The sequence below is a fragment of the Lygodium microphyllum genome, chromosome 6 (assembly GCF_053477565.2).
Source record: "Lygodium microphyllum isolate KBCC chromosome 6, Lygodium_microphyllum_v1.1.10, whole genome shotgun sequence".
NCBI lineage: Eukaryota > Viridiplantae > Streptophyta > Polypodiopsida > Schizaeales > Lygodiaceae > Lygodium > Lygodium microphyllum.
This window is the reverse complement of record NC_141140.1, coordinates 95,023,025-95,095,113: the sequence shown is the minus strand read 5'-3', so window position 1 is coordinate 95,095,113 and position 72,089 is coordinate 95,023,025. Positions and strand designations below refer to the sequence as shown.

Here is a 72,089-nt window from a genome sequence, read left to right as displayed (position 1 = left end):
CATCCAAGTCACCAAACTTGGACATTCAAACTCAAACCCTCAGACAACTTGTCCACTTAGACACACTCATCCATCTGACTCGGACCATCTAACTTGGACCCCAATCACTTAGACACCCAAAAATTGGGCACTTAGACTCGGACCATCTGACTCAACCCTTTGGACTCGAACCATCCAAGCCAACCACTCGGATAAGTGCCAGACTACTCAAAGAGTCCGATTCTAGAAATTGGACACCTAATACTTAGACACTAAAACCGAAACGTGGAAGCTAACAAACCAGCATACCCTAGACTAGATAGAGCCCAATCCTGAGCAACACCACCCTAGGCCTCCAAATACATCAAAGGGCTCATAGAGCCTCCAAACTCCAAAAATTGTAACTTAGCAGCCTAGGAAGCGACTGCAAACACAACCTCTCAATCCGAGACGTCCTAAAGGATCCAAACAAACCTATTAGAGCAACCACCATCTACAAGAGCGAACTAGAAAAGTGTGTGCTACACCACATTATTTTCATCACAATCACACACTGCATAAATGATCACTTGAAGTGCACCTAGAAAGTTGAAAGCTTGATTTCTCACTACACATGAAAGGAAGCACCCCACAAGCACTTGAGTGTACTTAAAATTGAGAACTGTCTAAAATAACAAGGAACTCGCATGCAAGATAAGCAAGACCGAATGAACCCACTAATAGGAGAAGACCCTCAAACCTTGAACGTGTGACCAAGGATACTGAGCTTTAGAGAAAGCCACTTGGAGAGGGAAAGGAGCTGACACGATTAGGGACTCAACGAGCTGATCAACTTGATCGATACCCTAGTAGCCTAAGAGACTAATGAAATGTCAGGATCCAACACCAATCCCAAAAACAATGAGCTCAACTTGGGGGACTTACCAGTTGACATCCAACAAATGATAAATTGATACGACTTATAAACCAAAATGGAGCAACATGGAAGAACAACCAAGGACATCATAGCGAACCTTGAGGAAGAGTAGAGACTCACAAGGGAAGCACTTCAAAGCATAGCTGCCTATAATTGGGAGCAACGAGCTCAAAGGCTAAGGTAGAAGATAGAAATGCGAGAGGTCCAGCGAGTGTTAGCACTTGCCAACAGAAATAGAAATGCAAGAGGTCCAATGAATGTTAGCACTTGCCAACAAAAATAGAATAGGACCCAATGCTGAGAGGGAAAGAGTCCTTGAAGCCGACCTTACATTGAGCGAGCTTCTCAAGAAGCGATTCATAGATAACACAGCCGCGGAGCAGCCGTAGCAACTTCGTTGTTGCTAACATGACTAGGTATCACTCCGAACTCCAAAAGCCAAACAAAGATACCTATAGTTGCCAAGCAACTCGACAAGTATAATCCATATATTTTTGTAGAGCAGTTTGAGCGGGTATGCAAGGCAAATGGCCTAATAGACTTTGCCCAATGCACACGGGCTTTTGGTCTTTGCCATGGGGATAAAGGATGGACGTGGTACACTAGTCTACACAATGCCAAACGGAATAATTTCAACAACCTTAAGAGTCTCTTCATCAAGAGATTATGTGAGACAAGGTACTCGAATAACCTTATTGTTCGACTGATGAATGTCAGAGTCAAAAGGAAAAGAAGAACATTCGAGACTACGTCACCCATGTGCAGAGTCTCTTTAAGAGAATCCCAATAGTAGCAGAGTGACCTAGCAAACGAGTTGTCTCCATTGTGTTCATAAGTGGAATTCGAAGTGAAGAGCTTTACAAGGCCTTGGTGGGCAATTCGAACCTACAAAGGGATGTACTAGCTAGGGTCTTTGAAGAAGCCATACGAGTGGACGACCTACTCAAAGAGAGAGTGTAAAGCTCTTGGTGGGCAATTCGAACCTACAAAGGGATGTACTAGCTAGGGTCTTTGAAAAAGCCATACGAGTGGATGACCTACTCAAAGAGAGAAGCTCAAGGATCACAAGCCAAGATAGTGCAACCTTGAGAACCTCAGAGAGAGCCACGACTACCAGCAAGAAATTGAGCTAGAGCACCCATCGGGAGAAATAGAAGAATGTCGATCAAAGTCAAGAGTTGGCGGACATGAAGCTAGAGTTGGCTAAGCTTCAAGAGATGATGAAAAGACCCACAAGACCTCACGTGTAGTGCATGCATTGTAGAGGAAACCACCTTTCGGCTGAGTGCATGGATCCTAGATCCAGACCCTGTGCCAATTGCAATAGGTTGCGATGTAGCGCATTGCTGATTACCAAGGCGGTTGCCATACCCACAGCCATACCATCAGCCTTACTACCTAGAAAATAGACTACCACCTTACGAAAGGGGAGTTCCATTAGCTCTTCCATCAGACAATGATTCAGCTATCCCTAGGATGGACATCAACCCTATAGGCATACCTAGACCCTTCATCGCCCATCCACCAAGTGATACTCCACTGCATTATGTTGAGGAGTCAAATGAGGAAGAGGCATACGTAAACCCTTATGTCTCCTATGACAAAGAGAGTAATCCCATTCTAATGGATTCAGACCAGTACCAATGATGGCGTTCGGGGAAGAGGTAAAGGTCTAGGAGGTCAAAACCAAGAGCCTATTGCATGTCGGACACCCAGGATGAATCTCATCTTGTTGCCTTAAATGAGAGCAAGCTAATCGAGAAAAGGTCAACTTGAGATGCCCTGAGTATGGAATCACTCACTTGTATGTTGAGAGCAAGTTAATCAAGAAAAGGCCGAGACTTGAGATGCCCTAAGTATGGAATCACTCATTTGTATGTCGAGTGCCCTAGGCAAAAAGCATCCACTAGTGCAGCTATCATGCCATATGTGCCTTTGGGGCTATTTGGAGTCAAGATACTTGATGGTGAAGCCACTCCCATCTCATTGAATGTCATGACTAGGGCATAGACGAGGCAAGCTAGTATCTCATTACCCAGACCTAGCAACCTTGATGCAGCCTCCATAGGAAAGAGGAGTCATATGAGGAGAAGGAAGAGAGTTGAGACAAAAGTGGCACTCAAAATTGACAGTGCCACTAACTACCAAAGGGTAGGCCAGTCATAAATGCAGAAGTAGAGACATTTGCTCCTAAGATAACAAAAAAGGGAAATGCCAAGGTTGGAGAGTATCCCGATCCGAGGCACCAATTAGAAGTGGTTGATAAGGTCAAGGAGTGGGTGAGAAAATCCAAGCACACCTAAAAGATGCAGAACCCATCATGGAAGAGGAGATCAATGAGCTCTCTAGCATGAGAACATCAGTTTCGCATACTCAATTCAGATCAAGAGACGCATCCGCACCCCATGTAACACCCCATAGACAAAGCCTAGATGCCACAGATGGGTAGACTGCCCAAGATCATTGGCAAAAGAGTGTAAAGCCTAACAAAAAGGAGGCAGTTGGCAACTTGCACATGACATTGATATCAGCCCCCTGTGACCCTACCTTTGGGAAAATTTCTTAGACCCAATGCTATGGTAAGGGTTGAAGCAGTGGGTAGAACAACATGATGAGCTTGGCAATTGACTTTCGTGACCACGATGTAGTAACACATATACCAAGCTTAACTTTGAACTCAGTGCCTAGGTCTTTGCACGTGAATGCTTTTTGGGAAGGCACAGAGATGCATGCAATCCTACTAGTGGTAGCATTAGTAGGAGATGCTACAAGAAAGGGAATTATAGACACAAGAGCAGGAGTCAGTGTACTCAGTCATGCAGTCCTGCAAGCTTGGGATAACCTGCCGTGGAGACCATAAGGCTTAATGTAACACTGGCTAATGGCATGAAAGTTAGGCCATTCAGAGTGCTAATAAAGTACTGTCCCTTGAAAACAGCGGGAGTCCAGCTCTCAATGAACTTCATAGTCATGAAAGAGACTATGACGCCCTATTAGGCTGACCTTGGATGCGAAATGCATGAGTAATCAAAGATGAGCAAGATTGGATGCATGTGTTAGCCACCATCGACCTGCCATTTTTGAATGAAAAATAGGATTATAAGCAAGTAGCAAGGACAACAATTGAGTCTCGTAAAGACACCATATCCTAGCTACCAAAGGGTGAGACCTCACCTTCCACACCACTTTGCATGATGGCCAAAAGTCCTAGTAGACACCCCTTTCCATATTCCTTCTAATAGACTTGAGCTCCAAGGGATTCTTGAGTGCTTGCTGAGGGAGCTAGCCGATAACCCAACTGCCAATCTCAAGCCACTCCAAGACCTCATGGACGAGCCAAAATGGCAATGGACCAAGGTGCACAACCTAAACCTAGTGTACAATTTGGCACTGATCCACATATGAAAAGAGGTTTGAAAATAGGGACCTAGATAACGACGAGCAATCAAAATGTAGCAATTAGGGACGATGAGTCCGAGGACTGCCACTCCTCAAATGAGGAAAGTGAAGAAGAGGTTGAGACAATAGAGTACAACATAGACAACCACCTAATTGAACAAATAAGAGTAGACTCCAAGCCGTGGAGAGTTGATGCTTTTAGAATCAAAAGAGGAGTCTTCAAAACTGAATGCAATTGCACTTGGTTGGATCACTTAGATGTGGACTGTGAGTAAGTAGGGCTAGTCGAGCCTAGTGCCATACTTCTCTTTTGGAATCAGCCTCAGAGCTACAACCACCATTAAGGGAGACTCCCTCCTCTAGTGAGGATTGCAAGTTTAACTCGGAATCAGAAGAAAGCTCTAAGAGCAATCAAGAGATATCCTGACCACCTAAATCCAAACACACCAAGGGAGCCTTGCCAGTCCACCTAAGGTGCAAATGGCTAGAGGAAAAGAGAGGACAATCAAAGGGGTCAGAGGTCAAATAACAAAGGAAGCCCTAGGACCTACCAAAGCACGTCACTAAATTCAAGAAGGGAGATAGGGTTGATCTCATTGGGAGCAAAGAGGCAGGGATAGGCAAGTGAACTAATAGAAGAAGGTCAAGGAAGTCAACTTAGCCAGGGAAGGGGGGAACTCAACCTGTGTTGGTAGTTGACAACATGATCGAGCAAGAGGAGGTCGATCTCATTGCTCTATTGCGAGAGTACATAGACATGTTTGCTTGGTCCTTAGAAGAACTCAAAGGAGTCGATCTGAGAGTCGTGACACATAACATTCCAATGACTCCTAACGCAACACCAGTAAAGCAGCAACCTTACCTGATAAATCCAAAGCATGCTCATGCTGTCAAGGAGGAGATCAATAAACTATTGAAGGCCGGATTCATCTATGAGATTGAGCACACTGACTAGGTATCACCCATCGTGATTGTCCTAAAAAAGAACAAAAAAATCTAAGTGTGCCTCAACTACAAAAAAGTGAATGCCGCAACTAAGAGAGAAAATTATCCATTGCCCTACATGGAGCATATGCTTGAGAGAGTAGTGGAAAAAGAAGCCTATAGTTTCTTGGATGGCTTCTTGAGCTATAACCAAGTTCAAGTGCACCCTAAAGATAGACACAAGATGACATTTGCCACGGAATGGGGCATGTTTACTTACATAGTCATGCCATTTGTGTTGATTAACGTACCTATCACCTTCCATCATCTAATGTGTGCTATCTCCAAGGACATCCTTAGGCAAGAATTAGAGGTATTCATTGATGATCTATGTGTACACTCTAGTTGGGCCGAACACCTACATTAGCTTCATGCAATCTTTGAGCAGTGTCGATTGTATAGTCTCTCTTTAAACCCTCTAAAGTGCCAATTCTAGGTAAAGCACAGATGTATCCTAGGGCATGTGGTGTCCAAGAATAGCATTGCCACGACTGACTTCTCCAAAATTAGGGTTATTGTCGACTTGCCACCACCAATGAATTATAAGGGAGTTCAGTGCTTCCCGAGACACATAGCATACTATCAACGCTTCTTCTTGAACTATGCATTGATTTCTAGACCACTTTACAAGTTGCTAATCATATTCGAGTGGACAAGGAGTGCCAAGGTGCTTATGAGGAACTGAAAAAGGCTCTCCCACCACACCTATTCTACAAGCCTTAGATTGGAGCATAACATTCCATGTGCACATTGATGCATCAAAGTTTGCCATGGGAGCTGTTTTGTGCCAGCCTGGTGAACACAATCTTGACTATCCAGTGAGCTTAACTAGCAGACAACTCATGGATACAGAGATGAACTACTCCATGACAAAGAGGGAAGGCCTAGCCATTGTATTTGTTGTAAAGAAGTTTTGGCATTATCTTTTGGCTACACCTTTCACCTTCTTTGTGGACCATCAAGCTTTGCTTTATCTTGCAAACAAACCTTGTGCTATAGGACACATAGTTAGATGGTTACTTTTGCTTTTAGTGTTTGACTTCTCTATGGTAGTATGCAAGGGTAAGCAGCATTACATGGCCGATCACATGCCCCGCATACCCACAGGAGAAGTCGTTGGACAGGGGATTATAGACAACCTACCGATGAGCAACATGTTTAGCATGTCCAATAAAAAAGACTTGTTTAGGGCAAACTTAATGCCATATTGTGCAAATGACATAGTCCAGATCTTAGATCATGGATTGCATGAGAGACTTATTGAAAAGGCCATGCTAAAGCGCCTTATCCTTAAGATTTAGCACACTCTGCCATCATGCTTACCTTTTGTAATCAACTTGCAAGCATTTTCAAGGTCCTCTATACAACAACCATCAAATGTGAATCGAACCTGCAATCCTTGTTCCATTATCTAATCAATAGAAACCATGTTCTTTGTTATGTTTGGCATATGTAGCACATTAGCAAGTACTTTGTTTTACCATCCTGCATACTCAAGGGAACATTAACAATGCGAGTAATGGCATGGGTTGTATCATCCCTTGTCTCCACATACCTAGGAGACTTTGGATTGCGCATCCTATCTAAACCACTCTCCACAAGAAGTCATGTGGTTAGAGGCACTTGAGTCTACATAACATACATCATTCTTAAATGAATTGTCAATATTCTAGGTCTTGGACAAGCTCTTCTCCTTCATCCCTTAGCAACGTATGAAAAAATCATACAAACATGTGAAAGTACTCGACGAGATCACACTTCTGATTGTGTGCAGGGCACTATAGATCTGCCTTTTTCACGTCCTCAAGAACCCTTAGTACTGCCCTATAGAACCTTTTCCTTTGGGGCTTAGCAAAGGCATCACTCATGTGAACATACTACAGGCCCTCAATAGGAACCTCTCTAGCAGATGTCTGCTCCAAAAAAGTGGCATCATGTTCCTCAAGGTAGACTCGTGAGGCCTTGATCCATTGCTGCGTAGAGGCAGCAATAGAAGACACTTGGGATACTTGTGGTAGCAGATGCTCTTGTCCCACTCAACCAAGGAAATATACAAGCATCTCCTCAGGACTACGTCCACTCCTCGTAGGCTCTTGTGCTGGAGCACTAGGAGTGCCTTCATGGGGGGTTTCAAAACCTTGAGGCCCCGCCTCGCATCGTGGGGGTCCTTAGCAGTTTGGGGTGGGTTGGACCTGCACAACGTGAGGGGGTAGAGTCCAAAATCCAAAGGCCCCCCCCCCCCCACATTGTGCAGGTCCTTGTGGTGGTTTGGGATGGGGACGGGAAAAAATAGCATAACGCAAGGGGGGTTCAAATCTTGAGAACCCCCTCACATTGTGCTAGTCCTTGGTGGTTATATTGGGACGAGGGGACTACACAATGCAAAAGGGGGGGAGGGGGGTTTTCAAAATCTCAAGGCCCTCCTCTCGCATTATGTTGGTCCTTGTTTTGGGACAGGGGGACCGCACAACACGAGGGGGGGTTCAAAATCTTGATGCCCTCCTCTCACATTATGTTGGTCCTTGGTGGTTACTTTGGGAGGGGGTACTGCACAATGCAAGGTAAGGGGGCCCTCGAGATTTTGAAACCCCCCTCCTCATGTTTTGCGGTTCCAATGATCGAGGGGTGCAAGCTACTATACCAAAATAATAGAAGTCCAAAAAGAGAGTGTAATGGGATTGCATCTTAGGATAGAAAGCAAGAATAGACCGTAGAGAGAGTAGAGTGATAGAGAGGGAGCAAGTGAGCACAAAAAATAGGGGTGAATCTACTTCTTGTTGGTTTCTTTATACCCTCGGGTATTGCACATGTGGTGACTACATGCAGATTCACTGCAACATGCGTGAGGAGCCTCACTAGTGGACACGTGCTGCCTCACTCATGTCTTCACATGCAAAGGGGCCACAATAGTGGGCACATGGAATGTGATTTTAATTTTGACATGTGTGGATGCACGTTCTTGTTGATGTGGCATCAAGTGACGTTAGCACATGTAAGCATCATATATAGCACAAAATTTGATAGTCGAGTGATTTTTCACTTTGCACATTGCAAGCCTCTCAAACCTCTCGAACCTCCATAGCATGTTGCAATTCTCTCGAACATCCATAGCTCTTTGCGCTCATCCATGGTGGTGAGTCTCTCCCCCTGCGAAGCCTGCACAACATGATATGGCTGCCATAACAAGCTACAAGAGCACCCTCCCCTCACGTTGTGGTGGCCCAAGTCCTGCACAATGTGAGGGGGTGTGTGGAAAAATCTCGACCCCTCGCATTGTGTCGTCCCCCCTAGGAAGCCATACAATGTGAGGGGAGTCCTCCCAATCTTGTGACCCCCTGCCCTCGTGTTGTACGGTCCTCCCCCAGCCTCCCCCAGCCCTATCAAGAGCCACACAATGTGAGGGGGAGACCTCATATGTTGTGAGCCTGCCCTCGTGTTGTGCGATTTCCCTCAATGGCTGAGAGCTGCACAACGCAAGGACGGGGGCCTCCTAATGTAACTGGCCCCCGCCCTTGCATTGTGTGGCTTCCTCCAATCCTACACACCACGAGGGGGGCTCCTAATTTTGGGAAACCCCTCGTGTTGTGTAGTTCCCGGGACCACACAACGTGAGGGGGCTGCATTTTGATAACTCATGCCCATAGGGTGACAGTGATGCCTAGGGAAATCAAATCCCTCACGTTACTCAAGTTCAGATACGACAAGTTGCTGGTTCCACAAGGCATTACATACAGGAAGCTTAAGGGAATTTTAGAGATCCCTCCCCTCAAAAAGAGCAAGGAGGTGAGGGTGACTAATGTCACACCCTTGCATTCCCACAACACAAGACTAAATGCCCAAAAGGCTACCCAAGAAGAAAGGGAGGCTCGTGAGACGGATGCCAAGGAGATAGAGGCTAAGAGAGAGATCATGTAGAAAAGAGAGAGGCATGTTAGCATGCATGTGGATAATCATGAGGCGCTTGAGATGCTGGGTTCATTTTTTGAAGTTGTGCTGCCTCTAAGAAGGCCACACCAACAGTAGCTCCAGTGCCATCCATGTTAGAAGAGGATATTCGAGTCCTCTCTCAGACCTTCAAAAGGAGGCCAATAATCGTGTAATGATTGCAGTCTTAAGCTATCATGAAACTCTAAATATTTTGCATGTTTTCCTCATATGAATATGGCCTAAATCTGACTATTTATTTGCTTTTGCAACTCAATTCTTGTAAATCGTCCCTCTAATCTTCAAAAAAAGGTTTTCGTCATAGATTCTCTCCTATCGGCAGTTTTGACCAGGAGAGAACATCGTATCTAGATGTGTGCTCATGGTATCGAGAATTGCAATTTGGATCTCAAACAACATTCAATTATGGCATATCATGAAAGGTAAGGCCTTTTTTGTATGTTTCTTTTAAGTTATCTCAAATCTTTCTTTTATTGCCAAACTTTATTGTCCTCCTTGCCTTGTAGATCTCATTGGAGCCTGATTATTTATGATATTTCCACACAGATATGCTTTTTAGCCATCTCAACTGAAGGTCCTCATTTGTTAGGTCCATTCACACTTGACATAACAAGACGTTTGCCTGTACGCTGAGCATCAATAAGAGCTCATCCTCCAACCAAACCTCCAATATCATCACAAGATTATCAGCATCATCTTATAAGTCTTGATCAATTGTTCCATTCGCATAATGCAATCTCATGTAATATAAAGTCAAAATAAAATTTTGTGATGCAATCATATATTTGCAAACAATAGATTTTCATTCCACTTTGGATATAATCCCACACACTTTTTTTATATCCCAACTCTAACCCAAGAAGTCCATACATTTCTCCGATTTGCATATGAACATTGATGTTGTTTTCTGAACTTCCTCATCATTAAAAAAATCCACAAAAACATGTAATGGCATGAAGTTTGTGATCTTCACCTATCTACTAGCTACATTAGGCTGTAGATATCTTTGAGTCTCTGCATAAATCTTTAATCTATAAGATTCACATGTTTCTGCTCTTCCGAGATTGGCCACTTTGCACTATCCAACATTAGGAGTGGAAGAGGGTTGAGAGATCCAAATTTTGTTATGCTTAATGGTGCGTTGTAAAATTTGTCATTTTAAAAAAATCCTATCTAAGGCCAATGACCTGTTAGAGGTCGCTTTGTACAACTACTCGCCAATAGAGCCGTGGATAGCATCAAAGATTCCCAAGTATGCTTTTGATAGGTTGCCAATCTTCAAGGTTTGATGATATATATCTACAACCCTAAACAGACTTCAATAAATTTTTGAAATATAAAAACTCAATTTCAAGGCTATTGAAATTTTTTTGAAATTACAGTTTGGTCTATGGCGTGGCACATCAATAGGCTAGTTCTGCAAACGCAGTTCTAAGTGCATATATGCATGTTGTATAAGCACCTCCTTGATTTTTTCCTTGATCCTTTGACCTTAAAATCCTTGACTTGCCCCTTGTAAGTGTCAATGAATTCATTTCCATGTCGTCTTCTCTTCCTTGTTTGCAACATAACCCAACTAACAATAAAGATGGTAGTAGGAATCCACCTATTGTTGTCAAGATCAAAATTGTTGTAGATTGTGATTGCTCTGATAGAAGAAGAGGGACACTGAGGATGTGAGGCTTCCATTGACATAGAAGATGAAGTAGAAGAAGACGTTGAGTGAAAAGAGAAGAATAGAATAGAAAATCTTGTGCAAAAATAAAGGGATAACACGCACTTTGCTAAACTATTTGAATTTTTTGGAAAAAAGGGAGAGATACTACACTGGAGGGAAAACGTTTGGGTGTATTATTCAGGAATTTCAAGAAAATGACTGGGATACTACAAGGTTGTGCGAGACTAACAAGAGATGTCTCCATCTACTATCTTTAATTGTGCCAGTACCTCTTGTTTCTTGTGCCTCCACGAATTTATGCACCAAAGATACCTAAAAATGCTTCTTTTCAAAAATCTATAAAAACAAGATAAAAGACCTCAAAATTGGAAAAACCCTATTTTACCGTAACGGTAGCTCTCCTCCTATTGGTTGAGAGGCTCTCTCTCTAAAACTAAAAGGTCCAAACTTGAGTCCAAATCTCCCCTAATGCTTGCAACAACAATCTTCTCCTTGCTCTTGGGCCTGGGTTCCATCATTTTTTCACCCTTCATCACTCTAATCCTCATGAAGAATGATGTATTCAGTAAGATCCAAAATCATTCTTTCTCTCTCCTCTTTCTCTCTCTCCATAAACATGGTTCATATGGGCTGAGAGAATGAGGAAAAATGGACGCTATTTCATGATGGAATGCAAGGGATAGATCAAGAAAGCACCAAGGAAGTGTTAACAGATGTAAACAAGTGTCAACGACTTCCTATTTTCGAATAACAAGGCATGCGTATGCAGTTTTATGAGTAAGTGGGCTTCCTCTCCGTTTTATGATGCATATTGGTTTTCTATAGTTAAAATTGGTTTTTAGTGTTTGAAAATGGTTCATTATATCAGAAATATCAACATGAACAACAAGTCTTAATCGTTTATACATTTTATTCAAAACACACAAAAGTGTCGTTTTATGCTAAATCGTCAATTTTATGAGTTCCTTCATGGCAAATTGTGTTTCCATGGAGGAAAATGGGGAGTGATAATGAATCTAAGTATTCTTAAGTTCTTTACATCAAAAAATGTAAAAAACTAGAATTTTGATTACAAATAATTGTAAAAAATAGAGAAAATGAGTTTTAATTGAGAAAAAATTTAGATATTGCATATGAAAATTTATGAAAAATTAGGGCTACGTTTGTGCAAGTATAATGGAGGTAAGGCATGAGGATTTGCCTTAGATTACCCCCATTCGTATGTTTTAGTTAGTGTGTATTTATTGCTCAATTATGAGAAAACATACATTGAAACATCTCTTAACCTATCCATCGTAAACAAAACCTTGAATGGTAGGGAGAGAGAGGATTTTATGTGCTGAATATGGTTCAAAATCTAATTTGTTTGCTGCACTTTTCATATAATTTTCGATCTCATTTGAAGTATTAAGAGGTATAGTGGCACAGAGTAGTCCAACACTGCGCTTTATCATCATAGCAAATGCACTAGGGATCAAACAAATATATCATATATTACAAGAATAGGAGAGCTAAGTTCATAATAGAGAAATGGAATAACCTAGACGTGAAAGGTAGAGCCTAAGTGGAAGCACACGAGCAGAAGCAAGAGCAAAGTAAAAGCTATGGCGAATGGAGCAAGAGAGCAAAAGAGAGAGACACTGTATGTGGGAACTTCCACAGTCACAATATGTAATCGGCCTTCCTTTATTCAATAGTCACTGAAAGAACAAAGAATGAAGTGAGAGTGATGGATACTTGCCACCTAGAATGTATAGGTATACAGGCACAATGTACAGTGAGTAAATATTGGCAGCTAGGCACAGGTTCCTTTATCCCTAACAACCTCCCACTTAAAGGTGAATGTGCCTTAGTGAGGAGCTTTTTTTTAAAGTACAATGTGTACATAGAGTACAACAGGATGAGGAAAGACTCTTTTCATCCTATGCCCATCAACCTCCTAAGGAAGGTATATCATTCCATTGGGATACTTTTAGTGAGTAGATCTATAGGATTCTCATTAGTCGAGATATTAATAAGCTCAACAAACTTATCCCCTACTACCTCTCTCATGAAGTGATAGCACACCTCAATGTGCTTCATCATTACATGGAAGACCGATTTATGAGCCAACTAAATGGCACTCATATAATCTGAATGAAATGTATAAGTAACAGTGATACCAAGGTCTATCATCAGCAGATAGCCTAACCATAGGGCCTCCTTGCAAGCCTCAGGGGCTACACTATATTCAACCTCAATAGTGGACAAGGCTATGCATTTATATACCCTAAATACCTAAGAGATATTACCTCTAGCATAGGTAAAGATATATCTAGAGGTGGACTTCCTACTATTTGCATGTCTTGCATAATTGAAGTTAGTTTACCCTATGACTGTTGTATCTTGGCTACCATAGCAAATGCATGTATCTATTGTGTCTTTCAAGTATCTCATGATACCCTTCACAATGTTTCAATGTCACTTGTTACTAGGTGTAGGCATATAGCATGCCACAACTTCCACTACGAATGTTATGTCAAGGCGAGTGGCTATCATGGCATGCATCAAACTATCCGCTACCAAATGCATACAGAACCTTAGCCATATCGGCCCTCTCATCATTTGACTGTGGATAATTGGCCTAAATAATCTTCACATGAGAAGGTAAGGGATAGCCAATAGGCTTACTATCTTGCATATGGAATTGTTCAAGTACTCTTTGTATGTACTCTTTTTGGGACAAGAGAAGTTCCATGGAGCGATTGCACATAAAGCATATACCAAGTATACGTGAGGCCTATTCTATTTCCTTTGTCTCAAAGCTCTTATTTATCTAAGTCTTTAAAGCATCTAGCTGAGCATGAGCACTCGTAGCTATAAGCATGTCATCAACATAAAGCACCACAATAATATGTCTACCATCATGGGCCTTCTTCATGTATAAACGTTAATCCATGTCACTACAAGAATACCCTTGCAAATGCATGAAAGTGTCAAACTTATGGTACCACTCCATAGGTGCCTACTTAAGCCCATAAAGACTCTTCTTCAATGTTTACACTAGGTGTTCCCAGCCTTTCTCAACAAGGCCCTTAGGTTGTTGTTGCATATAAATCTCATCATGCAAATCCCCATATAAGAAAGTCATCTTATCATCCATGTGCTAAAGATCCAAATCTAACTAAGCAACCAAGGTTAAGACCAAGCATAGGATAGTCATCTTGACTATAGGAGAAAATACTTCACCAAAGTCAATACCATGCTCCTACTTAAAATCCTTTACAACCAATCTAGCATTATATACCGGCTTAGGGTGATCATGGATACTCTTCAACTTGTACATCCAGTTGCATGGCAATGCAAAATTTCCACTAGTCAAGGAAACTAAGTCCCATGTATGATTCTTCTGTAGGCCAATCAAACTCATACTACATAACCCTCTTCCAAGAATGAGAAATACCCTGCGCATAGCTTGCTCAGAGGTAGGTGGCTCATTAGTGTTTATCATCATGACATAATCCATAGAGGGGTCATAGCGATCAAGAAGACATGAAGCTCTAGTAGAGAACCTCAAAGATGACTATAGGACATGTATGGCATATGCTCTCTACCAACAACATGATGTTGCACAATGGGTGGATTGTGGGCCACTACATCATCAACAACTACAACAAGCTGTCTCACTTGGACTAGCTATATAGTGACTCGAGGCACTTCCTGAAAGACCATCTTGCATACCCTTAACTATCTGTTTAGGTTGACTATGCATCCTCTTTTCATGAAACACAACAGCATGGCTACGGATAACCTTCCAAGCATGCGGATTTCAAAGGCCATGGCCCATCTCACCTACATCCCCATATCTAAGAAAGAGAAATTTTAACCTATTGTGCTTATCTTTGGGAATATGGCTGAAAGTCTCACATCCAAAGATCTACAAATGAGCATATGATAGAGGTTTCCTAAACTATACATCAATCTACAACAACTTGACAACAAAGAGCAGTACATAGAAATCTATTAATGAGATACGCAGTAGTGAAAGGGAGCGACGGATCGAAGGTTGGACTCGAGAGCTATGGCAGGAGAGCAAGAGCAAGAAAGGGAGAGACTAGAAATGGGAACTCCAACAGTCACAATGTGTGACCGGGCCTTTCTTTATTCAAACTGTCACTAAAATAATAAAGAATAAAGTGATGGTGATGGGCGCCCGCCACTTGCAGTGTGCAGCGGCGATGACTGTCAGTGTAGTAATACACGGGCGGCTAGGCAGAGGCACCTTTACCCCCAACAACCTCCCACTTAAAGGCGAATCTGCCCCAATGAGGAGTGAAAAGAAAAAGAAAAAAAGACAGTACAACATGTACACATGTACAATAGGATGAGGAAAGACGCCATCTCATCCCACGCCCATCAACCTCCTGAGGAAGGCAAAGCGCTCTGTATAGAGGCTTTTCGTGAGTAGATCTGCAAGATTTTGGTCAGTCGAGATCTTGACAAGATCAACAGACTTGTCCTCAATGACCCCACGTATGAAGTGATACCTCACCTCAATGTGTTTCATCTTCGCATGGAAGACCGATTTCTTGGCTAACTGAATAGCACTCATAGAATCCGAATGCAATGTAGGGATAGCATCAATACCAAGGTCAGCAATAAACGACCCAACCAAATGGCCTCCTTGCAAGCCTCAGTGGCTACAACATACTCGACCTCTGTAGTAGAAAGGGCCATGCATTTCTGCACCCTGGACATCCAAGAAACAGCACCTCCAGCATAGGTGAATACATAGCCGGAAGTGGACTTCCTACTATCTGCATGTCCTGCATAATCAGAGTTAGTGTACCCCATGACTCCTGTATCCTGGCTGCCATAGCATATGCACATATTTGTAGTGCCCTTCAGGTACCTCATGATACCCTTCACAGCATCCCAATGCTTCTTGCCAGGTGTAGCCATATAGCATGCCACAACACCAACTGCAAAGGCAATATCTGGACGAGTGGCTATCATGGCATACATAAGACTGCCCACTACAGATGCATAGGGAATCTTGGCCATCTCAGCCCTTTGCTCATCTGTCTGCGGACAATAGGCCTGTGATACCTTCACATAAGAAGGCAATGGACAACCAATAGGTTTCACATCTTGCATGTAGAAGCGCTCAAGGACTTTATGAATGTACTCCCTCTGTGACAAGTAGAGGAGTCCATGATGCATGTCGCGTCTAATGCGCATACCAAGTATGTGAGCGGCCTGTCCCAGATCTTTCATCTCAAAGCTCTTCTTGAGCTGAGACTTAAGAGCATCTAGCTCATCATGAGCTTTCCCTGCTATCAGTATATCATCCACATAGAGTACCAAAATCAATAAAGAATGATCACAGGCTTTCTTTTGTAAAGACACGGATCCATAGCACTCCGGTTGTAGTCCTGTGACTGCATAAAGGCATCAAACTTATGATACCACTCCCTAGGTTCCTGTTTCAAGCCATAAAGACTTTTCTTCAATTTGCACACTAGGTGGTGCCTGCCAGGTTCTGCAAAGCCCTTAGGCTGCTCCATATAAATCTCATCATGCAAGTCCCCATGTAAGAAAGCCGTCTTGACATCCATCTGGTATAAATCCAAGTCAAGACTAAGCGCAAGGTGGTCATCTTAACCACAGGAGAAAAGACCTCGTCAAAGTCCACACCATGCTCCTGCTTAAAACCCTTTGCTACCAATCTAGCCTTGTATGCCAGCTTGGGGTGTCCAGGGGTACTTTTTAGCTTGTACACCCGCTTGCATGGCAAAGCCTTCTTGCCCGTAGGCAAGGAAACCAAATCCCAAGTGTCATTCTTATACAGGGAGTCTATCTCAGGCTACATAGCCCTCTCCCAGGAGTGACTGTCACCCCTGCGCATAGACTCATCATAAGTGGAAGGCTCTCCTGCATCTGTAACCAAGACATAATGCATCGAAGGCTGAAATCTATCTGGTGGATGTCTATCTCTAGTAGACCGTCTCACGGCAGGCTCTGCTGCCTGCCCAATTACCTGTCCAATGCCCTGACCATGAGCATCTACTGTAGTTGTAGGCTGTCCAACTGGCTGTGTGGGGGCTCTCGACTCCTCTTGAAATATGACCCTGCGGATCTCAACAATTCTCTCAGGCTGCCTATGCATTTTGTCTTCATGGAAGACTACATCATGACTACGGATGACTTTCTGCACCTGTGGATCCCAAAGACGGTAACCCATCTCGCCTGCATCCCCATAACCAAGGAAAATGCATTTGACACTCTTGGGATCCAGCTTACTTCTCTTGTCCCTGGGCACATGGCAAAATGCCTCACATCCAAAGACACGGAGATGCGCATAAGAGGGAGGTTTTCTAGTCCATACCTCCTCTGCAACCTGGAAATCCAAACCACTAGAGGGTAATCTGTTTTTGACATGCATAGTTATACTAACTGCCTCAGCCCAAAAGCTTTATGGTAGGCCTGCATGACTAAGCATACTGCATACACGCTCTTGGATGGTTCTATTCATCTGCTCAACCAAACCATTATGGGGGGGGTGTAGGGGGTGGTCAACTGACACTTAATACCCCTCTCATCACATAACTGCTCAAAAGCACGTGAGACATACTCACCTCCATTATTTGTCCTTAGGCATTTTAGCCTATACCCAAACTGGTTCTCAACCAATACAAGCCATCTCTGAAACACAGCCAAGACATCGGATTTCAGCTTAATGGGATAAGCCCAAACTTTTCGTAAAAAATCATCTATGAATGTAACAATACTTTGCACTACCCATAGACTGACAAGGCATGGGCCCACAGACATCCGAATGTACCAATGCCAAGGGCTCACTCATGCATGGCCTACCAAACTTCTTATGCGTAGACCTAATCTGCCTGCCATAGACAATGCTCACATGAATCAAAACATGTATAATCAAGGGGCGGTAAGTACTGCAAACCAGAAAGAATTTTCATTCCCTTCAAAAACATATGGCCCAAACGGGCATGCCAAAGAGATACATGTGGGATAGAACCCACAGACAAAACATGATCAAGGGAAGAAGCTGATACAATCAAGGGGTAGAGACTGCCAACCTTGGCACCTCTTGCAATCACAAGTCTGCCACGAGTGATCTTCCATGCAGAGTCTCCAAAACATACATGATATCCTGCGTCATCAAGCTGTCCACTAGCTGACATGAGACTGCGTGTCAAAGCAGGTACATGATGTACATCCTGCATAACAAAAATGCTGCCAGAGGGAAATGTAGCCTAGCATCACCAATGCCCACAATATCAAGAGAGCTTTCATTACCCAAGCACACAGAACCCAAAATAGTACGATATGAATGAAACCACTCTCGGCAAGGTGTCACATGAAAGGACGCACTTGAGTCCAAGAGCCAACATTGTGCATACATAGAGAGTATCTCTGTCATCTGTGAAGCACTAGAAGAAGCTGCAAGGATATAATCATCATCATCAATATCCTCAGGCTGCATAACATTGATCTCTTCAATTTTAACACTGGACTTTGCAGGCACTATGCTGCGATCAGAAGACTTATCCTGCACTTTGTCTTTCCCCTTATCTTTGCGCCTTTCATTGTGCAGTTCATGGCATTGTGCCCTAATATGGCCCTTTTTCCCACAATGGTGACAAGTAACATCTGCATTCGTGCCACGAGATTTGCTATGTGACTTCCCACGAGACTTGGACCGAGATTTCTGAGAATCCCGTCCACGGCCACTACCACTGCCATGCTTTCCATATCTATCATTCCTGCCTCTAACTGTCATAGCATGTGACACACGAGAGGCATCCAAATTCTTACGTTTAACCTCTTCCTGCAGAAGAGCACTCTCAACATCAGATAATTTCAAGGTAGCAGTAGAGGCACATAATGCAGTGCGGAATACATCCCATGACTCATTAAGAGTACCAAGCAAGAAAAGAGGAGTGACATCCTCTACAAAAGTGATGTCCTGCGAAGTCAAGTTCTTGAGTATAGCATGGAACTGGCTCAAGTGAGCAGAGATAGTCACATTCTCCTTCATGCGCAGATCCATAAGCTGCTTTAGCCAATACATCTGACTCACTGGACTTTTCTTGTCATAGAGATTTTTTATCTTTTCCCACAACTACCATGCACTTTGTTCTTCCTCAAAGACATTATAGTGAACCTGTTATGTGAGAGACAATACAATAGTGGACTTGCATAACTCATCAAGCTCAAGCCATTCCTCATCTAGCATAGTTGCAGGCGGATGTCTACTTAACCTCAAAGGTTTGATCTGCGATTTTTGTACCAATACCTGCCAAATCTGGCTCTTCCAATAAGAGTAATTCGTACCATCAAGCTTAGTGCCTTCTTTGCCTCTCTTATTCTGCCCTTTTTGACTCTTCTCTAACTCTTTCAAGTTCTTCCTCTTCCTTTTTCCTTCGTTCCTCCTCCACCCTCCTTGACTCTCTTTGAGCCCTCTTCACCTCGGCCCACTCTTCTTTGCTCAGTCTTTCCTCCTTCTTCTTCTGGCTCTTGTCAATTTTCTTTTGCTTCCATGATTTGACTGTTTGAGTGGGTGGTATTTCCGGCTCTCCTTTGTCGCTTACTGTCTTTTCGCTCGAGCCTTCTTCCTCGTGGTGAGGTGAGCTTCGGTGCACAGCTTGCTCTTCATCTACACCAGTATCCTTGATGGCCTCATCAATGATTGCCATCAGGACACCTCCGTATCTGATTGTAGAGGCTTTTGTGGCTGGCTTTTTTATTGCGGATCGTGCGATAGAGGCCGGAGATTCCCCACGAGCTGGTGCTACGGCTGGAGCCAGGAGCACAGCTGAACTCTTGATAGTTTTCTGGACAAAGCCGTTCCAATCCACCTCCTCTAGAACTCCTGCATCGATGCTTTCCAGCAATGGCACCCCAATCTGTTCATTAGTGCGTCGTATCTGTGTCCTGAGAAAAGGGCGTTGACCGTTTTAGCTTGCATCCTTGTCGCAGAGTCTGGAATGTCAGCCAAACTAATTCCATCCACAGTGTGCACGTCCTCTTTTTTGACTCCCATCATGACATACACATCTCTTTTTGGGTGCCTCTCCTTCTTGGACACAAGCCCCGGGGCTTTCTCGACAATAGCTGCATTAAGGGGCACTTGCACCCTTCTTTCTTGGTCACCATCCCTTACTGTGACCGTGCCACAGCTCCTTTCTTCATCAAAGCTCCTTAAGAAGTCAGCACACATGCTGTAATCTACAGCCTATCTGACCTTTTCCACGTACTTTCGGAGGTTGCATTTGTCCACCAACTCCTTCATGGCCGGCTCTTCTAGGATGGCTTCATCTAAATTCATGGTATGCTTGAACGTGAACTGGCTAAATCCACATGTCTCAACGCTAATTCCATACTTTGTCAGCTCCTCTTCAGTGAATGGAAGTTTACCCTGTCCTGCCATGATAGGTGCCTGTCATTACACCATGCCAACATTAGCGTTATGAATTGACTCATCACTAACAAAAAACCCAAGAAGGAATGTGTGTGACAATTTGTCGTGTTGATTTAGAGAATGAAACTTGGAAATAATTCAAAAGCAACATCTATTTCCTCCTTGCATTCTTTTCTATTTGAATTTAGTTGATCATTTTCATCTATTATACATCTCGCTACATCACTTGGCTCTCACTTTGCTCCCCCCCTTCCTTAAGTTTTAAGGGAATCCTTCCTAGGATTAGCAAGGGGAGAAGGAGGGTTCACTTGAGCTATGTGGGGCGAGTTACTTGGCCAACAGCCAAGTATAGAGGTTAGGGTTATATTCGAGCTGGGCATGACGATCAAGTTCACGTGGTCGTATGGAAGCTTGGGTGATATAAGTCAAGACATCATGAAAGATGTCCCCGGAGTTGAGGCGACTAGCAACGTGCAACTCCTCTTCCGTGAGGAATTGGTCAATGTAAGGGTGGGCCAACACCTAGTCATCTAAGTGTATGTTGCGTATAATGGCCAAACCCTAAATGAAAGAGGTGCCACATAAGTAGGGTCGTGTTCAATTGTTTTGATTGCCCTCCTTTGCTCGGCATTGGTCATGATACATCAGCCTTTTTTCTCCCATTGGAGTCACAAGGCATACCATAGTTGTAAGAACGAAGAAGTAGAGCTGGCCAGCTGCGTGAGCTCCTCCAATAGGTGTAGAGCGAGCAGGCTTGCGGTAAGAGGTAATTAGTCTTCTGAGAACGGCTTGCTCCTTTGAGATTTCTCCATTAGCAATTAATTTGGCGGCAATTTTGGGGAATTTGACGGTCATAAACTCGTAGTCTTCCCAAGTGCATGGCAATGCACGAACATCAGAAGCAAGGGGTTCATCAAGAAGTCCTAAGTCAAGCCTCTCATAGCTCCTAGAAAATCTGGTGAAGGTGTTGTCTAACTCCTTGATGCATGTCACTATGTCATCTCCCGAGGTCTCAGCAAGTTCCTTGTCCACTGAAAGGAAATATCATCTTTCATACGAAGGCCTAAGACCTGCTGGTGGTGATGGTGCAATTGGGCTGGACAGTGGTGACTCCATTGATGGCGTCACAGATGGGACTTTGCACTTAGGAGCACTTTGAGATGCTGCAGGGGGCTCCAATGGCATAGGAGATGTGCTGCATTCTATCTGAGCCAGCATGGGGATGCTCGACTCCTCTGACTTGGATAAATCTGGGGCATCTAGCTTTGGATGATAAATGAGTTGGGATTCATTAATCACAACCAGTGTTGATCCAGCTTGCTTTGCAGCGTGGGCTCCGTATATGCAAGCCTCTCTAGCTGGAGTGAGGTTGCTTAGAGTTGAGCCTCTTGAGTGTCCACTCTTAGGCATCCATATCCAGGGGGTTGCCCTCATAGTATCCTTGTGCTCGCAAAAGATCTTTGGGGATCCATCGCGGCGTGGTAGCGCGCCTATGTCGATAGCATCTGCGCTGCCTTTTAGGCTGTGACTGATAGTTTTTGCTTTTAGAAGCATGTTTCTGTGGTTTACAAGGAGGTGGCCCTTGTCTTTTTGGCACCCATATGAGTGTGGACTCTTTGGCCTTGTGAATGGCCTGGGTGGACTTGGTTCTAGCAGTTTGAGCATGGGGTGAGATATCACAGCCCTTCTCCCTAGGCTTGGTCATGGGCGTGGCCGTAGGGGTCTCTATCAATGGCTCTGCAATTGTAGAAGGCTCAAGATAACCCTTGCTGAAAGTAGTCACTATGCGCACATTGCCTATGGCAAGATGGATGCGATCTAGGTTATAGTCCACATTACAGTTCGTCTGCTTTTTAAAAATGTGACCTAGTAGTGACTTATTACCGGCCCCTTTAGTGTTTGGCAATACATAAAATAAGGCTAGTACACTTTCAGACTCGATAGAGATGGCCACTTTGCATTTTTCTAAGAATGAGTAAGTGTTGCCCCCGAATGGGCTGAGTTTAGCATTTGTAGGCTGTAATTTAGGTTGACCAATGCGTGTCCAATGGTCATGCGTCAAGATATTATAGTCGAGGTGCCACTGCTTCTTCATCTTGATCTATCAGTTCAGTAATTGTGGCCATGCAGACATTGACAGGGGCTTCAAGCATAGGCGGCTCGTGCAACAGATGGGAAGGAGGATAGTATTTTTTCATGCGACTGCCATTGAAGAAGCCTATTCCTTCACCTTCGAGCGTCTCCAACTCAACATTGCCTATTCTACTAATTGTACGTACTCTGAAAGGTCCTTGTTCTCGAAATTTCATTTTCTGTTTGTGATCCTTCATAGAGTATAGTAAAACGAGGTCCCCCTGATCAAAGTTGCACTGTTTGACATGTTGTCAAACCACATCTTTCTTCGTGCCTTCTCACAAATCAGAGCGTGGGCTTCGTGAGACACTCTAACTCCACCAAGTAGTTGGTTCAAGCCTCTCTTCCCTCCCAACGCTCCTGAGTTGCTATTCTTAAGCTACGGACGAAGAACTCTAAGGGTAGAATGGCTTCCGTTCCATACGTTATCCTGAAAGGCATCTGTCCTCCTACAGCCGTCTTATAAGCTGTACGATAGGCCCACAAGGCCGCCATCAATTTGTTATCCCAATCACTTCGTGATGTGGATACTATTTTAGTAAGCACATTGACTAGGATTTTATTCGTGGATTCTGCTTGGTCATTTGCTTGAGGGTAGTAGGGTGAGGACCTTCTATGAATGATTAGGAAGGTCGAGAGTGGGTTGGATATCACTTCATTAATGAAGTGCGTGCCCTGATCACTTACTAGTTCAATTGGACAACCAAAACGTGAAAAGACCTGCTCCCACAAAAACTTTGTTGTGGTTCTAGTGTCGTTCTTCGTAGTGGCTCTTGCCTCTGCCCACTTCGTCAGGTAATCAGTTGCCACAATGATGTAGCGTGCCTGGGAGTACTGTGCCGTAGGACTGATAGGTCCAATGAAGTCAATGCCCCATTTTTTGAAGGGCTATCGTGCTATTACAGGGGTCAACTCCATCTTATCCTTGCGCACAGGCACCTTAGTCCTCTAGCATTCATCGCAGTGTTTTACAAATTTAACAGCATCACGGAATAGGGTGGGCCACCATTGTTGGGATTGTAGCACCTTACGAGCTGTTATATCCCCACTAAAGTGTCCTCCAGCTATTCCACCATGCATTTCTCTCAATACGGGCTGTTGGGATTGTAGCATCTTACGGGCTGTTGTGTCCCCACTAAAGTGTCCTCCAGCTATTCCATGCACTTCTCTCAATACATCATGCATCTCCTGCTCACACACACATCTACGCAAGAAACTGTCTTGTCCTAGCCTATAGAGTTGGCCGGCGATCAGTTGGTATGGCTGGATCTTTAAGATAAGTCTCCTTAGCTTGGCTTTCTCAATAGGTCTCTTAAGAAGACCGTTCTCTAGCACTTGAACTATATCATCGGCCCAATATGGCATCAGATCGGCCCTGAACAAGTCTCTTTCGCTAGATAGGCCAAAGAGGTGAGCGTCCGGTAGGTCGTCAGGTATGCCTTGTCCAGCAGCTTCTCCTGTGGGTATGCAGGAGATGTGATCAGCCATGTAGTGCTGCTTTCCCTTACATACAACCACAGAAAAATCAAATTCCAACAAGAGAAGTAACCATCTAGCTATACGACCTGTAGTGCATGGCTTGTTCACAAGATAAAGCAAGGCTTGATGGTCAACAAAAAAGACAAAGGGTGTGGCCAACAAATAAGGCCTAAATTTCTTTACAGCAAACACCATGGCTAACCCTTCCCTTTCTGTAGTGGAATAGTTCATCTCCATTTCAATGAGCTACTTGCTAGCAAAACTCACTGGGTAATCTAGGTTATGCTCACCAGGCTGGCATAGAACAGCTCCAATAGCAAACTTAGAGGCATCTATGTGCACATGGAATGTTATGCTCCAGTCTGGGGCTCATAAGATTGATGTAGTGGTGAGAGCCTTCTTCAACTCTTCATATGCACGCTGGCATTCCTCAGTCCACTCAAATATAATCAGCAACTTGTACAATGGTCTACCAATCAGTGCCTAATTTAGTACAAAGCGTCGATAGAATCCCGTATGGCCTAAGAAACACTGAACGCCCTTGTAGTTAATGGGTGGTGGTAGGTCGACAATGACCCTGACATTTGAGAAGGGCAATGCCATTCCTTGACACTACATGCCCTAGGATACATCCATGCTTCACCCAGAACTGGCACTTTAAGGGGTTCAACAAGAGGTTGTATAACCGACACCATTCAAAGACAGCTCTCAACTTTTCTAAGTGTTCAGCCCAACTAGAGTGTATGCATAAGTCGTCTACAAACACCTCTAACTCGCATCTAAGCATATCGTTGAAGATGGTGCACATTAATCATTGGAAGGTTGCAGCTGCATTCATTAGCCCAAAGGGCATAACGATGTAGGCGAATACATCCCACTCCGTGTGGCGAAGGCAGTCTTGTGCCTATCATCAGGGTGCACTTGCACTTGATTATAGCCAGAGAAGCCATCCAGGAAGCTGTAGGCTTCTTTGCTTGCCACCCTCTCTAGCATATGCTCGGTATACGATAAGGGGTTTGTTCCTCTTCGTAGCGGCATTAACTTTCTTGTGATTCATGCACACTCGAATTTTATGATTCTTTTTCATAACGATCACTATGGGTGATACCCAATCCATGTGCTCAATCTCATATATAAATCCCGCCTCCATGAGCTTATCGATTTCCTCCTTCAGTACATAGGCATGTTTGGGATTCATAGGGTAAGGTCATTGCTTTGTTGGCATCGCATCTGGAACCATTGGGATATTATGGGTCACAACCCTAGGATCGACTCCTTTAAGTTCCTCCAAGGACCAGGCAAACACGTCGACATACTCTCGTAGGAGAGCAACAAGTTTAGCCTCCTCATCGTTGGTCAAGTCATCAGCGATGACAGGTCGAGGCTTCTCGCCTTCCCCTGCCAAGTTGAATTCCTTGACCTTGGCGGGTCCCTCAATTGGCTCATTGGCTTGCCCTTGTCTCTTTGCTCCTAGCAAAATCACCACTCTATCACCCTTCTTAAACTTCGTGAAGCATTTGTGGAGATCCTGCGGCTTCTTTTGGCTCTCTAATTCTGATTCCTTAGTTCGCTTCCTGGCCTCCTCCTTTAGCCGTCTACGCCTTAGGTGGACTGGCAAGTCCCCTTTGGTGCGTCTAACCTTAGAGGGTTGGGGGTATTTTGGGGTCACTCTCCGTACTAACTTATGACTCCGAGTTAAACTCACATCCCTTGCTTGAGGAAGGAGTTTTGCAAGGGGGGTCATAATTCAGTAGGTGTATCCATCTTAAGCACTAGAACTACCAATGGTTGCGCCACCCCTACCTACTCGTAATCCATGGCTCCTATGTGCTCCAACCAGGATCTATCGCACTCCATCCGCATGACTCCTCTTTCATTCCAGCCTGCCCTTTCCCTTCTAGGCCTAGAGTCTGCCTTGATCCGTTCGATCGCTCTCCCTTCAGTGTCATATTTTATCATGTCTAACTCTTCTTCACTCTCGTCCCCAATAGAGCAGCAGTCCTCGTACTCCTCATCATCAAAGTCTTGCCCCTCTGACTGCTCGTCATCCCCCAAGTTTTCCTCTCCAATCTCCTTTTCGTTAGTGACTAAAGCCCAATTGTATAATAGGTTAAGATCGTGAATTTTGGTCCTTTTCCACTCAAGCTTAGCTAAAAGATCACTTAGAGGTTTTAGATTGGCAGCCATGTTGCCCTTCAGTTTATCGGTCAGGCACTCTATGATTCCCTGAAGCTCGAGCTTGTTGGTGGGGATATGGAACAAGACCAGTTTCCCTGGGTTACGTGAGCTTCCTACCATCATGCAGAGTGGCACGATGGGCTCCCTTGCCGGCGTGCTTGGGGATTTAGTAGATTGCCTATATAGCTCTTCCTCATTTGAGAATAGTAGGTCAACGGTTGCCAAGACGTGCATCCAATCCTGCTCGTTCTCAGGGCAAGGGATGTACTTGGTCAATGACCCATAGGGTTTTTTTTCCTGTGCATCACCTTTTAGCATGGTTGAGATAGCATCTAGGTTGGCTGGGGCAGTCTTCCAAGTATTCATCTCAACCCTTACCGCTTCTGTTCTATTCCCCAAGAAGATGAGATTGTTGCCCCAATCTTCAATAACTCTCGCGTTCCTCTAGGGTCGGCCTAGCAGTATGTCATAGTCTACTCCCTTCATGACAATGAAGTTCACGGAAAACTGCACCCCTGTGACCTTCGCTAGCCAGTTCTTTAGGACCCCGAATGGTCTGACCTTCATTTCATTGGCCAATGTGACATTGAACCTAGCCGTTTCCACAGGTGGGTTTCCCCAGGCCTGTAGAACTGCGTGGCTCAAGACACTCACACCGGCGCTTGTGTCTACGATTCCTTTTCGTGTTGCATCCCCCAAGGCTAAGATAGATAAGACTGCATGCATCTCAGTGCCTTCCCAGAAAGAATTGATGTGTAGTGACCTTGGAACTGAGTGTAGCGTTAGGCTTGGAATCTGCGTGACTGCGTCCTACTCTTGCAAGTCAGCAGCAGTGTGCCCCTCATTTCCCTCCACCCAATGCTTTAATTCTTGCCATAAGGGAGGGTGTTGTTGAAGTAGATCTCCTAGGCTCACAGTTACTGGAGTGGCTACTAAAGTGGTGAGGAGGTTGTTGGGTGGTTGCCTTCCTCCTTGGTCAATATTCTTTGGCCATATGTCTTGGTTAGCTTGCTGACATGCTTCTTCTTGGTCTTGCCTCCTCTGTGGCATCTCACGTGGTGTGGGTACATTCCCCGATTGAGGTCGCAATGGTAAAATGGGTGTATCCACACTAGAGAGGTCTTCAATTTGGTCCTCTAGTATGGGCTCTACATCCTTAAGGTACTCCTGGGCGTCCTTGACCTCTCTGCCTCTGCATCAGTGACCCTCTTTCCTATCACTAGCATTGTAGCTTCCTTAGTCTTAAGGGTAATCTTTGCATCCATTCTCTTTCTCCTTCTCCTCCGGCTTTTCTTTCCCAACCAGGCTGCATCCAAGTTACTTGGCCCAGGCAATGAGATGCCTGTCTGTTTTGTCTGTGCTCGCGTCATGACATGTAGTGGGATGGGCGTATCCTCACTGCCAAAGGTCTCCACACTGAACAGCCCCAAGGGTACTGAAGGCACGTTGGAAGAACTAGTTGGTGGCTTCCGTCTAGGGCAGTCAGGAAATAAGTGTGTGATTCCACATTCGGTGCATCGAAGGTCAGCTATGTCCTTGTTCGCCTGTTCCCTTTTTGGGCAACGTGATGAAATATGGAGTGGATGACCGCAAGTCCAGTATGAAATTGGATCTTAGCTTGGTTCTCCAAAGCCTCTGCCTCTTCCTCTACCTAGTGCCATTACCAGTACTGGTCGGTAGTCCATCAAGACTGGATTGCCTTCCTCATCATAGGATATATATGGGTTCACGTAGGTCTCCTCTTCACTAGGTTCTTCCACATAGTGAACAGGAGCATCACTCGGTGGATGGATTACATAGGGCCCTGGTGGTTTGGGTATGCATGTTGGGTTCATCTCTAGCCTAGGAATGGCCGTCTTGCGTCAGTTGATGATGGAAGCACCAATTGGGCACCCCTGCCAAAGAGGTTAGGTGGCCTGTTGCCTACGTATGGAGGGTTGTATTGCTGCACATATGGAAATCTCCTTGGAAATCTACAATGTAATGCGTCATGACCGAACCTGCGGCAATTTGAGCATGGCCTAGATCTAGGATCTTGGCACTCGACTGGGAGGTGGTTACCACCACAGTGTATACACTGCACATGCAACCACACAGGCTTCCTCATTTGTTCTTGTAATGGTGCAAGCTCCATTCTTACCTCAACTAGCTCCTGGCCTTGGTCAACACTCTTTCCCTTATCCTGTATGCTAGAGTTCTCTCTCTCTGCTGAAACTGTTGACCGCTCTGGAGCTCTCTGGCTTGTACTGTCCCAACTAGTGTTCCTCATGCTTCGTTCCCTAAGCTAACCGTCCACCCTTGTTGCCTCTTCAAAGACTCTAGCTAACACGTCTCGATGTAGAGTGGATTTACTAGCCAAAGCCTTGTAGAGCTCTTCGCTTCGAATTCCAATTATAAACATGGTAGACACAACCTTCTCGTTAGGTCACTCATTGGCAGGGATCCTCTTGAATAGGCTATGCACATGAGTGACATAGTCTCTTACGTCTTCCTTTTCCCTCTGACTGACATTCATCAACTGAACGATGAGATTGTCAGAGTACGCTGCCTCAGAGAATCTTTTGATAAAGAGGTCCTTAAGACGGGCAAAGTTCATCATGCGCTTAGTTGCATCTAGACTAGTGTACCAAATCCTCCCCTTATCACCTAAGCACAGACCGAAAGCTTGAGAGCATTGTGCAAGGTCCGTGAGACCGTTTTCTTCGCAAACTTGTTCAAATTGCTCCACAAAGCTATATGGGTCATTGCTAGGTTCATACTTGTCTAGTTGCTTTCCTACAATAGGGATCCTAGATTGCCCCTTGCGTGACCCCTAATCCCGAGAGTAATGTTGTGGCTAAGGCTGTTGCGCTCTGCTCAACGGACGTATTGTCCATGAGCCACCTGGCTACAAGTTCACTCAATGATAAGTCAGCCTCTGCTCCTCACTCTCTCTCTGCATTTAGTCCTGCTTTGGCTGCACTAGCCAAGGCTAGCACGGCCTCGTACATGTCTACATCTTGTTGGATTTTTCTAGCCTTTTGCTCGTGGTTATAGGCAATTATTCTCTCTAGCGCCTTTCTAATCGCCTTTCTTTCCTCTTCTAGGTTTGCTACCACTTCCTCTACTGGCCTGCCTTGAACTACCGTCCTAGTCAACAAGTCGTACTCATTGACTAACTCATGCACTAAGACTGGGAATTCCTCCAAGTCCAATTGTCCTCTCCTTGTCCGCCTCATGATCCTAACATTGCTCCCACTTCCAACTCCACAAGGTCATCGATCAATTTGAGTAGCTCTGGTAGCGTTCGATCCTCTATGTTGTCGCCTTCTGGATCTTCATGTCCTCTTAGGGTCCTACTAATGGGGCTCTCAGGTAGCCAACTATGTTTTAAAATCTTCTCCTAATAATGGGTTCCTTGATGTTATTATGTCTCCTGATGAGTTCCTTGTTATTGAAAGCAGTTGTCAATCTTATTCACAAGTTGCGCTTCGTGCTTTCTAGTGCTCAGTGCGAAAACAGGCTTCTCCTTTTCTTGTAGTGCACCTTTGGTGATGAAATCAAAAAGTGAGGTGCAGATGCAAGAAATGCTCAATGCAAACTCCACTCTTCCCCTCACGTTCGTAGCCTGATATGGCTCTAAGCGTAGGTTCTCGATGATCTAAGGTTTTACTGAAACTCCATGCTGCATTCTCTATTCTGCTTCAGGGTTGGTTGGTTGGTTGGTCACCGAAGGTCAAGTCAAATTCTAAATTTGTTCTGCTCAGTGTCTAGTTGTTCGAGGTGAATCCTCAGTTATCTTGTCTAGCCTCTGGCTTCTAAGGGCTAAATTGGGTTTCTTGGGGGGCCAGAGATGGGAACAGGGTGGCCAGGACTGTAGGGCAGGTTTAAAAACCCTCTATTTAAAGTTCTGGTGAAGTGGTCCGATTCTGGGAATCGAACGGGCAAGTCCGATTTTGGGAATCGGATGGGCTGGTCCAATTTTCACACTAGGAACAGTGGTCCAACTATCGTTCTTGATCCTATTTGAGACTCGGACAGGGTGGTTAAATTTTACTTCGGTCCGATTTCCCTAGTCGAACAAGGGGGTCCGACTATTGCAATGGATCAAGTGGTCCGATTTTCACGCTAGGACCAATGGTGTGATTTTGATACTTGGTCCGATTCTCACAGTGGCTCTCTCCTTGGCTCTCAAGCAGACTCTCTTCTCAGAAGGCAGGATGTCAAATGTGGTCTTTCCTGGTTCCCTGGGCCTCTTATTGCCCCATCCTAGCCTGCTGTAACCTTAGAAATTAATCCCTCATACTCTTCCAGCTAGAAATTTGAATCTGTGCCCCTATTTCCCTGTTTCCAGCAGCAGCAGAACCCTTCTGTTTTCCTTCTTTTTCCTATCCTAATCTTAACCTAATGCAACCAAAATCAAAACCAGAGATGGAGATGGATGGTCCTACTTTAATATTCAACAACAAATCACAATACTTACTTGCTCCAAGGATCAAAACCTCCTAAATCTCCTAACTATCTCGAGCACCGGTTCAGGCTGCAAACCTTACTTCTATGCTCGATTCGATGTGCGCGGTGCTCAAGGCTCAATTTTGTCTATCCCAGCAACAAAACCAAAATGGAGGGGAGCTAGGAAGCTCTATCCCGAGACCTACAAACCGTTTATTGATCAAGCGTTTCAAGCCGAGCGGCCATGGCTACCTCTCACATAGCCGATGCACAATGCCTACCTTACGGGTGTAGTGAGCTTACCTTGATGCTCGATCGAGTTCCCTCCTCTCTCTTGCACTCCGGTAGTTCCACGATCCTTGTGGCAAGCTCAAGAAACCTCAAGCCCTCTCCATCAAGCTCCATCCTCCATAGCCGCGCAAGAGAAGAGAACAAGGGAAGATGAAGAGAGAAGATGGGGAGCTTCTTGTCCTCGATCCCTCACTCTCACTCCCTCACTCCCTCAATCCCTCACTCAAGCACAAGCAAGAAGGCAAGAAACAAGAGAAGAAGAAGAAGAAGCTTTGGCCACACACAAGAATTAGCTTCTCGTTCACTTTTGAACTTTATATACATGCCCTACTTTTTGGGCGGTCACCCCACTTTTTACATGGCCGGCCATTAGCCTAGGCCCTCTTTTCCTATTTCCCACCATTCTAACTTATCCCATTTCCAACTAATGCATACAATTTGCACAGGAGTGAGCCTGGCACTCTTTTATAAGGATTCAGGAGCGCTTTCACAATTAATGGTGCGCTTTTACTCTTTTTTTTTCTTGAGGCAACATTGAGGCATTCTAGGGAGGTCGTCATTCAAATTTTTCAGGGTTTGACCTCCATCTGGGGTGCCTTTTCCTTCCCTTGTCCTGTGCCCTTTCGGTTATCTCCTTCTTCCATTTTCCCTCTCCTGTGCTCCATTTTTCGATCCTTTGTGCTACAGTAAACAATAATTGCACTTTTCTTTTATGAATGACTCAAGCAAGACAAAGTTAGCATTATCCAAGAGCTACAAGGATTCCAACTTTGGCTTGATGATGAAAATGTAGTGCATTGGGAGTACATGCAAGCATCTACTAGAGGACTCCTAGTAGCTCAAGCAAATCTAGAGGGAATGACCAAAGAGATGAAAGAAATGAGAAGAAAGATGGAGGAGATCAAAGAGCTGCAAAAAGAGCATGAAGAAACTAGGAATTCAAATGTTGAACTTATAGTCATGATGGAGCATGAAAAGGCCAAGACAACTAAAAAACAAAGAGCTAGAGGAAACCCACTAGGTGCATGAACAATTGAAGGTAGCCTTCACAAGGCTACAAAACATTGTAGATGCAACCTTTGCAAGGGCATCTAAGAGCACAAAATAGGAGGCACAAAAAGGAAATGGGACAAAGGATGAGTTCCTCAAGAAAATGGTTGCACACTTACCAAGTGCCTTGCAAAGAGAGAGACATTAGAAGAAGCAAGCTAAAATATGCAAGCACATCATCTTCATTTAGCATGAGCTCTATTGGAATGCCAATCTCATTGTTAGAATGCCGCCACCTAGTGAAAATATGGAGGAGCATTGGCCACATCCTCTCTACAACATGATTTTAGCCAAGAAGTTAAGGTACTTACCTATGAGTAAACCAAAGAAAGTTTGGTGGAACATCTCAAATATGCAAGCTATGCCAATCATGAGCTCAAAAAGATGGGATTCTGGATGACAACATCCTCATAGATGCTTTCAAAATCAAGTATACATTTTAAGAGGAGGGTGCCATAGTTTCAACCCATATGCCTCGTTAAGACTCTCATGAAAACAATCGTCAATATAGGAAATGGTTAGAATGACAAAATGTAGCTACATTTATTGAATTCTACAAGGATTGAAGAGATTAAAAAAAGGCATACCTTAGCATGAAGCCTCGAGAATCTTGGAAGATGCAATAAGAATAGTGTTATTGCTATGCTTCTCCCAATAGAAAGGGTTGAATAGATCAAACAGGCATACCTTACTATGAAGCCTTGGGAAGCTTTGAAGATGCCACAAGAATAGTGCTACTACTATGCTTCTCCAATAGAAAGGGTTGATAAAATTTATTCAAGGAACAAAGGAGGCATCGTACAATCCAAGAGCATGGGAGATATAATTTCCCAAAGATTCACAATGTGGATGCCATAGCTCTTGAGAAGATGTACCTATTTTGGCCATGGGATCTAAAAGAGTATTTCTCTAGCTTCATAAAAAACTTTAACAACTACCCTAATCCAACCTCCATCACCACTTGTAACTACTTAAAACTATTAATCAAGTTATTGAAGTAGAAATCAACAATGTACAAGGACAAATTGCCACTACTCTTCTTGAATATTAATGTCAAGATTAACCAATTTGCAATGGCACGAATCTATCTTCAAGTATTGCTATTCAAGCTAAACTACATAGCTCTATTAGAGAACATGGTTAACAATAGGTTTGCACATTGTACTCACCCATTCTTTCAAGAGTCATCTATTTTGATGGAAGAATCATTGAAGGAATATTCGTGGAGCCAAAGTTGCTTGTCAAGAATATTATTACCACTCCTTGAGATATAAAGATCATTGTGCACTAGGGATTATCAAGTTAGAGAGACCCAGTGGCTTGATCGATCAACTCCATCTCCAATTTCCTAGTCTTATCCTTTCTCCCACTGCACAATTTCAAGACACCTCAAGGGTATATACACCCCAAGCTCACTTGGTAGACGTGTGAACCTGAATTCCATGGTAAAATCCATCCTTCTACCAATTGGGTCCTCAAGTGTGGGACACATGCAAAGGAGGTTCAAAAACATAGCATTAAACCTACCTTCCAGTTGCACTTGCACCATGCACCACCCCACTTCATAGTTAGATAGACATACCCCTAACGAGAGCACAATGTTTACGTAGGTGAATTGAAAAGACGGAGCATGGTAACCGTTAGATTCACCAATCCATAGTTCTTGTTAGCATTAGTCATCATTACCCTTCCATCCATTGAGTTTGATGTACATCTAAGCCCTGGATCTTCTAAAGTCCACCGCACTACACTAATGGAGCATGCCATCATAGGACTAACACTTGGCTAGAAAGGGGATAAATATCAACCTACATATGAGTAAAGTTGTTGAAGATAGGTTGGAAGCATGAATCAAGGTGCAAATAGAACTAATCAAGGGTGCCAAATTTTATTTTTTCAATAAATGTAAAGTCTAAATATATTAATTTATCATTTTAAAAACTATTCATTCATTGTGTCTCATGTATTTTTATTTTGTAAATATTAAGTGAGAGCTAGGCTCACTCCCATGCAAATTGTAAAGATTTCCCCACAATTGATGTGAGGATTGTGGGCAATCTCTATTTGTCTTTATATGTAATGAAGGAGACCTAGCTAGCCTACCTAAGGGAGAGAAGAGAGAGAAAGACTGCATGAGAAGAAGAAGAGGAGAGAAAAAGACAGGAAGGAGAGAGAGAGAGAGAGAGAGGGGGAGGGAGGAAGAAGGAGAAGCCATGAGAATTGAAGAGAGGTGGAAGAGTGATTTATTGATAATTCTATGATGCTTGAGGAAACCCTCTTACACCTTTTATACCGTCAGTGTGATTGGTATTTTCCCATATGCCCGGTTCATTACAAACCATCATGTCTCATGAAGTTTTTGTCCTCAAACACAAGGAAGGAACAGGAAGGGGAGGCTACAGAGTACTACTCTGCACGTGATACAAGGGCAATAAGCAAGGGTGTCCATGTCATGAAAACAAGGCCCTAGATGGAGTGGATAGTGTGCAGTCTGGCTGTAGGAAGTCAGCCATAACTTTGGGTAGAAGTCTCCGAACGGGATGAGTGAGGTGTCGTTGCAGAGCCCACAAGATATACTTTCAGCCCATGTGGGTAAGGTGGGGCTGAAAATAATTTAGGACCAAAACTGTTGCAAAACAAATGGCTCATAGGGTGTAGTCCAAACAGGGTGTAGCCCACAAGATATACTTTCAGCCCATGTGGGTAAGGTGGGGCTGAAAATAATTTAGGACCAAAACTCTTGCAAAACAAATGGCTCACAGGGTGTAGTCAAAACAGGGCCAAGTGTGATCAAGATCCAGCCAATGCAGCCTCCTTGAGATGGGAAAACTCATCCAAAATAGAGGCCGTGCACCAAGAAGCTTCCTCTAGAGGTAGGCCTTGCCATTTCCCTCTTCATCCATGGGGGCAGTTCCTCCACATAATCTTTGGGGGTGCCTATGAATGGCTTCAATTGGCTCACATGGAATACATTATGTATCTTAGTGTTAGGGGGGGTTGGAGGTGGCAGGCCAAGTCTCCGACTTTCTTAAGGATTGTGTAGGGCCCATAGTAACGATGTGCCAACTTGTTGCAAGAGCCATCTTTAAGTGTAGCATAACGGGACTTGGGGACCTTGAGGAGTACCAATTCGCCTTCTTGGAAGTCAAGAGGGTGCCTCTTTGCATCCGCATGGAGCTTCATGTGCTCTTGAGCCTTTTTGAGATTGACCTTACATTGCTAAAGCAAGGCCTACATGCCATCCAACTCTTCTTTCCCAAGGGGATTAAGCTTCTCATTGAAGACCACGGTGGAGAGGGGCACCCAATAACCATACAATGCCTCAAAGGGGAATACTCCAATACTTGAATGAGTGGAGTTATTGTAAGCAAACTTAGCCAAATGCAGCCATATATCCCAAGCATTTTGCACATCATGACAAAAATGCCTCAAGTAGGTCTCAAGCCACTTGTTAACCCCTCAGTTTGCTCATCCATTTGAGGATGATAGGTTGTGGACGGAGCTAGTTTTGGTCCCCATGGAACTGAAAACTGTCTACCAAAATTGACTCATAAATTTGGTATCCCAATCATGCACTATGACATGTGGCAATCCATGCAACCTAAATACATGCTCCATAAATTGAATGGCAACTTGAGATGCTGTAAACTGAGATTTTGTAGGGATGAAATGTGCTGCTTTAGTGAGGCGATCAACTACCATATAGATGTTGTTCCAGCCAAGCCAAATGTGGGGCAGCCACTGGAGTCAAAAGGGAACCCATCCCGAGAATCATAAAACTAATCGGGGTCAAGATCCTCTTCAAATTTTGCATTTTTAGCATGTGTCATCATCGGTGGTGTGTCATGTGGGTCCTCGTCCACTCTATCACACTCTTCCAACACATACATGCTATTAAACCTAACAATGGCATTCTTAAATGGGCATTGGGACGCATGATCGCGTGTGTATTTATCCCTACACTTGAAGCATAAACCCTTAGCCTTTTGGTCCCTGACAACGTCTGGGGAAATGAATCTTTGGCCATTCAAACCTAAGGCATTCAGAGTCTTACTTTCAGCATACTTTGTGTCACCTTTAGGCAAAGGTGCTGTCCCAAAACTGCCATGTTTCTCTCAGCATTAAAAGTGGGATAAGTCGGTATCTTGGGGCTGCCATTCAATGCACTATTGCTACGATATTTTTCAGCATATGGGGGTTTTCTAGTGGGGTATCTTTGTTGTCTTGAAATGGGTTGCATGCCCTCATTGCGGCAGTATTTCCTACCATACCGTTCAGCCAACTCTATGGCGTCAAACAAGGTGGCTAGCTTTTGAGCCATTACATTAGCTGAGAGATTCGAATCTTGCCCATAAATGTATTTTTACAGTTTGGCCTCATCACTGACAGCTTCAACATACATGGATAGGTTCATAAACTGGTTAATATACTCTCGCACGGTGAGATTATGCTGGTCAAAATGATACCATTGCCTTGCCAAACGTTCCTTCTCTACCGGGGAGACAAAAACTTGAACCATGTGCATCTTGAAATCTTCCCAATCACGAAACTATTGGTTTTCCTTTTGAATGTACCTCCACCATGTGTGGGCAAAGCCCTCCAAGTGAAGGGAGGCGAAGACAATTTCGGCCTCATCGGTACGGGGGTAAATGAGGGAGTAGGCTTCGAGTTTAGAGGTCCATTCCTCTAACTCAGCCGGGGATGAGGATTGCCCATTAAATTTAGTAAAGACAATCTTGTCACATAATTCATTTGGGCCATGCTGCCCATGCATGCCATGTGCTGCATGCTACCATATATACCTTGCTGCCCATACATGCCTTGTTGACCAAAATGTCCCTAGGTGCCATGCTGCCCATGCATTACATGTGGGCCAAATTGATTATTAGGGCCTTGCTATCCAAAATTTCCATGCTCCACATGTGCACCTGCATTAGGGCCTTGCTGCCCATGCAATACATGCAAACCAAACTAAACATTGGGGCCTTGCTGCCCAAAACTTCCATGTGCATGCTGCCCATTACCATGTGCATCCTGCCCATGTGCACCTTGCATACTATGCTACCCAAAATTTGCATTTTTCCCTTGCATATAGCTTCCACTACAGGGGAGTTGCTGTCCCAAGGATGGGCTGGAAGGGTTCATCACAGGTGATGGGAGGATGGGCTCATGCTGCCCATGTGCACCCTGCATACTATGCTACCCAAAATTTGGATTTTACCCTTGCATATACCTTCCACTATGAGGGAGCCGTTGTCCCAAGGATGAGCTAGAAGGGTTCGTCACGGGTGATGGGAGGATGGGCTCATCATGTTGCATAGAGGGCTCGCCCAGCTCATAGGTGCTATGGGGAAAACCATGGGTGCTACCAAAACCTTGATGCCATCTCCAAGGGGGCAGGGCGGTTGGTCTCACGGGGAGGACCATGCTCCTTGGGCTGAGCCGAGGAGGGTGGGAGGGTGGAGATGAGGGTGCCCATGCACTCTACGAGCAAGTCCATCTTAGCCATCATCTCGATGTGATGCTGATCTTGGCGGTTTTCCATCTCCCTATAGCGGTGTTCCAACTCTCAATGATGCTCAGCATGATGGGTCTCACGTTGGCATAGTGTGTCGTTAAGCATAGCAAAATGGTCCATCTCGGGGGCACCTTCTTCAAGCATGTCTTCACGATTCTCTTGGGCAGAGCTAGGATCATTCGTAGATGCACGAGAATCTCTAATCTCGCGTTGGAAGTCCTCCTAGCGCTTGGCTTTACCCTTATTACTTGCCATACTAGGTGCAGTCCACCAGACTCCCTGTCACAAAAACTGCAATATCTCGAGCTAGGGAGCTCCGATCACCAAGCTTCTTGATTTGAAACAGAGCCATTGATCCCCTCTATGAGGGATGCAAAAATATTTCTCACAGTAAATATGCAGAATTCACTATAATTGACTTTTCAGAGTTAAAGACAGGGTGCACCTATCTCCCACTGCATACATCCATCAAGTCATACATGTTCTCTGCCAATACATGTGCATTTAGCCATCATACATCCACCAAGTCATACATTTTCTCTGCCAATACATGTGTATATATCCATCAAGTCATACATTTTATGTCCATACATGTGCAAGCTGCTTGGATGTCAATGATTGGGGCTTGAGCCACCAATTTAGAGTACGTGCACCTGCAAACAAATTTTGGGCTCCAAATCATCAGGAGGTGGGCAAAGTTTCCCCCGGCCCGGGTTGTGCACCCCTTCAGGGTCTTTGATGGCAAGGGGGGTCACCCCTCTTTTATCTTGCCACCTCGCCTGGCATTGGCAGGCTTTTCCTCACTCGAAATATACATGGCAGATATTTATTATTAAGCAACTAGCATGATATGCATTTACAAATTGAGGATTGGGCCTTTCATGATATGCATGATCGATAAGGAAATGGAATGGGGAAAGGGGTTACCTCCGCAAATCAGTGACTCATTGTTTGCATCACTTACCCTTTCTTACAATTTTTGTCTTAATGATCAAGAATCAAGACCAAGCACGATTATGGGTTAGGAGTATGAGTTAAGAGTTAAATTCTTAGCCAATAGGAAAGAAATTTGAAGTCTGCTCAGTCATGCATGCATTTCAAGAAGTGCATAATGGAAGAAGGCAATCAATAGGTGATCCATAGCTTCAGCCTAAGCAAGAATTCATGTAATTCTTTAATCTCTCCAAGTAAGAGGTTGGGCTCAGCAAGTGGTGGGAGAAGAGAGACCGTACATACCTTGCTTAAGCTTAGGGAAGAGGTAGTGGCTGCCCACTCCAAGAAACTCATGGTTGTCCTCCTTACAGCCCGTGGTCATATAGAGCCTTCAATGTCTTATAGCTCACACTTGTTGAAGCTTGTGGCTGCTCCCAAGGCTCCCAGGACAAGAATTTAAATGTGCCTAAATATACAGCTATTTCTTCAGTTGCTGAAATTGACTCAATAATCAAGGAGCTATTTCCTACTGATCAAGAGCTTGTGGTGAAAAGTCAAGTTTTAATGGGTGGTCGAGGGTTAGGAACATTCAAAAATGGATTCAAGGGTGGTGTGCACATTGTGAAGAAAGACGAAGTAAAGGCAATTGCAAACAAGATGCTTGGACAAATTCTTGTAACAAAGCAGACTGGACCAGAAGGCAAGCCTGTCAATCAGATCTAGTTATGTGAAAGGCTTTCTTATCAACAAGATGTATTTTGCCATTGATGTTGATCGTGCCAGTGCTGGACCTGTTATTGTTGCTTGTAGTAAAGGTGGGACTAGCATTGAGGATCTTGCAAAGAAATATCTTGACATGATCATAAAGGTTCCTATACAAATTATTTGTCAAGAAGGACTTCACGCTTGTGGAAATCAATCCTCTTTTGCTGAGACTTCAAATAAGAGGATGGTAATTGCTGATGCAAAGCTGAATTTTGATGACAATGCAGCTTTCCGTCAGAGAGATATATTTGCCTTGTGTGATAAATCACAAGAAGATCCACGAGAGGTTGCAGTAGCTAGAGGATGGCCATACCTTGGCACATTACAACATCCAAAAGGAGAGCACGCTCCACCTAGTGCTGCGCCTTTGAGCTGGAGGAGAGCTATGAATCCGCCTCCTGTTCCGTGCTCAAAGAGGCTTGTCTGCTTGCTAATCTCAACATCCAAAAGGAAAGCATGCTCCACCTGGTGATGTGCCTCTAGGGTGGAGGAGAGCTATGAATTTGCCTCTTGTTCTATGCTCAGAGAGGCTTTTCTGCCTGTTAATCTTAGTGTGTTCGACTCTATACTACTGTTGATGTGGCTCTGAGAGCTGTAAATTACGGGGTTGCTATAGCCTTGCTATGAGCCAATCTATATGCGCTTTTGACTAAGTGTACATAACAGAGATTATGCTTCTTTGGAGAGTGGGAGTAGTTGGAGTTTGGACTGGATGTGAGAGTATGGCAGTCACAAGTGCCTGGTAGCCTAGACTTGCTACGGATCTTCAACATTCAAGGTGCAATCTCCACTAATAGAGGGAAGGTGATGGCTATGCTAATGTCAATGCTAGGAGTAGGGTGAGTTCCTGTGAGGACGATGAACTTGCACTACAGTTGGGGCAGCTATGGCTATAGGGCCGGGTGGTGGGGGGAGGATCCATGAGTGTCATTGATGGCAAAGAGGATGATGACCAGTGAGAGGATGACACATATGGTACATATGCTGGTGATGGTGGCCGTGTTGCTGAAGTGCCCTTGCAAGGTCCACAGCAGTCTATTGTAGTGATCGGGCTATTGTCGATGATGGGAAATAGTAGCAATCGATGGAGGTAGGGCGATAGGGTTGCAATCAACGGGGGCAGCCCTAGGGCTTCATCAAGGTATGGGGTGGCACTTATGTACTCCAAGGTGAGCCCGAGGTCTCAAGAAAGTGGCTGGAGGTGCCATGCAAGCCCTGGAAGAACGGGGAGAGAGATCTTACAAGATTTTGGGCTGGAGCTTCCATGGCAGCTTGAGGGTCCTGAGAGAAAGAAGGGGGAAAACTCACTTTTGTAAAAGATAGTCATGGTTAGTCTTTTCCCCAAGTCCAGAGGTGTCTTCTTGGAAGAGACACCCCTAAAATTGCTTTGTAAAGTAAAAATGAGTTGCCATTCTTGCCCTTCTACCTCTCCAGATGCTATCAAACCTCTAGTGAGCTCCCCTAGAAAGGTTGCCATAGTCTTCAAGAAGGCTAAAAGCTTGTCTGAGTACTCCCTATGTACCTATGGGAACTGTGTAACTAGGGTTTTCTAAGTGTGAAGAATTGTAAGGAACCTAAATCTAAGGGAAGAAGAAGGATCAAGGACAAGGATCTGATACCAACTATATTGAAGGAGACTAGCTAGCCTAACTAAGGGAGAGAAGAGAGAGAAATATTGCAGGAGAAGAAGAAGAGGAGAGAGAAAGACAAGAAGAAGAAGAGAGAGAGAGAGAGAGGGAGGAAGAAGGAGAAGCCATGAGAGCTAAAGAGAGGTGGAAGAGAGATTTCTTGATAATTCTATGATGCCTAAGGAAACCCTCTTACACCTTTTATACCGTCAGTGTGACTAGTATTTTTCTGTATGCCCGGTTCATTATATTACATAAACCACATTTGCAAAGAGCTAATGTCGGTGTAAAGGAGGAGGACCGTTCACAAGCCCAATGGAAAAGGAGAGAGTGCCTAGGAAAAAGTGAAAATAGTAATCATAACATATATAATGTGTAAATGTGAATAGAGACCTCATTCTTATGTGTGAAATTTTTTAGTTTCTACTCTCTGCCTTGTTGTCTACTATCTTGCTAATGGGTAAGTTCCTCAAGTGGGCTTGGGTTGTTATAGCATACCCCTATGTTAGCTAGAAGATGAAGATTCCGATCACCTTTTTTGGTATTGTAGATGGATGGGCCAACTTTAGAGGGAGGTACAGTAATGGTTCTCTAAAGTAGATCTTCATGACAAATTGATCTAGTAGCAAGTCCTCTTAAGGAGTAAAGACCACATCTGTATTGCTCTTTTTGAAGTTTGGAATGAAATTAGGATCAATGTTCTAAAGTCTATCTAGGAACTTAAAGGGACAATGTGGTTTTCAAAATAATCCCTATTGTTAACCGTTAGACGAACAAGGTGGAAAATCTAGAAAATCTAAACCAGAAGACAAAGGCGAAGGCAAAAGTAAATGGAATACGAAAGCATGACATGAAAAATATGGAAACACAAGAAGTGTAGACAAGTCCTAAATAAAGGAAAAATGCGCACAAGAAAAAGCGCAAGTCAATAATTTTGTAAAAAAGCGCAAGCGCATCGTGATTTAATTTAAAGAGCGAGGGGCTCTCACCCGTGCAATTTGTAAAGGTAGATGGGTAGTAGGAAGAAAGCTAGGAAGATAGGAGGACAATGGGAAAAAGAGCCTAGACCACAGCCGGCCATGTAAAAAGGGGGATAAGGGGATGACCGCCCAAAAGAGATTTAGGGTTTTGTATATAAAGTTGAAAAGTGAATGAGAAGCTCATTCTTGTGTGTGGCCAAAAGTGGTCCTCTTCTTCTTCTTCTTCTTCTTGCTTGCTTGAGCTTGTGCTTGAGAGAGGGAGTGTGAGAGTGAGAGGGAGTGAGTGTGTGAGGGTGAGGGACCGAGGAGGAGAAGCTCTCCATCTTCCCCTCTCTTCTTCTCTTCTCTTCTCTTCTCTTCTCTTCTCTTCTCTTCTCTTCTCTTGCTCATGGCTATGGAGCTTGAGGATGGAGCTTGCTTGAAGCTTGCACTTGGATCGTGGAGCTACTGGAGTGCATGGGAGAGGAGGTAACTCATTTCGGTATCAAGGTAAGCTCACTACACTCATAGGATCGATGGCGCATCGGCTAGGTGAGAGATAGCCATCAGAGCTCACTTGAAATGCTTGAAACAATAAGCGGTCTGTGGGTCTTGGCAGTTGAGCATGAGCTCCCTCTACATTTTGGTTCCGTTGCCGGGACTAACGGATTCAAGCTTGAGCACTTGGGCACCTCATATCGAGCATCAAAGTAAGGGATTCATCCCCGAACCGGAGCTTGAGATAGGTAGGAAGTTGGGTTTTTTTAATCTTCGAAGTAAGTAAGTATTTTGGGTTATTTTGTTTATTTGATGATTGGAAAACGTGGAGAAATCATTTTAATTTTTTGCTTTCGATTCTTGTTGCATTTATCGTAGGTTAGGATTAGGAAATCGAATCAGAAAAGCATAGGATTTATCGTTGCAAAACATGGCAAAATAGGACACAAACCATGCAAAAAAGGGCAAAAAGATTACTTGGGATGCTTAATGTCGGCAAGTGAGTGATTGGGAGCGTCCAAACCTTACTCGAGAAGGGGTTTAAGAGCCAAGAGGCCAAGGGAGAGCTCATTTGCAACCCTTGCACAGAGAGAGAGAGAGAGAGAGAGAGAGAGAGAGAGAGCCCATTGAGAATCAATTCGATCTTGTCGCCGGAGAGCCTACCGATCGCTTCAGGTATATCAATCACTTCCCCTTGAACCCTAGTTGTGATCTGGAAGGTTGTGTGTGAAATGATTAGCTAAATCGTCAGGTTCGATCAAAATCACCTCTGCGCTACCTCGATACGCGCAACTCGGCACATCCGAGTGGCCGGTTTCTAGGCTGAGTCCCAGAATCGGCCCTGGGCCCTTTGTCTTTCGGTCGACTCGGCCCAAAACCCTACTCGGCCCGTCCCAGTGACATCACTCAGCCCCACTTACAAACTCGGCCCTCAGTTCGTGTGCCTCGGTCCGTCCAAGTAGACTCCCTCGGCCCATCCAAGTGACCCCGTCCGAATGGACCTTTTCGGCCTATTTGAGTCAGCATCCTGGCCCGTCCAAGTCCACCCTATCCGAGTCATCCATTCGGCCCTCGGCCCGTCCAAGTCACCCACTCGGCCCCTACAATTCGGACAAGTTGGGTCGAGTGTGGACTTTTCCAAATTTTCCAGAAATTTGACCAGACCCAGCTAGAGCTCAGCCGCACAACCTATCGTGAGTTCTCCTGACGCTCATAACTCGATTTTGGCGCAAGGAATATGCAAAATCGTAAGGTGTAGTCGCTTAGCAACTTGCGTAGACTGTCATGAGACCTAGAGTCCTAGAGACAACCTGCTGAGCCATAAACCCCCTGGACCCCCGTAGAGGGGGCTCTGCCCCCTCCAAGTAGGTTGGAGAGAAAACACGCGCCATGATAGGTCCTCCAAATTAGACCCTAGTGTAGTAATGGCTCTACATGAGCATGGATTCTCACTTGCAAAAGAGCAACCAAAAGCCCATACCCGAACAGAGACAAATATAGATCCTAGAACCTCAATGGGCCAATCTAGCCAACAAAGGCAAAAAGGCCACACTGTAAAAACACGTATGTGTTGCATTCGGATTGCATCTAGTCAAAACGGAAAGAAAAAACATCAAGCTACAATGACGAGAATGACTAGATATGATAGTCCTGACGATAGATGCTCCTTAAATAGCATTGCACAAATGATCCAAGACATCAGTGGAGAATCCACATCTGGTCGTGCAGTTGGGGACTCAATGGCATTTGTCAAAAGGCTTAAATTTACAAGCCAAGACCCGAAAGACGAAGACATAGTACCACATGCTTATCTTAGGGTCAAACTCACCACGAAAAGAGAGCACACTGTCAATGCTCTGATTGATAAAGGAGCAGATTTTAATATCTTGACCTATGAAGCATGGACCCTACTAGGCCAACCAGAGATCACACCGACTAATGCAATTCTTAGTCCTTATAGGGGACATCCACAAGCACTCATAGGGAAGTGCAAAATCCTTGCGACAATTGAAACTGAAAGCTTGCCTATCCTATTTCATATCCCTCCAAATAGTGCTAATTGCAGGAAGGAAACCCTCCTAGGAAGACCCTTCAAAAGGGGGACCAAGTGTGAGAACGATTATGTAGCACAAAGGATACACTGGACACTACCAGGTGTGAGGATTGTCACAACCTTTAGCAAGGGTGACCTCATCGAGCCTCGAGGGAAAGGTAAGGAAGGTGCTGACATAACAGTCAAGCCTGCTAACGAGAGCAAGGACTTGTTGGAAGAGTTGATATAAGTACATGTCGAACAACGAGAACCAGTGAGGGAGGCCATGCTTGAAACAAGGAGATCAGGAACCAATGCCAAGGACAAGCTTTGGACTTATAAATGTCGTAGAAGACCCCAAAAGAAGCCTAAGCCTTATAGACAAAGGTATCGATGGAGAGCCAATACAACGCTAAGATGGATATCCAAAGCGTTGCTACATGCTCAAGGGTATTATGCAGGTAACCGATGGATTTGGGTACTAAAACCCCTTGCTAAACCACCTCTATCAGAGCTGAAGGCCAAATTGCATCAAAAGCAACGAAGCACAGGAGGAAATCTAAGAGAAACTCCAGGTCTCAGGAAAAGAAACCAAACATGAGTGTTCGAAAGAAAGAGCCTCAGCCTAGCATGCTTAATAAGTAGATGTCAGATGTAACCATTGAGCGTGCACAAAGACCACTAGTGCTCAAGGAGCTTTTGACTTCCCAAGAGGATAATGAGCACCAGAGGCAAACACTGCTCGTAAGAAGGCTGATTTCTCAACAAAGCAAATGGCACAATCGTCTAACAGCCTCGAGTAAATCGTTCAAAAGTCCACCTAAGAGTCCCAAATCTCCTACACCCTCTTTTCCCAAACAAATACAGGAAATGGACACAGGAAGCACAACAACAGTCGTCAAGGGTAGCTGCTCAATCCCAATCTCTATCTCCATTTAAGCTTCCAAATGTCCAAGAGGTGGGACATGGCACTACCCATAGCTCTCGGCCCAAGGGCATGCTTGTGCAATCTATTTGACTAGAACAGCCGAGGCTTGATCTGCACAAGTGAATGCTCAAAGGGCAACAAAACACACGACCACTTTTAATCGGTCTAAGGACTTGACACCGCAATCCACCAATAGTAGCCAGTCCACTAAACTAGCTACTGCTACTTCCAATTAGGGATCACAGCAGTCACAGCCCTTGGCCGTGACAATGCCCCTTGCGGAATGTGTCCTTAGTAGTTCACCTGTGGAGGAGGTGTTGCAACCAACTTCCTTGACAATTCCAGCACTTCCAAAGTGCCTAAAGCCTAGGCTGGAGGATTTAAACAGAAGGGAATTGGCTGAAGAGCTAGACTCTCCAAAACGAGAGACAGTTGTACCCTCACAACCTAGCGAGGCTATTCAGCAATCCTTGTCACAACCTAGCGAGGCTATTCAGCAATCCTTGGCTATGTCCCATGAGGACACACTAGAGAAAGATAATGTTGAGGCCCAGCCAAGCACATCGACGTCTGACCTAGTTCAAGGTCCGGAGTCTTCAAGGGATACACCTCGATTTCCTAAGAAAAAGAAGAGAAAAGAACGAAAACAACAACGATAGTTGTAAGTGGCTATAGACCCCAAGAAGATTAAAACCAAGAGTGTCGAAGAGCTGAGGAATAAAGAATCAAGTCCATCCACCAATGAATCCATTGATGTCTCTCCTAATAGCGGTGAAACCTCAGATACATCTATGTGTTCTGAAAAATCAAAGCAGCCGTTACCATCAACGGTTGCTTGCAACACTCAATCCACCGACAATAGAACTCGCATTGACCAATCAAAAGTGGATACAATGCTGTCATAATATGGTGACAAATTTATACCACTCACATCCAAGGAGAACCATGATGCAATAACAAAGCCTCAAGAGAAACATGGAAACCCCGAGAGCATAAGCAATCCTAGCGTTGACCAATCTTGCTCATCTAGGCTTGAGCCCCCAACTATGCTAAAGCTTAGGCAAACTCCTAGAACCTTGCATGAGATAGCAATCGAGCAAGCCCTCGTTGAACATAGAAGTGTCGCAGAATGCTTAACCAAGTTGGATGCTAAACTCAAGGTATTCACACGTGTCTACATCCTTGCAGACATGGGCGCATTCCCTAGGGAGTAGCTTGAAGAATACTTGCCATTTTCCCTATCCTAGGAAGAGCAAGAACATCTTGACGAGCACTATGACAGGCTCCTGCATGAACGCATGCAAGTCACCTCTGACGAGGAAGCTGACGAACTACGTTTAACTATAACATTCAATTATGTGCTATGCCAATCAAATCTCTTAGAGATAGAGAAACTAAAGTTACAATCAAAGGGTCGAAGTCAATTTGAAAAACGCTGATTTGAAAACCGTGTTGCAATGGCCGAACTAGGAGCCCAAATTATGACACTCTCAGAGAAGCGATTGGCCAAATGGCGATCTCAAAGAGACCCAACCTATGTGGCATCAACTAACTTTTGAGTGTTGACTGCCATTCGGGGTACGGACTTAGCTGGAACTAGCCAAGAGAACTCTCTAGCTTATAAGGTTCTCACTGAGGAGGAGTTACATGTTGCCAGTAGACTCGGACAAGGCTCCATGCTACTCGATGTTGTAAAATATCTATTGTTATTGAGTAAGCTGCCACGAGTATCGGATGCGTGTGTCACACTCCAGTACAATCTGGAGTTCTACAATTGGTTTTTATCCTCGTGAAGTGACATGGATTCGTAAACATGTACATAAATACACAATGAATTTTGTGACCCTGTATAGATAATATCAACACACACAAGCAATGATAGTCAAGCGTAGGGAAAAGAGTTGGGTTTGATAGGCTGAGCTCCTCAAGTCCTCCTCTCACCACACATTTAGAAGTGACCATTCTCGCCTCCAGGAGGATGTCATGTAACCCTCATTACTGCCATACGAAGCTCTAACCAACATCTCTAATGGTGTAGATGGGGCACCGTCCCTTTCTATATACCTTTTCCCTTTTTCGGTCTATCCTTCCAGGGATGAGCCCTGCTCCACTCCATGACAATCACTCCATGCAACTTAGCATAAGCCAAGATCTGCTAATGACTGGAGGCAAAACGAACATCAATAGGGGACTGTCCCTCTACAACAATCGTTGCATGCCTCACCTCACCCCTCCTCGTCATATGCGCTACATAACCCACTGTATAATCCCTTCCATGTGAATAGTTTTATCTTGCCTCAGGGCCTAATCCTTGGTTTGCAATTTGCAGGTCCCCCCATGGAAGCCGACATGGAGCACCCAGTGCATCTAACTTGCAAGGACGCTATCCGCCGTCGGAGGGAGCACGCAACACAAGCTCCTTCGCCGGAACGCTACGTACCTACCCTTAAAAGGTATGCAAAGAAACAAGGCCCCAAGTGACACCGCCCCGGACGTAGGCCAAAAAATCCCCAGGCCAGGGGAATAGAAGCTCAAGGGAGCACATGGAGCATGGCAACACTAGTCGTGTGGGCCCCCACCAAACGCTTGGGCACCAGGTGCTCGAAAGTGGAGAGCGCAGCTCGAGACAAGAAAGAATTTGATGCATTGTTCAAAAGAATTCTGGAAATAGTTACGGCCAGGGACTACACCATTCAGGTCCCGACCAATATCTTCCCCGCCCAGCTTCACAGGAGTCCCTCACCAACAACAGAGCCTCAGTCGCCCAACCACCCAGACTCGCCCCGCCTCGTACAAATAGAGTAGCCCCATGTTGTATAAAAGGCTTATCAAATGCTACCTGGCCATGACTTTTTGTCTCTAAATGGTTAAGTGTTGATAGGTTCCCCAATTGTACAAACTTTTCATAATTGCGTTTAATATATTTCACGGCTTTAGCAAAAGAAAAAGATAATCAAGCACAGGTGATAAGTATCTAAGTCAACACCATGGAATTCAGATAAGTGATGTCTCTTTGCATTGCACTGGTTTATTATAGTTGTGGCATGTGCCGTGCATGTACTCTCATGAAATGACAAGTGGATGCAGGATGATGCAGATCTTTGTTCTAAAGTGTTCAATACCCAAGACACCGCAAGACCACCAACCCCACGAAGAGCCCCGACAAAGCCACACTGCTGAAAGCGAAAATCACCCTTATGGATCACCCACATCGCATGGCCCAAAGCATGATCATAACCACTTTCTCTTTCTGGGTTACACTCTACACCGGGCACTCACGACAGCTCTTACCTCAATTGTACCAACATCGCACGTTCCAAAGAGAGTTGCAAAATCTCAAGTGTATCTCCCCATCTCAACGAATGCTTCTCCAACAAAGAGGCTAAGACACACTCATTGCTGTAATATCCATTTCCTTGAGCCTTCGAAGCTTGACATTTTCCAACCCATTGAACGGCTGATAGCCTCAACATATTGCAATGGTTGTACTCAGGCAAGTCCCAAAAAAAAAAGAACAAGAAAATGAAAATGAAAAATGAAAAAAGAAAAGAAAAGAACGAAAATATAAGAAGCACCCACGATCACAGCACAACACCTAGGGGTCTTCAAATTAGGTACATCCAGTGACCTTGGTCGGCTGGCTCCATCCCTAATCCCCTAGCCCTTTAACATCACCCACAATTGTTTAGGGCACATCAAGGGCAGGACATACCTAGGGAGCTTGTCTCGCCTATGGTTAGACCTATCACCCTGACCCATTCGCACAATTCCCTCTTACACTCCGCTACGTCGTGTAGTCACAACGCAAAGAATATCTCATACATCTTCACATGTACTTCTTCTCAACATGGATAACTTTGCTTTACCCACACGTTGTTACGAGAAACCAGCCCGCGGTCTTCTAACTACGTAATATCTAAGTATGCACAAGCGCTCACATAATATCTACACCGAAATATATACACAGTTTGGGTCCTCAAGTGCAGGACAATACTCTCAGCTTACTTAGAGTTCGACCTGTCTCCCAAACTAATTGAACTACGTCTTGTGCACGATAAAGAAGACTAGCACTACCCCTAGAGAGAGACCATATATGAGAGGTTTTCAATTGCAGGTATTGAAGACTCCAATGAAAGTGTCATTCACTCTTCATCAACACTCACCTCTGAATACTTTTCCTTTATCATCCTGCAAGCCCGCCAAGAATTGTCATGTGTAGAATCCCCAACAAACCAACACTTGTGTTGGCCATCAGTGAAATCCCCAACAGAGAACAGCCCTACCACCAACTCCAACAACCCTACGACCAACCACCTAGGCCACCAACGTGCCCCTAACGACCTTCCTCCACACCACCACCAACACTCCTCCACGGCAACCACCGATGTCCCTTCCACCCACATCTTCAGTGCAGGCCAAAGCCTGCTACCTATGATGGTGAGTGCCATGGGACTGGCACTCATCTAGGAGGGAGGTAATGTTAACCGTCAAACGAACAAGGTGAAACCGTTAGACGAACAAGGTGGAAAATCTAGAAAATCTAAAGCAGAAGACAAAGGCCAAGGCAAAAGTAAACGGAAGACGAAGACACGACATGAAACATATGGAAACACAAGAAGTGCAGAAAAGTCCTAAATAAAGGAAAAATGCGCACAAGAAAAAGCGCAAGTCAATACTTTTGTAAAAGAGCGCAAGCGCATTATGATTTAATTTAAAGAGCACTGGGCTCTCACCCGTGCAATTTGTAAAGGTAGATGGGCAGTAGGAAGGAAGCTAGGAAGATAGGAGGACAATGGGAAAAAGGGCCTAGACCACGGTCGCCCATGTAAAAAAGGGGATAAGGGGATGATTGCCCAAAAGAGATAGGAGGACAATGGGAAAAATGGCCTAGACCATGGTCGGCCATGTAAAAAAGGGGATAAGGGGATGACTGCCCAAAATAGATTTAGGGTTTTGTATATAAAGTTGAAACGTGAATGAGAAGCTCATTCTTGTGTGTGGCCAAAAGTGGTTCTCCTCTACTTCTTCTTCTTCTTTTTCTTCTTCTTGCTTGCTTGAGCTTGTGCTTGAGAGAGGGAGTGTGAGAGTGTGAGGGTAAGGGACTGGGGAGGAGAAGCTCTTCATCTTCCCCTCTCTTCTTCTCTTCTCTTCTCTTCTCTTCTCTTCTCTTCTCTTCTCTTGCTCGCGGCTATGGAGCTTGGAGCGTGGAGCTTGAGGATGGAGCTTGCTTGAAGCTTGCACTTGGATCGTGGAGCTATCGGAGTGCGCGGGAGAGGAGGTAACTCATTTCAGCATCAAAGTAAGCTCACTACCCTCATAGGATTGACGACGCGTCGGCTAGGTGAGAGATAGCCATTAGAGCTCGCTTGAAACGCTTGAAACAATAAGCGGTCCGTGGGTCTTGGCGGTTGAGCGTGAGCTCCCTAGACATCTACTATTTTGGCTAAGCTAGGGAACCCTTTGAGCTATTTATTGAGGAGTCTCTTAACATTTTACAATTCATGAAGCTTGATACTATCCCTACTATTCTATTGAAGAAGGTTAGGTCTCATTCTAAGGCTATAAGACCTAAAGGGTTGTAAGTTTTTATTCTATTAATATAATGTGATGCATTCCTCATTGAGAAGAAAGGACGCATCTACCCTCACACTTCTTGCTTTGCTTTTAAAGATTTGTGGAAGTCCACCATTAGCACATATGAGAGAGAGAGAGAGAGAGAGAGAGAGAGAGAGAGAGAGAGAGAGAACATGTGTAGCTTAGTTGGTTAAGTTGAATAGGGTGGTAACTAGGAGGTCTGCGATTCAACTCCTACATCCTGTACGGTCATTTAAGATAGGTGTTACAAAAGGGAGAATTGAACTTGGGTTAGTGTGTTAATTAAATCAAATGAGTGGCTTACCATTAGAGTACCCACTTGATTATGAGAGAGAGAGAGAGAGAGAGAGAGAGAGAGAGAGAGAGAGAGAGAGAGAGAGAGAGAGAGAGAGAGTGTGTGTGTGTGTGTGTGTGTGTATTTGGCACCTTCTAGCTTTGTTGAGTGTATGTTTTGAGGAGTGACAAAGACAAAGGCTACTAGTTGACATATATGTGAGTTAGAGAGACAAAGGCTTACTCATGGGGATGATTATTTGTGTGGCTTAGAGAGACAAAGGCTTACTCGTGGGGATGATTATTTGTGTGGCTTAGAGAGACAAAGGCTTACTCGTGGAGATGATTATTTGTGTGGCTTAGAGAGACAAAGGCTACTACATACATTGAAGTCATTTGTATGTATTTGTGTGGCTAGACTTTGTGGGAGCCTGCTATATTCCTATAATGTTTTCTCTAATTGGCAAGTTAAGAAACCCTTCCTTTTGAGCGCTCATAGTATACTTACATATTTCTTGGTGATCTCCATGAGCCCCTATAGTTCCAATATAAGTGCCTTGGGCAAGTCTCAAGGCACATTTAAGAGCAAGCATCCCTTGTACTCTCATTAGTGACAGTTAGTTCTAACACAGATTGAGGCAAAGGAGATATTTTTGCTAGGATGTCATATATGCAAACATAGGGTGGTCTACCAAATCAACACAAAAAAACAAGTGACACATTTCCCAAGAATTTTTTATCTAGCCTTGTTCTAGTTGAGCCTTCTCTTATTATGACTCCACTCAAGGAAGAGCTAGTCATGCACTTGTAATAAATAACACAACTATATCCCTAGCTTCATGAGACACCACAAGCCCTTTGGGTGTTGCCATTGCAAGTCCAATGATATCATCAAGCGACTAGATAGATCCATTTGGGTAGTACTATTACTTTGAAAGTCTAGTCAAGACTCTATGCATGAAACCACCCTTAGAATTGATGCATAAGGTATTGGCTATGGAATAGATGTTTGTGTAATTAGAGAGACTAATGCTCCACGCTAGTACCCACACAAGGGTGGGTGATCAAGATCTAATGCAAGTGTGGGACTTTAGGGTGTATGTAACACAATGCTATTTTAACTCCCCTATTGTGCAGTTCCTAGTGCAAAGAAAGTTTATTCTTGAACTTTGTGGATGCCTCAAACAGGAGTGGCATGCTCTTAGTGTTTTGGGATCACCTTTGGTTTTTCTATTGATAAAGATACGAGCCTTAACTTGCATTGATGGATCATATAGAATAATAAGTGCATTCACTAAATTATACGCTTTTTTAGCTACCCCTCTCTCACTTGTGCACAATGTTAAGCCAAGAGGATATTTAGGCATGTTATGGAGAAATAAAATAGTAAGAGCCTATTCTACATAGAAACACCTCTTAGACCTCAAACTCATCATACTTTTCTCGCAAATGTGTATACAAGCAGGCATGCATACACATGCATGTGTAATGTTTAGCACAAAAAGTGTGGTTGTGTGATACATGATGACAATGTTTACATTTCATCTATGTTCATACATGTGTGCATGTTGTGTATTACGATAATAGCAATGTGGATGGCTGTGTTTCAGGAGTGATGTGGGTGTTACACCTCTCTCTTCCCTACATACATATGTTTGTGTCTCATCTTCCTCTATTGTTCCACTCATGCAAATGAGGGGTCTCATCATCTTCTTACAATATATAAAGAACACAAAATCTAGACTCATTATTTCTCACAAAGCATAATGCATGTTTGCAACAACACATGCAAATGTTGAAATTTCATTTAAGATATTCTACACATAAAGCCAACAAGTAACAAAATATCAAAGAATCATGTATTTGTCAAATAGATCCATTTTTCAAGCATTGATATCCATGACAACATGGGTCCCCATGTGCACTCGTTTAGTCTTCAAATAGATTTTTACCACTCCGCATTTGACTTGTGTAGGTGCAAGTGTCAAGGTCCCTAGTGATCATGGATGCGCAATGCCCTTCCTCTCTCTCACTCCCAACCTATTTCACATCACCATAGAGAGGATAAATATTTACTCTTTTAACAATTAGATATCTTTGCCACTTTGTACAATGGAGTTCTTTTGCCAAAATCACGAGATGTTTGAATGTGTGTGTGTGTGTGTGACACACACGCTTATAGAGAAAGTGTCCCTTGTTTACGATTTCCAAACACAAAGAACTGGTATCATTTTGTAATCAAATGGCATACAGTCGGTTATAAAGTCTCCAATATTGTATCATAAATGGTCACGTTTCTCATGTGGTACCATTTTCATAGATAGTCTAGTGTGATAATACATTGGTCTCTAGTACATAGACAATTGAGTGTGATAGTACATTGGTATTCAATATGGTAACATAGGTGAGCAAAGTTTGAGGAGCTAATGTAAGAAATTGAGATGTATTTTTCTAATTACAAGAGCAATAATTGTCAAGATAACAATGCATATTTGCTATCTATGGTTAGTACTTGTATTTCTATCTTCTTTAGTTCAAGAGGCATATGGCTCTCTCTCTCTCTCTCTCTCTCTCTCTCTCTCTCTCTCTCTCTCTCTCTCTCTCTCTCTCTCTCTCTCTCTCTCTCTCTCCCCCCATGTTGCATGCTCTCTCCCATATTACATGTGTGCATGCATGCACTTACACATTTGCATGTGTTACCATCAATATATGTACATATGGATGTTACATGTGTATGCATGTGTGTTTATCCCCATATTTACTAATGTCACATGAGGGTGTGTGTTAATGTGTATGGATGGTTGTGGTGTATACATAGGTCTATCTATGTGGCTCTCTCTCCCCCCCCCCAATGTTGCATGCTCTCTCCCATATTACATATGTGCACATGCATGCACTTACACATTTGCATGTGTTTCCATCAATATGTGTACATATTGATGTTACATGTGTATGCATGTGTATCTATCCCCATATTTACTAATGTCACAGAAGGGTGTGTGCTAATGTGTTGGGGTGGTTGCGGTGTATACATAGGTCCATCTATCTGGCTCTCTCTCTCTCTCTCTCTCTCTCTCTCTCTCTCTCTCTCTCTCTCTCTCTCTCTCTCTCTCTCTCTCTCTCTCTCTCTCTCTCTCCTCCCCCCTTTGAGGCATTTATCAATACTTAAACCAATACCTCTTGGTATATCAAAATAGTAGGCCAATTACTAAGGGGACAACAATCATGACCCTAATTTCATTATAATAAAATAAGTGCTTTTTGGTGACCACATGTTATAAGTATAGATTGAAGGTTCACCGATGTAGTTCTAAGTAAAGTTAATCAAATTTATAAATGAATAGATCATTGTAGAAATTAATCAAGCCACTTAAATCATGTTCAATAGTGGCAAAGTTTGTAAGATAATGCAATATATAAATTGGTTAAGCTGTGAAACCCTAAAAGATCATATCGATTGATTTTAACATATATAATAAATGTCATATTCAAGTTGGTTATGTTGGGCAAGTGTACAATACTTTTAAGAATGCCCTAAAAAAGTGCAAGTGGGGGTTGTAGGGCTATGCTTAGAGTGAGGCCCATTACACACCGAACGACATACGGCCATTTCACAAAAAAGGAGGTGTCCATTGAGTATGTGTCGTAGTTTCATTGGTCGCAATATTCACTGACGTTGGACACTCCTAGGCGGGGGATCTCCCCCATCCTGAAATTCGTCTGTGGCCACTGGGCTAAACGACAACACTTTCACATTTAATTTTTTTTTCGCAGCAGCTGACAAATATCGAGCCTTTGCCAATCATCATGCCCTCAAGCATTCATACCACGGAGCCAGGCTTTGTCTTGTTATATTCTTGGCCACCAACTAGTGTGTAATCTAGTTGACGGACGGATTGCACACTGCCCCAGCCGTCCGGGGTAGTGTGTAACCGGCCTGAGTGTAAAGAGAGATACATGTCTCTATGCACCTACATTATTAGATAAACGTGTCCCCAAGAGAGTTAAGACTTGGAATGATCAAATTTTGTGATTGTGAGGTTTATCTCCCCAAGAGGGTTAAGATCTTGAATGATCAAAATAGTGCAAGAACTCTCATTAAAGAGGGTTAAGATGTTAAATGATCAAGATAGTGTGAGAACTCTCATTAAAGATGCTTAGATGTATATTGAATGAATTGGCACATACAACAATATTCAAAGATACATTGATATGGCATTGCCAAAAGACAACGCCAACGAAATGGCTAATGTTTTGCTTGGTAGCTGGTTTGCTACAAAAGAGAGAGAGAGAGGCTTGGTAGCTGGTTTGCTTTCTTGCTCGTGCGACATCTGAAAATATGGTTGTAACTTGTGTGGTTTATAAGAGAGGCATTTCTGTTTATTATGGATTGGCGGGATGCCACGATTGTAAGCTTCCCGCCAAGCACATCGTTTGTTAGCTGTATGATATACAAATGCCATCTGTTCTGTTCTGACATCCACAACCGCCGCACCCGTAACGAGTCATGCCCGCATGGCCGCCCGCAGAAGCCTCCGCCTAGCCCTGCGTTACCACTGCCCCTCCCCTTCCTCCGTCAAGCTCCACTCCTCCTCTCTCGCCCCCGCCTCTCTCGAGATGCTCCGCTCCCGCCGCCCCAGCAAGAAGCTTCGCAGCAGCAGCAGCAGGCGTAAGCTCGACTTCGATGATGCGCCCTCCCTTCGTGCGGCCTTGCGCCATTCTGAGGCGGAGAAGACTGTCCTGAAATCTGCCGCTCAAGGATCTGCGGTCAACCTTCTAGCTGCAGAAGAGGCAGGGGTGAAGCCAAGTTCGAAGAGGAAGGCACATGCCACCTCTCCTGTGAGCCCCAATGGCTTCTCCCACACGCCCGGCCATAGCTCCTTGACTGCAGAGGAAGATTGTGCTGATGTTGTGGAGGTTTTTAAAAGGCGTCGGTACTCCAAGCAAAAGAAAGGGCCAGAGACCTTTGCAGGATTTGCAGATAGAGAGTGCAATGTTGACCTTGATTTAACAGAGAAGGATAGAGGTGGCGATGCCATGACGCACACATATAGTAGAGAAGTTAGCAGAGGTGAAAATTCATGCAGTTTAGACTGCCTTGCCTTGGTTCCCGTCATGGACTCAAGCTCAAGGCCTTCAGCAATGGCTGCCCTCTCTCAAGATTCAATGGTTGAGGTTGTCGACGCCCCAATCCTTTACCAGGGTCCTTTCCCTTCTTTTCTGAGGCCCTCACCAGAAGAGTGCATGGAAGTAAGAGAAAGACTATGGAGGCTGCACGGGCCCCTTGAGGAGTATGCCAAGCATAGAAGGGCTAGAATCACTTCTCCACAGGTGATGGATTTGGAATATTCTAAGCAGGTGAATTCTTCTGTCACGGGACTGCAAATGCATCTAAAGGAAACATCGAAACAACAGGTTGCTATGGATGGTCTGCACCCTAGAGAACGGTGCACTGTACTTGACTCACTTATTGGAACCATTCTCTCTCAGAACACCACAGATACAAATTCCAGGCGGGCATTTGCCTCATTGAAACGATGGTTCCCAACTTGGGAAGAGGTGAGACATCCCCTCTCTCCCCAGCTAACCAGTGTCCTGATGCGCTGTTATGCTATTAGTACATAGGGCAGTCTTTTGTTGTTTGTGTTAATTTTTCCTGCCACAAGCATGGATTTTGCATCTACTACCAGAGCACTACTACAGTGCAGTGAAAGATGATGGTCTAGCGGGCTACACTTCTACTTACAATTCGGAGCTTGTGGATTCAAGCCTTGTTGGTGCATTACTTGGTGGGACACCCATGTTCACATGGTGTGTTTGTGGGAAGTCTGCTGGCTCTGGTCAACTTATCACTTAATTGGTCCTCCTCCTTGGTAGGGTCACCAAGGAGTAGGGTGCCAGTGCAATCTTGCTCCACGGTTCATTGAGCTTGGGAGCTATTCTATGTGATGGACAAGATGCTTTGGTATCCCATGTGTTAATCTGCTGATATGCACATGAGGTTAAGATGACGGCCCTTGTTGCAGTTGAAATATCATATATGCTGTGCAATACGTTATGAGGTCTACCTTGTTTTAACAAGTCCAAACACCTCATTGTTTTCAGATCATGGAATTCATGAGGATTTAAGCTGGAAGAATGCTTGACGCTGTTGGTTCTCCTTGGAATGAAGGAAGAGTCCTTGATTGGGTGACCTGATGGTATGCTGTTAAGAAATACAACAAATGGAAAATGCACGGACAATATGGCTGTTATGTCTTGATAGAGCATAATTTGTTATTCGTTGCTGATTGGTCTTTCTCATTCGATAATTATACCTCATGTATACAGTTGCTAATTTGGTAAGCTTTGGTGCTAGGCCAATCACTGCTTACTGATCTCACTTCTCATGTTGAGGCTATCTTATCAGCGGTTCCCCTAACTGTCATAGTTGTTTGCATTCTTGTCATTTGGCTCCAGCTATATCTTCTTTGACATGCTTGAAGTGCTTGATCTTACTGGTGCATTATCCTCTCCATTTGCTTGATTCACTTGTTCACGTCTCAAAATGGCCAGTGGGCAATATATTGTCCTAGAAAGCTTGAATAGCTCTAGCAAAGCACTGGCCTTATGAGGGGTCGGTGGCAGGCTTGAGTGAGCAAAGATACTCCTAAACTGATGTATTTTTCATGTCAAACTTAGGTGCATTTTGTCATTGATGTCTCGTTGGTGTTGATTATTCAGTTAACTTAAAATTCAACATCTGCAGGAACGAAACTTGGGGCTATCTGTTAACATTAGCTTTGGTTTCCCTACTATTGGCAGGCCTCTATTGTGTAGGTGTGATAGATAGTGAAGCTTTTTACCCTTTATTATGGAGGTTTTTGAAAGAACGAATTTATTGGCTTCTGTGAAGAATGAGTATTATTGGCTTATTAAGGCTAAGGGCAGTACGTATATCAATGCTTATGTGAGGTTTTGTACGTTGGACACAATTTGTGCACCTTTGCCCTGACCAATCATCAGTTCACAGTGGATATTCTTGTCTATCTTGCTTTATAAGGGTTCACTTATTTGTGGGCAAGGACTCAAGAAGTTATAAAAACACACACAATCTCTTCAACATTGTGATACTTTGAAATGACAAGCTTCAGCATGTTTGTATATGACATGCTAGAGTTATGGTTGCCCATGATAGTCAATTTTTAGTTTGAACTGGAACCTTGGAGGTGCCAAATATGTTGATTTGGACGTGTATCAGATGTGTAGATTGCACATATTCAAATCTGAATCCCTTGTTTTGGATGATCTCCTTTTCTTAAGGTAAGTATAACACCCTGATTTACTGATCTCTCTGGCTAAGAAGAGCTTTTCACAAACGTTGAAAGTGAAAACATTCCCCACCAAAGTAAAGTTATGAGAGCAAGTATGCTAAAAGATAATGTGAATCCCTTGATACAGTTTTTTGAAATGTTATTTCGTAGGACATGCACTTGCCTTCCTCACGCCCAAGAACTCTTTAGTGCTGAAGCACAATTAGAGCCCCTACTTGGAGGAGCCCCAAAAACTATCTACATTGCTACACATGAAGGGGGATTGTACAAGATAGCACTATATTGAAATTGAGGTGGGAAGGACTAGGATGAAGCTGAGGCATAGCTTGTTTCGATCAACAATATTAGGCCTTCTCATGGATCAACAATGACGGCAACATGAGGTCTGACAACTAATCGATCCCCCAGCCACAGAACCACATTGGCTCACCTTTCACCCTCAGGCTAGCAGTGAGGATGGCTCTGGTTGCCCAATCTGAGGATCTAGTATTGACCATACTCTATTGTAGTGGAGTTTTCTGATGGCCTAGAGCTCAAGAGTAAGGAATCCTCGTCATCAAAATCTCCTCAAATTGTGTGTCCTTAGACACAGACTGCCCAACTCCTAACATCAGTAGATGCCTTGCATTGGTCAGGCTGATCTGACCCTAGGGCATGGGGACGTAGCACTTCTCCCTTAAATTGCTGTCTCAGCTGTGAAGCTGGGCTCAAATAGCCTCTGCCTCTACATTAGGGTGACCCTTTCACTCGATCCAATAATTTGGATAGGTCCTGTGACGTTATTTATTAGCTTTTTGATTGAAAAGCAATTCAAATTCTTGTGGATTACACCTTGCAGTTGTCCTTGTCAATCAGTGATCTTAGTCTTATCCGTGAATGGGCAGTCCTTTGGTAATCAAATTGTTGCCTTGTAGCTTTTCCTCTAATGAACTCAATATCTAGCAGGTATCACTCTTGATCGATTTGTGTCTCAGAAACGCATGCTCTTATCAAAATTTCCTTTTTGTGATTTGTCCTTTCAGTTTGTTTGTGTGTTTCTTCAGGGTGACCTTAAGAGTACCAGCCTAGATGAGTTTCTAATTTTTGAAAAGCTGTCGGACACAGTAGTGTGAATTCAGGATCTCTATCATCGTGTTACCTTTTGGCAATTGAACTTATACAGGTGCCATGCCAATCATCGAGCCAATTCATGACTCTTCAATATGGACTTGTTAGGAATAAACCTTGCCATCTTTGTCAAAGGATTAACCATGATCCGTGTTGCATCAAGGTGTAAGGTGTATACTAGTTCTAGGCAACTTATTATCAAATCCACATACATGACGTGCTAGGATTTGTAACGGGTGCAAGAGCTCATCTTGATTGTTGATTATGTTCATAATCTTGTACAAATGATTCATACATTGACAATAAAAGTTACAAGCCAACTGAGGTCAGCATTCTCTATATGCCTAGATTTTGTGCACACTGTCATGTTACTCATGTACTGTCTATTCTGTATGTCCACTTCACAGGGCATACCAACTTTGCCTTTCTGGATAGGTTGTTCTACTCTGCTGGAATACATTTCTGCTCTCTCTCTCTCTCTCTCTCTCTCTCTCTCTCTCAGGGTTTGCCAGACATTCAGAGTTCTGGCAACTGACACACAGCAGTTCCATCTTACTGATGTACACATGCCTTTTCTTGCCGTCTACTTATGAGGCATGCAAAACATACCCTGTGCACACTGTTGTCTCAGCTGGACCGTTTCAATTAAGCTATCTATCAGTCTTGCAAAGTAGTGGACATTATGTCATCGAGATTTCATGGTAAGAAGTGTCTTGAGCATACTTTAATCCCTGGATGCTCCCAACTCAACTATGTACGACTCACTGATTTTGCAGATCATTTCTCTTTTATATAGACATCGATGGAGAAATGGAGTATCATCACGAGGTTGTTGCTTCAATTAAAGAATCATTTCTTCTCATTGGTTTTTTACCTGCTGTATCCAGGTTTATAGTGCTAAGCCAAAGGATGTGGAGGATGCAATCAGATGTGGAGGATTGGCAGAGATCAAAGCATCACGAATCCTGAACATTTTAAATATATTACACAATGAGAAGGGTAAAATTTGTCTGGAGTATGTGCGCAACATGGAAATAGATGAAATAAAGCTGGAACTTTCTCGATTCAAGGGTGTTGGACCTAAAACGGTAATTGAAAATTGCTCAATACAGAATTTAGGATTTCTTCTTCTTTGACCCCACATTTGACAGGAGGGTTTGGTTTTATTGTCGTTATTTCAGATAGCCTGTGTACTGATGTTTCATCTACAGCAAGACGAGTTTCCAGTTGATACTCATGTAAGTCCTGGCCTCCCACAAACAGAGGGTTGTCTTATGGGCCGGTTTTTAACAAGTGCTCTTTCTCATTCAAGACTTCTTTACATATGCAGGTGTTTCGTATCACCAAGGCGTTGGGTTGGGTGCCAGCCAATGCTGACAGGGAAAAGGCTTATATGCACCTGAACCATCGGATCCCTAATGAGTTGAAATTTGATCTTCACTGTCTCTTGGTGACTCATGGCAAGAGGTGTCCGAGATGTGCCAAAGGGGCACGTCCACAACAGGCAGCAGATGGGCCATGTCCTTTGGTGGGTTTTAGCCGTTCATTACAGCTTGAGACCTCGAAAATGGGCCTTCTTACTCTGTAATCTACTACGATCATGTCTTATAAAATGTGTAAGTTTGGCAATCACAAATGTGTTAAGAGGGCACCCCTTGTAGCGGCTTCAATGCCAGTCTGCAGGGTTCTGCCTTGATGCATGGACCGATCAACATGCGAGACCGTTCATCAAAAGACAAATGTATAGTTAATGGATGGTGAGGCACTAACAACCACAAGTAAAGCTGCTGAATGGAAAGTTCCAACGGCTACAATGCCTAACAGCTAACAGCAAGCGGCGTTTTAGCTAAACTTTTGAGCTGTTATCACGGTTTACAGTTATAACTTTTTAGAGAGAGTACATGGGTTAAGCCAGAGATCGATGAACATAAATAAGTCAGCTTCCTCCAATACTGCAACATCACGGTACAAGGTCCTTTTAATTGGTTTTATGAGAGAAATGGCTAGGAGAATGTACTGTCTTTCTAGAGCACAGAGTTCCTTAGACGTCTCCTTTTGAAGCCAGCTTGTTGAAACTGAATCAGGAGTGAATGTCAAAATAGAAGTCGAATTCTTGTCTTAGCAAGTAAAGATTTGGTGCTTAAAAAACGTCTAAGCACAAGTGCATTACTGTTGTAGTGCTCGTATGGGGAAATGCCCAAGATGCTTCTCTCAAATTGTCAATGACAGTGGAGTTAAGAAATGCTTGTGGGTTTCATTTTAGCGGAGCTCAAGGTAAGCTTAATTTAGAGGAGATGATCAGAACTTACTTTGCTGATAACCCTCGCACATGAGGGACTGGTGGGTCGCACAGTTTAATGAAACAAGAATACCAGTCTGCTGTTCTGCGCACATGATGCTCACATTAACGGCGTGCTAGCTCAAAAAAGGGCTCCCAAAAATGTGGTTTTTCCAAAAAGTTAAAAACCACCGATGCAACAAAAAACCAGCAAATCTCTTTAAAGCTTTGTTAGGCCGGTTACACACCAAAAAAGGGACGGCCATTTTGTTAGCTTTAACCAATCAAAACACTTATCTAAGGGTTGGTGTCCGCAGTCCTTTACACACAAGAGAGGACATGACCTGTTGTTTACCTGCTAAATAGGTGAACTCCCTGCCCACTTTTGGACGGGGAGTCTCCACTGCCCACTTGATAAAGTGGCGGACAAGGGTGCATTTTTTGCATTTGTAACCAATCAAAAGATTTATAAGCTTATTTTTTTTTATTTTTTTACAAACTGTATCCATTTGGTGTGTAAAGATATGACGCCCATGTCTGTGGCCAGTTTCAAAAAGTGCATGCCCACACTCTGGGCGGGGGTTGGCCGTCCATTACTTGGTGTGTAACTAGCCTTAGCCTGCACACAATCCCGACTTCCAAGCTTGCATCGTCCTTTGTGTGTCCTCTCTCTGATGCTCTCTGTTGTCCTGCCACCGAGGGGAGACGATCTGTCTTTTTGTGAATCTCTTCGTCTCTCTCTCATTCTATGCTGTGGCCAGCACACCTGCAAATTCTTTGTTCAAATTTCAGAGCAATCAAAGATATCAGTTTAACTCAATCCAGCAGATAGACACATACCACATTCACACTCCCGCTCTCTCCTGCCCTGCTGCCACTTGCATTGCAAAATGAAATTCATTGTTTTACCTTGATGCTGCAGCTGCTGGAGGCAGAAAGTGCATCCTAATGAGCAGTATTGTCTTAATTTTTTACTTCTTCCTTGTCCTTCTCCTAACATGTGTTGCGCAAGCCGCAGTTGGTGCAAGGAACCACTTCCGAGATTGGTGGGCCTTCAGAATGCCAAAAGCATTTTTTGACGCGCACACAACCTTGGGATAGGTGGTTATTAAAAAGCTTCCAATCATCGCTAGCTGGAGGGTGGGACTCCTCAAAGGGGTTGATAAGATGCCTGCAACCCTTGTAGCCAAAGTCTATGAGCAAGTATGGAGTGATTTGAATCCCTTGGACATGAAGGACACAGGCTTTTGAAGCACCTGTGGGTCCTTGAACCGCTTGTAGATGGAGGAAGTTTTCCAATGGCAACCATCATTTGCACCACTTGGAGCCCCCACAGACATCCCAAATTTGTGTATGTGCATCATATATGGCCTGGAGGACCACAAAATGAAAATAGTGCCTACACTAGTACTGGGTAGGAATCTTCTCAAAATTAGGCTTTCTTTCAAGCTTAATGTGGCTGCCATCAATGGCATTGCAAACATATTGGGAAAGAGTGCTTGAAAATCAACAATAATCTCCCTGAGACGCTCACTTGATGGAACGGAGATGAAGGTTGATCTAATTTAGTAGCCAAGATCTCCACAATGTTGTAGCAGGTATTTTCTAACAATCGTCTCACCAATACTGAAGTGTTGGCTATATGGTATGTAGAATCATTGTGAGCCGATTGGAGCAATGTGCAAATCAGAGCTCTTTTTGGCTCGGTCAATGGTCATGACCTTGTCATCATCGGCCTCTGCCAGCCTACATGGGAGAATGAGGCAAAGATGTTGGAGTACTGCATAAGGCATTCTGCAACACTTATGTAAAAGCTCATCATAGGCATCGATTTCCCGGATCCACAAATGAAAGGACTACAAAACTTCTAAGTGCAAATTTTGTAATAAGAGCTTTTATTCCATGAGACATTACAATATAGGGAGTTTTGCATGCATTAAAACGAGGATAATATGAAACTCATACTGCATGAACAGTTTCCTATCTGTTATTCTGCTGGTCTGTGGTATCCTTGGGGCTATGAGTTGGGCGAGAGCTACGAATCTCCACGTGCTTCATTTTCACCCTCTTGAATGTGGTAGCATATGTCCCAACTCCACGCTGCAGAGAAGCACCTAGCCCCTCCTGTGCATTGGCTGACTCGGGTTTCTTGCTTCTCTATCATTGAACGCTATTATTGTCACCAACCTTCACTACAGTGGAACTCAGCATTGGATCATCACTGTTGTCTCTTGCTCTAGAAGTGCGGGAATACAGCATTACAGTGTATTCACTTCAACCTCCTCTTCCGGTGCAGCATTGGTAGTTACTGTTGCTGTTGCGTCATCCTCCAATGTAGTCATCTTATCCACGGCTAGGAGCATTATTTTCGGGGCCACAAAATCCACCTCAGAAAATCCCTTATTCAAGCTGCTTACCATTGGAATGCTGTTAAGGAGATTAGTCATTCTGCCTAAGTACTCCTAGTGTGATGATTCTTCCCCTGTGTTTGCTTCCTTGTTTTTTCTTTATAAAAGTCCTCATATTCTCCCACTTGTTCTTGCAATGTGTTTCAGTGAAGTCAATGCTACATCTTGCGTTGACATCTCATGCATCATCAGTCCAGTGTTTGGCTTCAAAGTTTGCTATGTTCAAGGCGATCCAATTGTTCCTGTAGATGTCTAGCAAAACAGAGACGTCCAGTGGGGAGTTTTGTGACTCTTTTGCACACCTGTTGCACTTGTCACATTTGAGACTGAAATAGTGGCCAAGGAGAGTTGGAGCTCTTGATTGACTTGAGGTGGCAGTGCAAGGGATTTGCTTGATGGAGGGGTTGCGAGAGTTGGCCACATTCGAGATGGTGGTGTGGGGACCCTTGCTGGATCCGATTGGGGCAGAGGCTTGAAGAGAGTGGTATGCATTAGGGATTGGAAGGTGTTTCCATATGGTATTATGGATGGTGAGGAAGTGCGTGTGTTTGGGACCACTTCATCATCCATTGTCGCATCAGACAACTGAGGGCGAAGACTGAGAATTGGGCCTTTGCAGAACTCGGAATGGGGAGAAGGCATGAGGGCGGAGGGAGTAGTTGTTAGCGTCCATTCTACTAGTAAACATAGCGGGCACAAACAAATTAAATGAATGAAGTATCCAAGTCACAAGTGCCATCATGAGCAATGGAGTACTTTCAAGAATATCAATAAATGCCACGAGAAAATTGAATGAACAGGACCCCTAGCAAGAACAAAATAGAAGTATACAACTGAACAGGACTGCATGAAGTTATTGCCTTAAATAGAGTTGTGATATCATATGAGCATGGACGGCACGGAGGAAAATGATTAAATAAACAGACTTGTCTATGATTAAATCAGTCTCAGCATAAACCATTTTAGGACTGCACCACATGGAGTCTAGACAGTCATTCATGTCCCAGACATTGCAAATTATTCATATGCCACTTGACAAAAGGGAGCCATCTGTCATCCACATTAACTAGCACACTTGAAATGATATCAAAAGCTAGATGCTTTGTTATTGAAAGGATTGCAGTATCATCCTGCCAAGGCAATCTATTTATAAAACTAAGAGCGACCATGGAAACTAACAAACCCACCATATATTAAAGGAGTTACTGAATACGTGCCAAATAAAAAAGATACTGCCATCATACGATGTCAAGCAACTAAATCTACTCACTGCACCAAGAGTATTGTTCTTTGAGAGATGTACCTTGTGATAAAACCTAATAGTCTACCAGAAAACTCCCAGCCTCTTGATAATTACTTAGGACGAAGTTTTTTATTCAGTTAACAAAATTTCACCTTGCAAATGATCACACAATACCATCCACTTTTCTCAAATTGAGATTGATTTCGCGGAAGGAAAGATACTAATGGAAGATCTTGTTGATGAATGAAAATATGCCAATGCACTGGACTGTATCAAGTGCCAACATCATTGTAGCATCTATGAAAACCATTTCAGAATTACAGAAGAAATGCAGTGAAATTGGAATCTTTAGTAAATTCATGACATTACGCTATTCGAAGACCTAATACCTTTGAATTTTGTACACAACTCAATAAGTGATGAAAGACAGACTAAACAGCAAACAGGAAGATGTGATGCTGTCGATGGAATTCACAATTCATGCAGTGAAGGAGCGAGTCCAAACCCATGGAAGATGATGGTGCCAGCAGGTTTGAAATGCTCAGCTGCGTTATTGAGCTGCGCGGTTTGCAGGATGATCCAGCACTGGCAATCTCACCCTGCAAACTGTATGCAAAAAATATTAGCAAATCATTTTCAGACGCATGTCTCGTACTGACATGTAGGGAGTATGCAATATCACTGTTGTGTCGGGAGAGCTGACAGAATATCTGGCAGGGTTAGTATGCCTCCTCAATATTGGTTAGGGGCACCCAATACTCGGCGAGGTGATCAGGACAGACCGATTTCTGTTGTGCCAAATGCAATTACGACTGGCAATTCTAAAACTGTGACTTATTTATTGTCAGGGCCTCGATGGCAATAATGCCTTAAGAAGGTCAATTTCTGATGCCGCTACAGAGCCTGAGCGGCAACGAAACCCCCTGGAGACAATCACAACCTGCAATTGAAGAGCGTGCACTATTACCAGATAAAGCAGCAACGAGCTATCGGGAAGAAACAGGATCTTCGACTGCTACAGGCAGTCGCAACTTGCAGATACTGTAGTAATAACGCTAGGGGCATCCACAATGGCAATAAACACACAAGTGTCGACCACAATATCAAACGCAGTAAATGGAACGACTAGCAATGCAGGCTGTAGAATGAAATAGTACGAAGGGCGTAGTAGCATCTCCCTGCTATGAGCTACTTGTGAATAACAGTAGCCCAGGAGATCTAATTTGCTGCGTCAATCACTCTGCTCGGTTCCACAGCTCGCGCAACAGCTATGGCGGATGATTACGATTTGGAAAATCCTGAAACCGCTGTGCAAGTAGGCGAAGGAGGGGTTGCATGTGATGTTGACACATGGCGAGATTCTCCAGTTGCACCGTGCGGACTCACCATGGACGCACTTCCTCCCCTGATTACCCCACGGACACACTTCCTCTCCGTAGTAATCGGGGGAGGAAGTGTCAAACTGTGGTAGACCCACATCAGAAAAGGGTCTACCATGGTATACTTCGCAATCTCTTACAAACCATGGAATTTCTAAGGGTTCTACAATATCTACGTACATGTCTTGTATCTCGTTTCTCCCGAGAGATGGGAATCTTATGGATTCACAAAGCATGCTTGGATCTCATAGGCCATGTAAAGTGAGAGAAGTGAAGATGTCCTTTAACTAGACTCGAACTTGTGAAGATGTCATTTGTCGAGATTTGAATTGTGGCAAATGAGCTACTTTTACATGGTTTAAAGGTAGAATCTGCCACATATTTGGAGGGGTATTATTTAAGGTGGTGAATAGGTGTGGCAGGTTCTCCTCCTCTTTAACCTCCTTAAGCAGTTTTTTGTTGTGCGGTCTCAAAACTCCTCTTAACCTCCTTAGTGTGGTCTCCAAGGTCCCTCCAAACTCAACCACCCCAACACAACTAAGATGGTGGTACAAGGAAATCATGTGTAATTTTATTGATAATTCGTGTAAATGGTGGTTTGCATGTTACTTTAAAGCACATTAGATCACACGTGTCATTTATTGGGTATTCACCAACATGTATGTGGCAAGCCTATGCGCAGGACACATGGAGATTAGCTTACAAAGTCATGCGCAAGGCTAGTGAGGTAGAAGGTGATGTAGTCATGTTGGAGAGTGTAGATGAAAACCTAGCAAGAGATAGTATAGCCTCGACGAAGCTAGACAGGTGGGGATTGCATTGGAAGAAATGTAATGACAATGTAGGTAGCACAAGGGAAGAAAAGATGGTCTTAGTGCGTACTCCATTTATATAGAGGAAGACTTTAGGCTTTGCATAGAAGCAAACCTGTAGTTGGTTGTTGTGGATATCTTGGCAACCAGCTTATAGAAGTGCATGGAAGGAAAGCTAGATTGAGTCTCAAAGAAAATCACCCTCGGCTCAAAGAAAGTTTGTGCAAATGTGGTGCACTTCAATCGGTAGGTAGTATTGGTATTCTTTATTGGGAAGCCTTTGAAGGCTATGGAAGGAGCAGCTTGGTTTGATGAGATTCTCAATGGTGTTGGATCGATATATTAGATATACGTAGGTTGGGGATTCTTTCAAGTGGTCTTTGGCAACCTAGAAGCAACAGAGAAAGTCCTTGCACAAGGGATCTATTTTTTGGGGTCTTGATTTTGTTTCTGTTATGAAATGGCAATTTGTAGTCTTGCTTATCTATGGAATTTGATGTCGGAAATTGCTAAGAGGTTGGGCAAGCCCTTGTACATACCTTCTCTTGCAAGTCCTTTTTGCAATGGAGTATGTTACTTTGGGACATAATGGATGTTAAGCTAGACATGGTGGAATTGGACATACCAAATGTGGGAAGTCTCAAACTCTAGCTTGTTTGGAGTTGCTTTATAGATACATGCCACAATTGTGGCATGTGTGGGCACTACCATGGAGTGCCCACACAATAATGATGGCAGATAGAAGGCTAGGAAAGCCACTTGGGTTGAGAAGGTCAAAGAAAAGGTTAAGTGTGCCCGACAGAATAGAAGGAGTGCACCAAGGGAAAAGAAGATGAAGGAGAATGGACAATGGTTAGACACCACAAAGGGAAAAATATTGCAAATAAAAAGGCACAAGCAATCCCACCTAGCACTAGTGAGAGATCCTCCCCTATAAAAAACTTTTGGTCCGAGGAGGCCATCCCCAAAGGAAGTAGGAGTAGAGCAAGCTCCTTTGCCAACCTCAATGGGATTTCCTTGGAAAAATTGGACAAAGAACACCTTGGCATTGATGCAAAAATTTAGATGGCAACATTGGCAGGCTACAACTATCCTCAAAACACTAGAAGTGTAAATTGGTTCATCACATGCACCAACACTAAAGGGAAAGATAAAGTGGATGACAAGATCAATCAATGGTTCAAAGAGTAAGAGGTAATGGAAGGAGGGGAACAATGATTCAAAGGCATTGCAATCCCACATAAAGCTAATGATAATAGAGCTAAAAAAAACTCAAGCTGGTAGCATTTAATGTGAAAGGTGTAAATGGGAATGCCAAGAGGCATCCCTTATGGAGATGGATCATGTGAGGTATCTACTACAATGTGCTTGTTCAAGAGCACAAACTACATTATATCAGTGATCACAATTTCCAATAGGAGTACATATGCTTTGTTGGTGGTTGAGGATAACTTGGGGGGGGGGGACATTCGAATGCATGACAATGGTGAAGATGAACAAGCTTCTCGTGATCAAGTATACCACCCCTATTGGAAGATTACTAGTGCTATGTATAGAATGGGGGAAGAAAGACTTGATATGGTGAATGTTTATGGGAAGAATGATACCAAAGGAAGGTGGAAAACATGAAAGGAAATCAACATCGTTTAAAACGAACAGGATGCTTCTATTGTAATTGCACTATTGTATGGAGAATAATCTGAAGCATGGGATCAAGTGGAGAGAGCACACAATATCTTGGACATCAAAGACTTTTTATAGCCATGTGTTGGCATGTATACTTTTTACTCCTAGAGTCACAAGGTGTATTGTTCCCAGTTAGACAGATGGTACTGCTCCCAAAAGAGGCGATTGTGGCTCCTGTCCCACACCTCTTTGCAACTAGATTATAACAATCTACTCTCTGACCATTCCTCAACAATTCTAATCTTGAAATCATTTGAGCCATGTAGGATAGAGGGGATGCATAAGTGGTTAGTCGTATGATAGATATTTCAAGCAAAAAGCATCATTAGGGGAGATTTGGACTCAAGTTATCTTTTAATTTTAGAGAGAGAAAATCTTTCAACTAATAGGTCGAGAGCTACTGTTATGGTAAAATAGAGGCTTTCCAATTTGAACTCTTTTATCTCATATTTAAATATTTTTGAAATAAAGAGGTATTTTTGGAGCATAAATTCATGGAGATACCAAATACAAAAGGTATTGGTACAATTAAAGATCCTAAATAGATATATTTCTTATCAATCTCGCATAACCTTGTAGTCTCCCAGTCATTTTCTTGAAATTCTTGAATAATTCATTCAAACTTCTTCCTTGCATTGTAGTGTTCCTCTATTTTTCTTGAAAATCTCAATTGTTCAATAAAGTACATGCATTCCCTTCATTTTTGCACAAGATTTGCTATTCTCTCTTTTTACTTGCCATCCTCTTCTACTTCATCTTTTATTTCAATGGAAGCTTCACATCCTTGGTACCTTTCATATTCTATTAGAGCAATCACAATATACAACAATTTTGACATTTTCAATAATAGGTAGATTTGTATTATCATCTCTGTTCATTCTTGGATTATGTTGTAGACAAAGAAGAGAAGATGTGGAAATGAATTCATTGATACAAGGGGCAAGGTAAGGATTTCGAGCTCAAAGAACTATGAAAAAAAATCTAAAGTTTGTCTATATTTGCAGATATATATCCATTATACCTTGAAAATTGGTAACCTATCGAAAGCATAGTTTAAAGCTTTGATGCAATTCATGGCTCCATGGTAAGCATTTGTACAAAGAGACCTCAAATAGTTCATTGGGTGAGGAGGGTGTTTTCTTTTATGATAAATTTTACAATGTGCCATCAAGCATGACAGGATATGGATTTCTCAAGCCTCTTTTGCTTCTAGCTCTAGATAGCATAGAGTGGCCAATTCTAGACCCAAAAACATGTGAATATTTTAGGTTAAATATTTATGTAGATATTCAAACATATCTAAAACCAAATGTATTGACTCGACAAAGAGCACAATCTTCATACCATTATATATTTTCGTGGACTTCTTTTATGATGAGGACGTTTGAAAAATATTGTCAATGTTCGTATGAAAATTGGAGCAATGCATGGGCTTCTTAGGTTAAAGTTGTGATACAAAAGAAGTATGTGAGATTATGCCTAAACTTCAATGGAAATCAATTGTATATAAACATTACATCATGAAATTTTATTTTAACTTTCTATTACATGAGATTGCATTATGTGGATATAAAGTTCATAGTAATTGATAAAGACTTATAGAATGACATTAATAATCCTATGATGATGTTAGAAGTTTGATTAGAGGATGAGCTCTTAATGATGCTTAGTTTAGGGACAAAAGTCTCTTTACATCAAGTACAAATGGACCTAGGAAATAAGGACATAAGTATTCATGTTGTTTATTCGTTTAAGTGTAATAGTTACAAGCTAAATAGAATATGGAATCCACAACTGTGTTGCATTGTCTAAGATACACGTTTTAATTTGTGAATAATGCTTATCATGGTGAACCTTATGTGCAAGTGTCCCAAAGGAAAGATAGAAATACTTAATGTAGGGATATTATCACAAAATAAGTTTTTCTCTTATTATAACCTATTTGATAGGAATATACATGTAATAGTTATAACAAGGACAAATGTAATACAAAAATAATTTGAAATTAATTACCAATGATTGCATTTGATTAAAAGGCTACATTTTATATATAAGAGAGCAATTTATGATTTTTATATAAAAATGTGGCATACATACATTCATTGCATTCTCTCTATATTTGAACTCTCAAAACAATTGGTACTATCATTTGCCTTGTCACTTGTCTCAACATCATCCAAAGGTATAGTATTTGGATGGGATTTTGCACTTTTGACTTCATTGTGGGAGGTGGGCAAGGTGATGGAGGTGCATAGGCAAGTGGTATTGATATATTTTAATGTATTGTGTAGTTAATCAGATTTTCAACCATCTTTGCTCTAAATAGAAGAAGGTCATCATTTGTGTAGTTTGCCAAATGATAACCTTGTGTAAAATTGTACAGAATGAGGCTAACTATAAAGTAACTAACACTATGCTAGGTTAGTTTAAGGAAAATGAGACTTACATAATTGGTTTGGATCCTGAGTAGATGCTGTAGGAGCAATTTAGCATTGTAAAAAACCCTCGATTTGCAGTTGTAGCCGTCACCTTGCTTTGACACTTTGCAACTTTGCACATATTCTCCAACATTTCATTGTCTTGGATGATAGTCTCAAAGCCTTTGATAAAATTTTCGACAAATTTTCTTTTGATAAAAGAAAACAATATTAATATCTTTCTCTCTTTCTCCCCCTCTCCCTCTCCCTCTCCCTCTCATAGACTTAAGGAACTTATATCTTCATATTATCATGATACCCATACATTGAATTAGTTAGAAAGCATCCCTTTGTAGTAATATCAAGCACTGTTAGGTCCTAATGAGATCTACAATAATGCAAGGAGAATAACAAAATTACAAAA

At 43.4% G+C, this 72,089-nt stretch overlaps 1 protein-coding gene and 1 pseudogene across 1 annotated transcript; both read left to right on the top strand.

The window, feature by feature from the left end:
- The first annotated feature begins 19,583 nt into the window (after positions 1-19,583).
- LOC148034823 (succinate--CoA ligase [ADP-forming] subunit beta, mitochondrial pseudogene) lies at positions 19,584-39,581 on the top strand (annotated as a pseudogene).
- A 15,926-nt stretch (positions 39,582-55,507) lies between these two features.
- Positions 55,508-61,548, top strand: LOC148034822 (uncharacterized). Its single transcript, XM_087680578.1, has 4 exons — positions 55,508-56,581; positions 60,330-60,530; positions 60,624-60,680; positions 60,773-61,548. Exons 1-4 carry the CDS (start codon positions 55,538-55,540, stop codon positions 61,028-61,030), a joined length of 1,560 nt encoding a protein of 519 aa, XP_087536704.1. The 5' UTR covers positions 55,508-55,537; the 3' UTR covers positions 61,031-61,548.
- The last annotated feature ends 10,541 nt before the right edge of the window (positions 61,549-72,089 follow it).

Bases quoted from the DNA above. Each gene is read 5' to 3' on its own strand.
- LOC148034822 (XM_087680578.1), top strand. From the start codon at position 55,538: ATGGCCGCCCGCAGAAGCCTCCGCCTAGCCCTGCGTTACCACTGCCCC. The intron at 56,582-60,329 runs GTGAGACATCCC...TGCTGTATCCAG, and splicing joins GGTTCCCAACTTGGGAAGAG to GTTTATAGTGCTAAGCCAAA. The intron at 60,681-60,772 runs GTAAGTCCTGGC...TTACATATGCAG, and splicing joins AGTTTCCAGTTGATACTCAT to GTGTTTCGTATCACCAAGGC.